This window comes from Papaver somniferum, chromosome 9, assembly GCF_003573695.1.
Source record: "Papaver somniferum cultivar HN1 chromosome 9, ASM357369v1, whole genome shotgun sequence".
Lineage (NCBI taxonomy): Eukaryota > Viridiplantae > Streptophyta > Magnoliopsida > Ranunculales > Papaveraceae > Papaver > Papaver somniferum.
The window spans coordinates 178,829,212-178,901,300 of NC_039366.1; the positions used below are offsets into that span (position 1 = coordinate 178,829,212).

At 37.2% G+C, this 72,089-nt stretch overlaps 5 protein-coding genes across 7 annotated transcripts; 2 read left to right on the plus strand and 3 right to left on the minus strand.

Moving 5' to 3' along the window:
* Nucleotides 1–4,352: 4,352 nt before the first annotated feature.
* On the plus strand, nt 4,353–5,894 carry LOC113312918. Its single transcript, XM_026561650.1, has one exon. The coding sequence runs from the start codon at nt 4,353–4,355 to the stop codon at nt 5,892–5,894; it is 1,542 nt and encodes a 513-aa protein (XP_026417435.1).
* A 21,026-nt stretch (nt 5,895–26,920) lies between these two features.
* On the plus strand, nt 26,921–33,996 carry LOC113314231. 2 transcript variants are annotated; one of them, XM_026563011.1, is made up of 11 exons: nt 26,921–27,242; nt 27,662–27,737; nt 27,891–28,007; nt 28,885–29,001; nt 29,932–30,291; nt 31,237–31,559; nt 31,842–31,941; nt 32,023–32,082; nt 32,207–32,293; nt 32,490–32,630; nt 33,445–33,631. In XM_026563011.1, exons 1-11 carry the CDS (start codon nt 27,127–27,129, stop codon nt 33,448–33,450), a joined length of 1,503 nt encoding a protein of 500 aa, XP_026418796.1. In that variant the 5' UTR covers nt 26,921–27,126; the 3' UTR covers nt 33,451–33,631. The 2 variants fall into 2 exon arrangements, with proteins under 2 accessions (XP_026418796.1, XP_026418795.1); XM_026563010.1 differs by having other exon boundaries at nt 26,923–27,242; nt 33,483–33,996.
* Nucleotides 33,997–34,270: 274 nt separating this feature from the next.
* On the minus strand, nt 34,271–37,572 carry LOC113308545 (mediator of RNA polymerase II transcription subunit 15a-like). Of its 2 annotated transcripts, none has more exons than XM_026557010.1 (4): nt 37,404–37,572; nt 36,899–36,986; nt 34,602–34,689; nt 34,271–34,509 (listed from the first exon to the last, which is right to left on the minus strand). In XM_026557010.1, the coding sequence occupies exons 1-4, from the start codon at nt 37,466–37,468 to the stop codon at nt 34,454–34,456; spliced, it is 297 nt and encodes a 98-aa protein (XP_026412795.1). In that variant the 5' UTR covers nt 37,469–37,572; the 3' UTR covers nt 34,271–34,453. The 2 variants fall into 2 exon arrangements, with proteins under 2 accessions (XP_026412795.1, XP_026412794.1); XM_026557009.1 differs by having other exon boundaries at nt 36,875–36,986.
* A 2,921-nt stretch (nt 37,573–40,493) lies between these two features.
* Nucleotides 40,494–41,540, minus strand: LOC113312919. The gene has a single exon (XM_026561651.1). It carries the CDS (start codon nt 41,538–41,540, stop codon nt 40,494–40,496), a length of 1,047 nt encoding a protein of 348 aa, XP_026417436.1.
* A 15,776-nt stretch (nt 41,541–57,316) lies between these two features.
* Nucleotides 57,317–60,305, minus strand: LOC113312920. The gene is made up of 5 exons (XM_026561653.1): nt 59,582–60,305; nt 59,333–59,416; nt 59,106–59,236; nt 58,340–59,016; nt 57,317–57,350 (listed from the first exon to the last, which is right to left on the minus strand). The coding sequence occupies exons 1-5, from the start codon at nt 60,303–60,305 to the stop codon at nt 57,317–57,319; spliced, it is 1,650 nt and encodes a 549-aa protein (XP_026417438.1).
* Between the last annotated feature and the right edge of the window lie 11,784 nt (nt 60,306–72,089).

Sequence of the window (72,089 nt, forward strand, 5' to 3'; positions counted from 1 at the left end):
AACACAACTACGAGCTGCACTTTATCACCATAGACTGCATCAAACTCTCAATACCGCAGCTGCACTTCAACCCATCTCTATCTTCATCTGCAATTCAACACAAGCTCTCAGTAGCACCAGCACCTGAAGTATCACAACTCCACTTGAGCTTCATATTCTCTGTAACTAACGACAGCAACTTCTTGTTCTTCTCATTGACTCGAATTCCTCTCTCGAACTCACGAACATCTTGATCACCATCATCGAACCGGTAACTCCCTGTAAAATCCACTTGAGGCTCACACCATCATCCTGTATCTCTGGCAGAACCCATGACCGGCAATGTCTCAACTGCAACAGCTCCTTCTTGACTGCAATTTCTCAAACTACAGACCACTGGAACTGCAGCTGAAACTCCATTTCCTGCATAAACTAACCCACTGCCTCGAAACATCACTTTCAGTTCAATTTACCTTGCACAGTTCATTCCATCCAACCAACAACGACCTTCTTATATCCAACTTCAGTTCATTCGGCTGCTTGCACTCTCAATTCAAGACTGATCTCAGCTGCACAGGTCCAATTTCTCAGTTGTATCTTCTCGGAACCAGCACCTTCTCTTCCTTCCATATTGTATTCTTTCATATCACTTCTCAACCATCTCACCCTGCAACTCAATCACATCACTCATACATAGTTCAAACCGTTTCAGCTCATGCTTTTACTCTGCAACAAAACAATGCACCTCCAATGTCCATTTACTTGCGATTGCAATAACGTCTCCACTGAGCCATAAACTACCCATTATAGTCCCATTCATACCACCAGAGCCATGGCAGCACCACCACAACCATCACTACCTACTCTTTATCATCTGTAGCTGCAACACCTACCCATTACTGCACCAACCAATTCTTGCAGACTAATCTGTCCTGCATCTTGAGCTACATCCACCACCTGCAACCCTGCTCAGTGACAGCTGCACTACCCTGTACCATCCACACATCCCAGTACACCACTTAGCAATCAGCAGTGCCCATCTAAAATACCACCTGAACCACTAACAACTTGAACTGCAACTTCAATATTTCCTTGTACACCCATGCCTGCTGGTCCATCTACTAAACCTGCAATTTCATCTCCATTCGAGTCAAACATACAACGCCACTGCTTCCCTGAGTTCATTACCACCACCAGAAATCAACCATTCAATCAGCATCAAACCTTCATATGCTAGTTCAGCTCAAGAAACTCCACTGTTGTCACAGATACGCCACTTCAATTCTCCACTGCCTTGTTCCTCTCAGCTTTCCCTGTAATCTTCACTACAAAACCCTTTGTAAACATCCACCAGTTGTTGCACCAGATATCACTTCATCTCAGAAACATCAAACCCTTGAATTCTTCACGTTGCTTTCAAAATCAAATCAAACCCCCTTCAATCTCAAGTCAGTACCATCATTGAACAACATCAGCTTCTTCATCTTCTCTGTACTCAGCAGCATCGATTCACACAAACCCCCTAATTGCTCCACTGGATCTTCCCCTTTCATCGTCTTCAACAGAATCCATAAGCTCTTCTCGATCTCAATGTCTTCTATACACATATTGAAACTTCATCCATTCTTTGCCATGTCCTCGATCCAGACTCAACTGCTGCTGCTCGTTCTTCAATTTCAGAAACAAATCAAAACCCTAACTGCAGTTCTTAATTTCAAATTACAACCTAATTCCTTCCTTGTTTCTGAGATTCAGTTCAAAGACCCATTTGATTTTACCCTAATACGAATCAATAGAGCTCATTTCACTGCGAACCTCATCAATCTCCATTTCCATCTGAATTCTAATGGAGCCGCCATTTCTTTTCTCTCTGAGTTAGGGAATGAATGATTGAGAAATCATTCTCTCAATTCCAGGTGTTGGTAATAGCCAAAATGTCTATAGGCACCCAGTATATCAATATGGGCCATCCAGTACTCTTCTTGTTCTGTCAGTTATGCAAAACTGAAAGCTCATTATTCAACTCCTCCTTGCGCAACCTAGCCTGCTCCAAATATCACTCGCCAGTGAATTGAGCTTTTTTCTTTCACCCTCCAAATGGACATTTTCTCCTTCTTTTGTGCATAATGACTCCATTGCACCTAATATACTCAAAAGAAAACATAAGATACATAATTTACATGAAAACTCGCAAAGAAAGCATAAACAATAGAAAATAATTATGGTGTTTACAACACCTATCAATCATCCCATGTGGTCGGTCCCTCTGTCACTCATGACCTATTTTCAGCGATTCATCAATTAACAGATAATTGATCTGAAATTAGGGTTTCGAATAAATGTTCCACGAATCATCATTCTGAGCAAGATTCAAACACTAATGAATTTATGTTGATTCAGCAACCGACATCTGAATTAATCATATAATATTTGGTAATCTACCAATATTTTATTATTGGGTTACATCACCAATAAATAATTTGTCGAATTGGGCAATACTTGCTCAGTTGCTCAAATATTGATCCAGCTATCAATATTCAGTAATTCATCAGTAATTTGTCGAATTGAGCAATACTGGCTCAGTTGCACGTCAAATTATCAATAATCATTAATTTGTCGAATTGAGCAGTAATTGCCCAGTTGCTCGTCAAATTCTCAATATTCAATAGTTCGCCGAATTGAGCAATACTTGCTCAGTCGCTCAAATACTGTCCAGTAATTCATCACTGAATCTACAATATTGACATCACTTCAGAGAACTACATGTTCGATCCATGAATCTCTGAGCATTCATCACTCATGCTCGATTCAACAAAACTAGACTCACTGTCTAATCAGTCAACAACTGACTAATTAATACACGTCTGTCATGCAGACTCCACGATTCGTGAGACATCAATCACGTCAAATTGGGGGATATCAATTATGGTTTGGGTCTGGCGGCCTACAACATGTGGATCCATCCAAAACGAGAAATGTGAGTAAGTCGTGTCAGCAGTTGAAGAAGTTAGCAAAGTAGTGGGTAAATGATCAACCAAGTCTCCGCACAATCTGGAACTGGTTTCACCACGATCTCCCACTTTCCCACTCTTTCACTCAAGAAACCGTCACACTTACAGGGATCAAGGTGTTCACGACTCTGACAATATAAATAAGTCTCTGAATCCATGATTGAAAACAACGAATGATCACTAGCTATCAGCAATTGCCGAATTTCTCGAGTAACTACTCTTTAGAATTCATCAATCTATCAGAACTTATTCGAACTCATCAGTTCACCAAAAATTACAGAAACCTTCAACACATCCACAATCCTTGATCATCACGGATCCCACACAATTCTCAGCTTCCCTCCTACAGATCAACCCATCTCCCTCTTTGCGACCGAATTGACTCTGGAACGGCCATTGACTTGGTTTAGGCCGGAGTCCTACAGATTGATATCTCGAATCTAAGTACTCCCTTTGCAGTGCATCTGTGTGAGGTTAAGCAGTTTGCTCGGTTGAGGAGTCTAGGCAACACGCTCGTCTCTTCACTTCCCTAAAAAACCAGCGAATCATTTTTCCCCATCCACAGATTTCTACCATGCTAATAATGCTTATGGATTGTTCCTTAATTGTTTAAGTTCGAAATTAAATAGTTATGTCAGAATCTTATTGCTAGTTTAGATTTTCTTCGACCCGTAATTGTCTAGAGAATTAAACACAAGTAGCAATATGTGGGTATTGATGATGGGACTTTGTTAAGTACCCATATGTAGAAATTGACACTAGTAGGTGATTCATGTTTTTGAGTTCATCACTAGGAGCAACCTTATCTCACAAAACTTAGAGCATTTGTTTAAGTCACACCTAGAGAGCGTACTTCTAGGAAACTTGGCAAGTAAAATCCGGTAGTCGAGTGCTTCCGTATCCAGTGAGCTTAGGAAATAATACCGGGATAGTTGAGCGTACTAATTATCCTAGGGTTGTTAGTAACAAGATAATGCGAAGAACGTGCTATATATCGGTTTGTGTTTCGTGGCCGAGAATGAATCCTTAATAAATTTCATTTCATATTTGAGTATAACTTTACAATTTTCAGAATTTTTATAAAAAAACAATCTTGCTAAGAATATTTGCATAACAAATTTTGCTTAACACACCTCCCTTGGGACGAATTTGATTTCATTATATTACTTGCTCGTATAAAGAGAAGTAGAAAATATTATTTGCGAGTTGACACCTCGTCAAAATTGGCGCCGCTGCGGGGGAGGCAGTGACAAGTTTAGTTGTTATTTTTGTTCTTAGTTGTTACTTTTGCTTTTATTTTCGATTTTCATTTACTCATTATATCTTTGAGAATCTACTTTTCAGGTACCATTTCTTTGGTGAATGCGTGGAGAGTGCAGACCAAGTCCTATTGGTATACGTCTTCGTTCAGGCACTTTACTAAAAGACTTAAGTCGAGCAGTGAATACTCCACTTCCTCCTAGTTCTACACCAAGTGAATTCTCGGACTCGGACAAAGAGGAAGACAACACAATGGGAGGTCCACCACCTGCTCCAAGAACACTCAAGGAGCTCACTTCTCCGAACATTGGCATGCAGTCTTTATGTATTCAGCTGAATGGAACTATTGAGTTAAAGCTGCAATTGATTCACTTGCTGCCCAAATTTAGAGGTTTATCGGGAGATGATCCTAATCTTCACTTACAACAATTCCATCATGTTGTGACTATTTTGAAGCAAGCAACTACAGATGCCAATATGGCTATGATGACAGCTTTTCTTTTCTCCCTTATAGATGCTGCAGGAGAATGGTTCTTTTGCTTACCCTCTGGAAGTATAACCACATGGAATGGAATGAAAAAGTTGTTCCTTGAGAAGTATTTTCCAGCATCAAAAGCAGCAGTGATTCACAAGGAGATTTGCGGTATCAGTCAAGTATCGGGGGAGACTCTCTATGAGTATTGGGAGCGCTACAAGAAGATTTTAGCTAGCTGTCCACACCACCAAATCAGCGATCAACTTGTGATTCAATATTTCTATGAGGGGTTGCTTTCTAATGATAGAAATTTGATCGATGCCGCAAGTGGTGGTGCACTCACCAACAAAATTATTGTTGAAGCTACAAGCTTGTTAGAAAACATGGCTGCAAACACTCAACAATTCTACACTCGAGGTGAATCAGTGGTAAGGAAAGTGAATGAAGTTGGTGATTCTTCACATATGAAACATAGAATGGGTAACATGGAGAGGATGATGCAACAAATAGCAGTTGTCGCCATACCATCATCATACAACAAAGATGTTGAGCAAGCAAGTGCCATGTACCAAAATCAGCAAAGGCCAAGATATGATCCATACTCTAGCACATACAATCCGGGTTGGCGAGATCATCCCAATTTCAGCTACGCGAACAAGCAAGTGAAAGTTTCCAATCCTCCTTTTAATCAACAAGGTGGGTACCAATTCTTGCAAAATCCACGTCAAGAAACTCAAGGCACGAGTATAGATGACAAGTTTAATCTCATTCTCAACACAATGTCGCAAGATAAGCAAAAGTCAGAGATGGATATGAAGGACATCCAAACACAAATAGGTCAACTAGATACTACTGTAAGCAAATTGGAAGCACAAGCAGCTGGAAAACTTCCTTCGCAACCATTAAATCATAAGGAGAATGCCAATGCTATTGATCTACGAAGTGGGAAGCAAGTAGAGAAACCGACAACATCACCGGTGTCCCATGAACCTGATTTGGAGAAAGAAGATGGTGAAACAGCCCCTAAAAAGGCTGACCCGGTAACAAATTCTAACTCTAAAACTCGTGTTTCTGCTTATGCTCCTCCTCCTCCTTTTCCTAGCAGGCTTGCAAAGTCGAACAAGGAGACATTGTACCAAGAGATTTGGGGGATCTTTAAGAAGATTTAAGTGAACATTCCACTCATTGAGGCGATAAGGCAGGTTCCTCGTTATGCAAATTTCTTGAAGGAATTGTGCACTAACAAGAAAAAATTAACCGGTAATGAGGTAATGAGTGTGGGAGAGAATGCTTCGACATATCTTTAAAAGAAACTCCCACCTAAGTTGAAAGATCCCGGTAGTTTCACCATAACATGTACTATTGGTAAAATCAGGTTTGAACGTGCTTTGCTAGATTTAGGAGCATCCATAAATGTTATGCCTGCTTCCGTGTATGAATCCTTGAATCTCGGTCCTCTTAAGAATACCGGTATTGTTATACAACTTGCTGATAGATCTAATACTTACCCGAAAGGGGTTATTGAAGATGTTTTGGTGCAGGTTAATCAGCTCATATTTCCGGCGGATTTCTATGTTCTTGACATGATGGATGGATATTCACCATAGTCTACTCCCTTGCTGTTGGGTAGACCATTCATGAGAACCGCTAGAACGAAGATAGATGTTTTCAAAGGCGCCTTAACTATGGAATTTGATGATGCGATCATAAGTTTCAATATCTTTGAGACTATGAGATATCCTAGTGATGTGCATTCATGTTTTTCTATTGATATTATTGATTCTCTAGCTCAACATATTTTTGAATTGAATGGTGATGATGCTTTAGAAAACACCATAGTGGAAGGTTTAGGATATGGAAAATACAAATACCTTGAAAGTGAATTGTCTATTTATGATGAACTTAAGGAGGTTGTTTTATCTCTTAACTCATTGCAAGAAGTTCCACAAAAGTATAATGCGTCTTATGTTTCCTTGCCGATTACTAATTAGAAACTTTTACCATCGATTGTGCAGGCACCTATTCTTGAGTTGAAAACTCTTCCGGTCAAGTACATACATTTAGGTGATAAGGAAGAGTTGTCGGTGATCATTGCCAAAGACCTTACCAAGGTGCAAGAGGAGAAATCTGTTCGAGTGCTAAGAGAGTACAAGTTTGCCAAAGGATCACGGATTTCTTATGCCTTCCACTAAAGGTTAGTTTAATTTCCTTTGCGATCTCTTCATGTATTGCTCTCTCGATTTTACTCTCGCCTGTCACCATCTCATGCTTACCCCGCAACAATGTCACTGTTACGTGATAAGCATGGGACTTAATGTTGATGGTGGTTTTTAGCTTAGGGTTAAAATCGTAAAACCTTGCATCAGACGTGACGTTACTCTGCATGGAAACGGTGTTGCGAGTACTAACCTCTCCACCGACACATTTATTGAGCCGCTCAATATACTTTTATCCATAACACTCTGTAAATTTCGGCACCTCGCCAGTACGAGACTCACTGAGTACTTTCCTGTACTATGTTCCCCAGCAGAACCCTTAATCGGTATGGACGGATTTATGTTCACTTGCAGCGGAGTAGCATGAACCTCCAAGTACCAAAGTTAAGGCCATTGCACAAAATGCTCAGACAGAAAGCACACTGCATTATGTAGATAAATATTTTGTGTGGAAGCATACAAAATCCAACTAATTATTGTGATAACTCGCAAAGAACTCATAAACCCAACTAGTTTGCAAATTAGGGTTTCGCGCCCCGCGCAGTATACTGGACCTCGTTGATCGAAACCATGCTTAAACAAGCTAGGCAACCAAATCCACCACAGCGCACTAAAAGTACGGGCGCGCCCTATCATGCCGGCCCTCTTCCCGTCGACCAATCAGGTCCCTTCAAACCTGCCACAACCTCAAAAAGGTCGCCATGCTAAGTTGGCTTCCCCAAAACGCGCTAGCTTCCCAAAAAACGCTAGCATGCCGCACGCGCATTCCGCACATGCCAGGCGCACATGCCAGATGCGTTTACCAGACGCGCATGAAAGACGCGCTTTTCCATACGCGCTTGCCAGACGCGCATCCCAGACGCGCATGCCAGACGCGCATGCCAGACGCGCATGCCAGACGCGCTTGCCAGACGCGCATCCCAGACGCGCTTGCCAGACGCGCATGCCAGACGCACATGCCAGACGTGTTAGGGCACTGCTCGGTCGAACTCGCATGCGTTGCTATCTCAAGCATGTTTGTCAATGTAAGTGATCAAAACTATAAGTCTTGATTTTTAGTCTCTTATAGCTAAGTCTCGGACTAGGATAATAAGCGTAGTTGAGCTCAAGGACTTCATGGAGATTCATCATACAAGTAGAAGGACTACTCAAGGAACCGGTGGAACTTCTTGACAAAAAGTTATGTGGAGACTTGAACTTATCTATCACTCAAAAGTATATCTATTCTATATCCTACCCTTTAAGACAAAAGTCGTATGGTATATATATAAACCAGATTATACACATTTGGTATTTCGAGCGAGTATACCTCGCCTATCTATATCTCGAAATATGTGTTGGTAAACTTTTCGCTTCGACCAAGTTTATCTTTACCTAGTGACGAAAGTCATGAATGTTTCAATCACTTTGAAAATTGCTTTGACGAGAAATGGTATAACAACTATATAACGTCCTCTAAGAATGTTTCAGTGATTGGAATGAGAGTTTAGATTACATAACCAATGTATTCCTTGAACCAAAGTTCTCGAACTTTGTTGATCAAGAGAACCGGAAGTATGGAAAGTGCCAAGTACGCGAACTCAGTCCACGAACTTCCGAAGTTCTCAAACCCGAGAATTTCTGCTGGAATTGACAAACTACTTGCGTGAGCCAAGTCCGCGAACCGGAGAAGTTCTCAAACCCGAGAATTTTTGTTGGAGTTTGTAAACTCTGTCCGGTGTCTTAAGTCCGTGAACCTAGTCTGCGAACTTGAGAAGGTTATATATATAAAGATGATCTCCGAACTTAGCTTAAAAGACTAAGGAATGCTTTTGCAAACCGTGGCTATTAAAGTTCATGAACCGATTCTTGTGAATCAAATCATCTTTGCTTCAATTGTGTCTTGTGTAGTTACATGAGATTTCCTTGCAATTGAACAACTCTCTTAACTAGTTCATTTGAGTCATTTGAACTAGTTATGGTGAAGATGAACATGGTTGGTATGAAATGCTCTTATTGTTAACCTTTTTGGTAAACTATTGTTGAACCAACAATGTATACGTTTGGGTGCGGTTTACAAACCTAGAAGCGTACAGTCATTTGTGTATGACAAGCTAAGTTTTCGATCTAACTGTTGAGAAATATTAACTTGAATCTAAATCAGGTTTTCATCTAACGGTGGATATTGATTGCTTTGTAACTAAGGCAAAACCCTGTTTTGAAAGACTATATAAGGGGACATCTAGCAACTCTGCAAAACTAATCCCCACAGCTTACGTGTTCTACTAGTTTGCGTGCTAGAGTCGGTTATCCTTTAACCTTTGGTTTTCTTTTTCTAAAACCAGGTTAACGACTTGAAGACTTCATTGGGATTGTGAAGCCAGACCGATACTACTTTTATCGTAGTTATGTGATCTGATCTTGCATCTTCTATCGTAATAGTACAATCATATTGATTGGCTAGAGAATGTTTGATTTCTCCGATAGGCAAGATATAAAAAGTAATCACAAACACCTTCGTCTCATTGTTTGTGATTCAACGACATCTTGTTTCGCTACCATACGATTAAAATTGTAATGAGGTGATTGATTAATCTAGGCTGTTCTTCGGGAATATAATACCGGATTATCAATTGGTTCCTGTTCACCTTGATTATTATCAAATTACGGAACAAAAACCTTAGGGTTTTTCTGTGGGAGACAGATTGATCCTTTGATAGACTTGTCTGTGTGAGACAGATTTGTTTATTGTTAAAGCCTGCGATTTTGAGTCGTAGCAACTCTTTGTTGTGGGTGAGATCAGCTAAGGGAATCAAGTGCGCAGTATCCTGCTGGGATCAGAGGCGTAGGGAGTACAACTGTACCTTGGTTCAGTGGGATACTGATTGGGGTTCAACTATAGTCCAGTACGAAGTTAGCTTGGAGTAGGCTAGTGTCTGTAGCGGCTTAATACAGTGTGTATTCAATCTGGACTAGGTCCAGGGGGTTTTCTGCATTTGTGTTTTCCGCGTTAACAAAATTTCTGGTGTCTGTGTTATTTCAGTTTCCGCATTATATTGTTTATCTTTATAATTGAAATAATACAGGTTGTGCGTATAGATAATCAATTGGTATAATCCAACCTTTGGTTGTTTGATTGTCATTGATTGATCCTTGGACATTGGTCTTTGGTACCGTCCAAGTTATTCCTTGTGTTTGATTAGGACTCGCTGATTTCTATTGGCTTGAGTAAATCAAAACAAGAGAGAGATATTAACTCCTTGAGATACTTTTACCTAGATTGAGTCTGACTGTCTAGTTGATTCTCTAGAAAGTATTTCGGAGTTAGTCCATACAGATTGTTAAGCGAAATATTAGGTGTTGTTGTTAGACCCCCACTTTTTTAATTGGTATCAGAGCAGGCAAACACGTTCAATACCTTACAAGTCTGTGTTTGTAGCGATCTGACTCTATGGACAGAAGTTCTATCTCAGTAAATGTACCACCAGTCTTTGATGTCTCAAACTACTCAGGGTAAAAAATTGCTATGTGTGCTTATCTTCAAGCTTGTGATTTTCAAACCTGGGTATGTATTGTTAAAGGCTATGATCCTCCGGTTAATACAAAAGGCGATGTATCTATACCTAAGGATGTTGGTAGTTATAGTCCTGAAGAATCTCTTGCTGCGATGCAAAACTCTAGCGGATTAAATGCTATCAGACATGCCATTACCCCAGATCTTCAGCACTATGTGTCTACCTGCACTAAGTCTAAAGATGCCTGGGATATCTTAGAAACTATATTTGAATACAAGAGATATGTTTCTAAGAAGCATGCCATCAATGAAGGAAATAACCTCAACACCCTCTCCAAGAATACCTCTCTTGGAAGGGTAAAAGTTCTTGATCCAAATTCTATTGAAACCTTGGCATTCAACGCTATTTCCGACACAAGTGAATCCTATAACTTGTCTTGGGCTGATGAGTGTTGTTCGTTTGGTAATAGATTCGATAAACCGTTGTTAAAAGAAAGGATCAAGGACTTTGTAAAAAGAAGCATTAGATGTGATAAACATCTCCTGTCAGCTTGTGCTACTAATGATTCTGTAAATGAAAAATCTCTAAGTGTCAACGCTTTGAATGCGTCTATTGGATGTGACGAAACCGCAACTCTCGCGGCAGAAACCTCCACTTACTCAAGGTCTGGTTCAGAAATTGAGTCTGACACAGAGATTTTTGAATTCTTGAATAAAGAGGTTCTTCAAGAAAATCTTCAATTAAAAACTTCATTGAAGAAACTAGAATCATTAATCCAAGTGAAAGATCTTGAGATAGATTGTCTTAATGATAAACTCACCAGAACCATTGTTCTAAAGGAAAAAGAGATTAATAGTCTCAAAGATGATCTGCAACGATTGTCTGGAAGTTCTGACAAAATCTCAGCAATGTTATTTGGTCAGAAATCCTTTTGAAACACAAATGGTTTAGGATTTAAAAGCAAGACTGCAAATATCGTCAACCATGTTCCGAAATATTGTGGGAATTTAAAGGTCGACAGTTGTGATAAACAGAAGGCACTTCAACAAGACAAGGGATCCTCGATTTGTTCGTTTTTTGGAAATGTGAATCATGTTCAAAGCACGTGTTGGAAGTTCAAGAGAAATAACAAGAAAAATTCCAGACTGCAAAAGAGCATGCAAAAGATGAATCTGGATAATCAACAAGGGTATTATAAAACTAATGCTTCCAGAATTAGAAGAGGTAGGAAACCTGTTTATACAACAAACCTTGGTAAACAAGGGGAGCGTTTGGCTGACAACGTCTCTACCTAAAAACAGAGATGTTCGCATCCTCATCTTTAACTTGAGAAAGTGGGTTTTGCGTTTTTGTGGCTCAAGTATTGTATCTTTTGTTAAGAAAGTTTTCCTCTAACAATATAAATAGTGGATCATTAAACTTCAGAAGACTAGTTCGTCTAGGGTTGCAGTCGTTCATAAACCGTGTGTTGCTTCCTAAAGGAATACAATTTCATGGCTCCTGTGACTAGAGGTAGCGCAAGAAGGAATGAAGTTAAAGCAGCTAACGTACGGCGGTGTACATGAATCTCATCCACAAAGGTGAAGAAAGTGGAGGTTGTAATTAATGGTAAAGATTCTTCCTCAAACTGGTTTGTTTCCTCTTATCAGTGTGATGATAGTTTCAGGAATATGATAAAAGAGTTCATCAACAAAAGAAACAACTTAAAATCTCAAATTGCTTCATCTTTGGAAGAGCTCATTCACTATGAACAAATGTTGTCTTTAACAACGAACACCGTACGTAAACTGAAAAGAGAACTCAGTATGTTGACGGTTATTCCCAAAGAATTGGAAGAATTGAATGATCCCATAATCAATGGATTTTTCAATAATGATAAGGAGTTTTCTGTAGATGCCCTGAAGAAGATCTACAATGCCTAGGATGTCTTCTTTTTGGCTTAGTTGGAAGAATAACTAGTGCTTTGAATAGCGATGATTGTGACTACACATAGCTATTACTTTTTCATCTTCTTGTTTTTAGGTTTTTGATTCTAAATTTTTTTTTGGAGGATGATGTTTTGCAGTATTTAATCCTTATGATTTGTTATATTGCAATTTGTTATGGGATATTGGTGTTTACGTCCGTGAACTATGTTGTTCCATATTTTGTCAAAAGTAAAGTCATTCATGATCGGTATTCGTTTATTGGTTTAAGAATGAATAGACTTTGGGCATTTACAAAAGTTAACCCTATATGTCAATCTTTGATGGAAGATAGGTTAAAATCTTTTGTATCCAAGGATTATTGCTATTGTATATGCTTGTGCAAAATAATGAATCCTTGTGTATTCCACGGTATTGATCTTCATTGATCCATCTTTTTTGTATTACCGTGAGGCTCCGTAATGTATCTTATGTTAAGCACGATACAACCAAGTTGATTATTTTTGATTAGCTTTGTTGGTTGTTCCGTGAGATACTTTATGTTGAGCATATTAGAACTAAATTAATCATCTTCTTGGTTATTTAGTTATTACTCCACAAGTTTCTCTTGTGTTGAGTATATGAACGATTAATCCAATCACTCTCTTGTATGGTTAACTTAGTCGTTGCTCCGTAAGTTTACTTATATTGAGCACTATGAATTAAATTCATCCCTTTTGTGTTTAATTTGATTATGTATTCCGATTAAATTAATCATGGGTTTACTTATGATTAATTTGATTGAGTTTTGGATATAAAAATCATTCTCATGGTTTTGGTGTCCAATAAAAATCCTTCTTTTCTCTTGAAATTTTTAGGTCGCTCGTTGTTGTTCTTTCGGGAATGACATCAAATGGGGGAGAGTTCTTTTGAACTTGTGCTTAATGGTCATATCTTGAGGGTGTGCGGCTGTAGAATTTTAGAGGGGTTATCTTGTATCTTTAAACTCCTTGATGAATGATGTTAGCTTCGGCTATATGATTGCATCTAAATAAGATGATGTGTGTTTCTTTCTCTCAGTCATGAAATTTCTCTTGCGGAAATTTCATTATGAACCCGTTCTTGTACCTTTGCCAATTTTATTGACAAAAAGGGGGAGAATTAATATGTAGTTCACACTATAAATACATATGGTTTTCAGATCATTGTGTAAGGGGGAGTGGTTTTCATGTGAGATGGAGTATTGACTAAGGGGGAGTGATACATATCACCATAGTATTATTGTTGAAGTTGTGATACAATTGAGCTTTGACACTGTGTAATAATACTATGACACTGTATAACAATGATTAAGACTGATGCTTTCTCATTGTTATAGCTACGGATCTTCAACAACGATGGTGCTAAACTTACAACCTTTGAGATCATTGGAGTACTTGGAAGTGACGAAGATTTCGAGGAATGTTGAAGATTAGATATGTGGAATAGGAGCTACTAAAGTTTCATTATCTTTTTTATATTCCATATGTATTGATAGTTTTGCCACTAAATTTGACAAAGGGGGAGATTGTTAGAGCACTGCTCGGTCGAACTCGCATGCGTTGCTATCCCAAGCATGTTTGTCAATGTTAGTGATCAAAACTATAAGTCTTGATTTCTAGTCTCTTATAACTAAGTCTCGGACTAGGATAGTAAGTGTAGTTGAGCTCAAGGACTTCATGGAGATTCATCATACAAGTAGAAGGACTACTCAAGGAACCGGTGGAACTTCTCGACAAAAAGGTATGTGGAGACTTTAACTTATCTATCACTCAAAAATATATCTATTATATCTCCTACTCTTTGAGACAAAAGTCGTATGCTATATATATAGACTAGATTATACACATTTGGTATTTCGAGCGAGTATACCTCGCCTATATATATCTCGAAATATGTGTTGGTAAACTTTTCTCTTCGACCAAGTTTATCTTTACCTAGTGACGAAAGTCATGAATGTTTCAATCACTTTGAAAATTGCTTTGACGAGAAATGGTGTAAAAACTATATAACGTCCTCTAAGAATGTTTCAGTGATTGGAATGAGAGTTTAGATTACATAACTAATGTATTCCTTGAACCAAAGTTTTCGAACTTTGTTGCTCAAGAGAACCGGAAGTATGGCAAGTGCCAAGTCCGCGAACTGCCGAAGTTCTCAAACCCGAGAATTTTTGCTGGAATTGAAAAACTACTTGCGTGAGCCAAGTCCGCGAACCGGCGAAGTTCTCAAACCCGAGAATTTATGCTGGAGTTTGTAAACTCTCTCCGGTGTATTAAGTCCGCAAACCTAGTCTGCGAACTTGAGAAGGTTATATATCTAAAGATGATCTCTGAACTTAATCTTAAAAGACTAAGGAATGCTTTTTCAAACCGTGGCTATTAAAGTCCATGAACCGATTCTTGTGAATCAAATCATCTTTGCTTCAATTGTGTCTTTTGTAGTTACATAAGATTTCCTTGCAATTGAATAACTCTCTTAACTAGTTCATTTGAGTCATTTGAACTAGTTATGGTGAAGAAGAACATGGTTGGTATGAAATGATCTTATTGTTAACCTTTTTGGTAAACTATTGTTGAACCAACAATGTATACGTTTGGGTGCGGTTTACAAACCTAGAAGCGTACAATCATTTGTGTATGACAATCTAAGTTTTCGATCTAACGGTTGAGAAATATTAGCTTGAATCTAAATCAGGTTTTCATCTAACGGTGGATATTGATTGCTTTGTAACTAAGGCAAAACCCTGATTTGAAAGACTATATAAGGGGACATCTAGCAACTCTGCAAAACTAATCCCCACACCTTACGTGTGCTACTAGTTTGCGTGCTAGAGTCGGTTCTCCTTTAACCTTTGGTTTTCTTCTTCTAAAACCAGGTTAACGACTTGAAGACTTCATTGGGATTGTGAAGCCAGATCGATACTACTTTTATCGTAGTTGTGTGATCTGATCTTGCATCTTCTATCGTAATAGTACAATCATATTGATTGGCTAGAGATTGTTTGATTTCTCCGATAGGCAAGATATAAAAAGTAATCACAAATACCTTCGTCTCATTGTTTGTGATTCCACGACATCTTGTTTCGCTACCATACGATTAAGATTGTTGTGAGGTGATTGATTAATCTAGGCTGTTCTTCGGGAATATAAGACCGGATTATCAATTGGTTCCTGTTCACCTTGATTATTATCAAAAGACGAAACAAAACTTTAGGGTTTTTCTGTGGGAGACAGATTGATCCTTTGATAGACTTGTCTGTGTGAGACAGATTTGTTTATTGTTAAAGCCTGCGATTTTGGGTCGTAACAACTCTTAGTTGTGGGTGAGATCGGCTAAGAGAATCAAGTGCGCAGTATCCTGCTGGGATCAGAGGCGTAGGGAGTACAACTGTACCTTGGATCAGTGGGAGAATGATTTGGGTTCAACTATAGTCCAGTCCGAAGTTAGCTTGGAGTAGGCTAGTGTCTGTAGCGGCTTAATACAATGTGTATTAAATCTGGACTAGGTCCCGTGGTTTTCTGCATTTGCGGTTTCCTCGTTAACAAAATTTCTGGTGTCTGTGTTATTTCAGTTTCCGCATTATATTGTTTATCTTTATAATTGAAATAATACAGGTTGTGCGTATAGATCATCAATTGGTATAATCCAACCTTTGGTTGTTTGATTGTCATTGATTGATCCTTGGACATTGGTCTTTGGTACCGTCCAAGTTATTCCTTGTGTTTGATTAGGACTCGCTGATTTCTATTAGCTTGAGTAAATCAAAACAAGAGAGAGATATTAACTCCTTGAGATACTTTTATCTAGATTGAGTCTGACTGTCTAGTTGATTCTCTAGAAAGTATTTCGGAGTTAGTCCATACAGATTGCTAAGAGAAATATTGGGTGGTGTTGTTAGACCCCCGCTTTTTCAAGACGCGCATGCCAGCGCCACTTACAACACCACGGCCACTGGCAGACCATCATGCCACAGCTACTAGCATGTCGATATGCCACGGCCACTGGCATGCCACCATGCCACGGCTACTAGCATATTTCTATGCCACGACCACTGGCATGCCACCATGCCACATCTACTAGCACATCGCTATGCCACGGTCACTGGCATGCCACCATGCCACAAGTACTAGCACGTCGTTATGCCACGGTCACTTGCATGCCACCATGCCACAGCTACTAGTCAAAACGAGCCTAGCATCACATATGCTATTTACCTACGGCAAGCCTCTTAATTTTAACTTGCCACACGTAGCAAAGTGCTATATGTTTTCCAGGAAAACTCTCGAGACATCAAAACATGTCACAAACTGGGGGATACTCATCAGGGTATTGGTCTGGCGGTTTACATCGTGCGGCGTGCAATACGCCCGTTACAAAAAAGTGTCATAAAGCGGGGGGGTTAGTAATGGCAAGAAGTATGGTGAAAACATATCCTTCATTATGGAAACATCAATTTCAGGCGTTACCCGTTACTCTTTTCTTCCATTACTCAAACGTTCCCGCTTCTACGAGACCAGGGTACGTTTTATTGCGACTTGTATAAATAGGTCTAACCTATTTCCACCAGACAACAAGTTTTTGGTCAGGAGAACAATACACATCCAAAAATCACCTGACAGCTTTCCATTCATCTCGCCAATTCAACTTTCAGATACAAATCGCAAAACTCCCACACTTCCAGAATCAACTATTCTGGCCTCAACACTTTCTTCGTTTTCCTCCCTAACACTTTCTTCGTTTCTCCTTCACTTTGTGACCGAAGCAAGCCTGGAACGGCCATTTATTGGTTTAGGCCAAGATTGTACATATTGATCTCTCGAATCAAAAGTACTCCCATACAATACATTGTTTTTGGTTTATATTTGTTTCTCACCCGCATCACACGAAATTACGAAAATCAGCAGAAGCGGTTTTCACCCACAAACAGTGTGTAAACACACTAATTTCTTTGTCAGAGGGTGGTGTAGCCTATGTGAGTGTTTTCATGCAGGTCTCAATACTGACACTTCGGGAGATTCATGCTACTCCGCTGCGAGTGAACATTAATCGTCATGTCATGCCAGTATTGAGAGTTCGACTGGGAACATAGCATAGGAAAATACTAGGCAGGCCATGCATTAGTGAATAATGCAATAGGTTAAAGTTTACATAATATCTGGGATTGTTGCTTCATTCACCATTCATGATAAATTTCGTAAATATGTTGAATTGCTCAATACATATGTAAGTGAAAAGGTTTATGCACTTATCACTTTCAAATGGATTTTGTTCCTTTACAGGATGACAACGTATTAAAATACAGGGTTTCATGATTTTAGCCCTAAACCGAAAACCACCATCAACAAGTTGTCAAAACTATAAGTATTGATTTCTACTCTACTTATAGCTAAGTCTCAAATTCAGATAGAATGTGTAGTTGAGCTTTAGACTTCACAGTGTTCATCGGTTGAAAACGAAGAGCTATTAGGGGGAGCTTGTGGAAATTTATCAAGAAAAGGTATGTTGAGACTTGGACTCATATATCACTCAAAAGTCTATCTACTCTATCTCCTATTTGAGACAAAAGTCGTATAGCTATATAGACTTTGATTATACATATTTGATATTTCGAGCTGAGATTAACTCGCCTACATATTTCTCAATAAATGTGTTGGTAAGCTTTCGCTTTAGCAAAGTTCATCTTATATTCTTGACGAAAGTCAAAAGATGATCATATGAAAATCGCCTGGTAACATCTTATATGATTTGTGTGAGACAGTCATTTAGTGTGGACTCGGAATGTTTCGTATTGATCATTTGATCACTTGAAATTTCTTTTAAGCTAATAGTTTGTGTGAGACAACTATTGTCGTCTTCTAAGAATGTTTAATGATTGAAACGGAAATTCAGAAAAATTAACCATTGATTGGATATAACACAGTATGCATACTTGTTTGCTAACTGTTGCAAGTTATTCCAAGTCTGGGAACCATAATATGCATACCCGTATGCGTACTGGTTTGTTAGTTGAAGTCCGGGAACTTAGTATGCATACCCGTATGCATACCGGCGTAACAGTTCAAGTCTGGGAACTAAACTGAGTTTGGTTGTACGACAATATGCGTACCCGTTCACATACTGGGGAACCCAGACCAAGTCCGACTACTTAGGTAGGCGTACCCGTTTGCATACTTGGGTGGGTTATATTCTACAATCGGTTTGTTCATGAACTAATACATTTATAAAATAAGGAATGCAATATTTTGAAAACTGTGGCTGTAATGTTGATGAATTGACTTCAAGTGAATCAAAATCGATTTTCCTTCAATTGTGTCTTGTATACTTCTATGAGAATATAAAAAAATTGAACAACTCTATAACTAGTTTCATTTGATTCATTTGAACTAGTTGTGTTAAGATGAACAAGGTTGATATGAAAGTGTTCATATGGCTAACTTCGGTCAACTATTGTTGAGCCAACAAGGTGTACACGTTTAGGTACAATTATCCATATCTAAATGAAGTCACTTTTCATTTGTGTGTAACAAGATAAGTTCGATCTAATGGTTGAAAGATATTAGCTTGAGTCTAATCAGGTTTTCATCTAACAGTGAATATTGAATGCTTTGTTACCAAGGTAACATTGATTGCAAACTTTGATTTGAAGATTATATAAGGGAGAACTCTAGCAACTGGGAAACCTAATGCCCACACCTCATGTGTGATAGTAGTTGCGACTAGAGTCGATTCTCCTTTAACCTAGGTTTTTCGTAAAACCATTATAGGCTAACGACTTAAAGACTTCATTGGGATTCTGAAGCCAGACCCAACTATTTTCTCTGTAGTTGCATGTTCTGATCTTGCTTTGTTCTATCGTATTGAGTACTATCTTCTCTAATATTTGCTTGAGATTTAATCTCCGATAGGCAAGATAAAAATTAGTCACAAATATCTTCGTCTCATCGTTTGGATTTCACAATATCTTGTTTCACTACGATACGATTAAGATTACTGTGAGGTGATTGATATTACTAGGCCGTTCTTCGGGAATATAACTCTGATGTATCAATTGGATCCTATTCACCTTGATTTATCAAAAGACAGAATAAAACTCATAGGTATTTCTGTGGGAGACAAATTTATCTATTCAATAGACTTTTCTGTGTGAGACGGATTTGTTTATCAAGTCTTCGACTTTGGGTCGTAGCAACTCTTAGTTGTGGGTGAGATTAGCTAAGGGAATCAAGTGCATAGAGTCCTACTGGGATTCACAGGCGTAAGGAACGCGACTGACTCTATGGACAATAATGTTATCTCAATAATGCACCACCAGATCCAGGGATCCCAGAATTCTCTTCCATGACTGATTTAATAAAATCTGTAGAAAAAATTCTATCTAAACCTCCACCAGCTTTAAAATTCCTTGAAGTGTTTTTAGGGCTTGAAAAGAAGCTTGAGAGATTATCTCTTGATGTTGAGTCATACCTCCAGAAAGAGCAAGAATCTCTTGATAAGTTAAATCAAGTTATGATGAATAATCATCATGTTGAGGTTGATATCGATCTTCTTATCAGTAAGGATAATTCTTCTTCTTCCTGTATCCCAGAAGGCAAACTGGATATAATACAAGAAGTATCTAAACCTCATCTATCATTCAGTTTCATCTCTGAATTTGACTAATTTCATCAGTCAAATCTTGATACAATTCCTCAAGATAATGATATTTCCCTCCTTTGTGAGAAAGTCGGGATGTCTCTGTTTATCAAAAGAGTTTCCCTACGCAGTATTAAATATTATCTGCAGAGACTGTGTTTAATAAGTTGTAAACAAAGAAAGCAGGAACTCAATTTCTCCTGTGTTCCTTTTAAGTTCTTTGAAGAACTTGCAAAAAAAGTCTTATGTGTACTTCTCAATACTGTCAGATGCAAGAGTAGTTGGAAAAAAACTCTCTCTTGGTGTCAAGGTGTGCAAAATCTTTTTGTATTACCTTGTTAAGTCTGTACAAATAATTGCTCAAGAAAAATGTTTGTTTCTCATCAATATTCGATGGAGCTTAAAAACAAACGAGCCCTTGTTGCACACGTACAATTCGTGTATGTTAGGTTCGAATGCAATTCGTGGCAGAACCCTGTTCCTAAACGTGTTGGTTCGGGTCCTAATCCGTGTGCACATAAAAAGAGAGGAAGAACTTCTCTTGTTCTTTTCACATTCTCTTCGATAGTTCAAGAACGAAAGAGAAAAACCTCTGGTTCGCAAACCTTCCATCACCCTTCTCTCGTTTCTTAACCGTTTTGTGCTTGGTGTGTACCTTTAAAATAAGGAGAAGTTTTTGTTCATTGGGCAAGAATTTTTTTCATTATTCTCATCGTTTTGGAACTTCACCATTAACGACAGTTCGCGTACCAAGTAAGTTTCTCATTACCTCTTTGTGTTCTTTTGCTTCAATGGAATCTAGGAAGAGATTTCGTGGTGAAGGTTCAAGGGGTATTGCTAGTGGTGAAACTTGTTATGATGCTAGCTTGCGAACTAGATTTGTTAGCAAAGAGGCTCGCGACCATTTTTTGGAATATATGAAGAAAGCACCTATTATGGAAAGATATTAAGATCCTTCAAAAATTAGTGTAGAACACCTCTCTAGGTTCTTTGGAGATTTTGCATGGGGCATAATACATCAACCTATGGGAACTTCTTATCCTGAAATGACTGCACAATTCTATGTTAATTTACATGAACCAGACACTGTCAACTGCACCTTTAAGACTATTAATATTGTAGGTAATTGAATTTTTGTGGTAAATCGTCAAGTCATTGCCGAGCTCTTGGACTTGATCCGGGTTGGTAACTTTCAATTTCCACCTCTTGAGCATGAAAGGTTGTTACCAAATGTGTTATCGAATCGTTTTCTTAATAGAGACGTCTCCTGGAGAGATGGTAAGATCGATGTTCATGGTGCTGAGTTGTTTCTTAAGGTTGCTGGAAAACTGGTTGTGGCAAATATGATGTCGAGTACAATTGGCAATATGGTATGGACCAAGTCTCTTGCTGAATTGGTCTATTACATAGTTGAAGGGAGATACGTTGACTTCTGTAGTCTTACCATTCGTCAGATGATAAGTGTAAAACATACTTCGAAGAAGACTCCGGGATTTCCTTGTCTTATTACAAGGATTTGCAGTCATTTCGGCATCGCTGCTTTTGGAACTGATCATGGAGGACCAAAAGTCTTAACCATGGCAAGCATCGAAAATATGAGAACCTCAACCAGAACCTCAGCAAGAACTTCAACAGTCTCAAACATTGAGATTACCCGTCTTAGAGAAGAGGTGAAATGCTTGACAAAGCAGTTGGAGTATGCTACTTTGGCTCATCCTGAACTGATTGCAAAATTCGATGAAATTGCTAGGGACTCTTATGATATGATTGGTTAAACTCTGTTTAATTATTTTGTCTATGTCTCTGCTTATGTCTTTGTTGTTGAACTTCTTATGTTGAACTTATTAAAACTGTTATTTTTAGTGGTTGTAATAACTTTAATGGGCATTTTTCAGTAGCTAATGCAGTTCAGCAGATCAGAACTAAATTTCCTTCAGCTGCATGGGCAAAAAAGGCATGTGATCCTTATCTCCATCCATATATATCTTTGAATGTCTGGAAAATTCTTAGAGGGGCTTGTGCAATAAAAGAAACTGTTAGAAAAAAAGGTTTCAGCACAGTTTCTAAATGTTATTTGTGTGCGAATGATCAAGACAATATAGAGCACATAATATGGAAATGTGGTTTTAGTGAAAATATATGGCATTGGCTCTGTGGAATCTTTCAATTCCCAATTCCTTCAGATTTTGAGGAACTATTAAACCTTGTGAAGCATAAAAGTCCTGCTATTAAGCAAGTTTGGTTAATAAGTGATTTACTGCCATGGTGGAAATATGGTTTAGTAGAAACAAAATAATGTATGAAGATCAAGCTCCAAACTGGGTGCAAGTTAAATGCAGAGTATTAAGTTTTACTTAGTAAAGAATGCAGTATCAGAATGAGGGTTAAGAGATGGAGTGGTTTGTATGATTTCCAAGTACTATCTGCCTTTAGTATAAATGGTATTCCAATGATTAATAATAGGGTGAAGGAATGTTTATTCAAATTTCCATAGATGAATCAAATATTAATTTGCTGTGGTGGTGCTGCCAAAGGAAATCCTGAGAAAGCTGGTGTTGGTTGTATTGACAGGGATAGTGAAGGAAATTATGTTGGTGTTATTTCAGGTGTCCTTGGAATTGACACAAATTATTTAGCTGAGGTAATGGCTTTGATCATAGCTGGAGAATGAGCAGTGAAGAGAGGGTTTATAGATGTATGTTTTAATCTAGACTCAAAGGCAGTGATAATGTCTTTTAATTCAGGAAATATTCCTTGGATAGTGAGTAGTAGATGGCAGGCAATAAAAAAACCCGAATATAATATCATATAGACATTCATACAGAGAAATAAATTTCTCAGCAGATAAATTGGCCAAGTGTTGATGGTGGTTTTTAGTCCAGGGCTCAAATTATAAAACCATGCATTTATTATGCTGTCATTCTACAAAGAGACAGAGCCATGTAAAAGTGATGAAGTACACAATCTCTTCATTGGCGCATTAATTGAGCAAATCAATATATTCATATGAAATTTATCCAGAATGGTGCATGTAGCAACAATCCCAGATATTCTGTAAATTTCGGCACCGTGCCTGTATTATTCACAAATATAAGGTTCACTGAATACTTTCTGTGTTAATTTACCCAGCTGAACCCCTAATATTGGTATGACATGACAATTAGTGTTCACTCGTGGCAGAGTAGCATGAATTTCCCGAAGTATCAATGTAACACCCAGTGTTTTTAGCATGACGCATGCTAAAAGATGCGTCGTCGCCTGAGATGAAGCTTCATCCAAAGATTCCTTTGCATAGTAAGATGCATTTGGCCAGGGATCATATTTTGTGCCAAGTAAGGCACATCGCATAGGCATATTGGCTAAGTCAAATATGGCAATAGTTGGAAGTCACATTGGCCAAGAGACAATCTCGCATCAAATGGTGCATTAGGCCAGTTGGGTAGATGGCCCTGGTAATGTACAACCAACATGGCTGGACATCGGGTTGGCAGTGGACAACCAACATGGCTGGACACCGATCTGGTAATGTACAACCAACATGGCTGGACATCAGGTTGGCAGTGGACAACCAACATGGCTGGACACCGAGCTGGTAATGTACATCCAACATGGCTGGACATCGGGTTGGCAGCAGACAGCCAACACAGTTGGACATCGGGTTGGCAGCGGACAGCCAACACGGCTGGACATCGGGTTGGCAGCAGACAGCCATCACGGCTGGACATCGGGTTGGCAGAGGACAGCCAACACGGTTGGACATCGGGTTGGCAGCGGACAACCAACAATCATCATGGCCGGGTATATGGCAACGACCATGAATACTAAAAGTGAGGGTTGATGAATGATTTTTCCTCCCCTAATCAAAGTTGTAAAAATGTCAAGTTAACATATATAGAGAGGGGTACTTGGTTGAAGGTGCATATACGGACCATGCAGCAAGTGAGATAGCCTTAGAGATGTACAACCATCACGGATGGACATTGGAGTGGCCTATGGGCCAAAGACGGAAGTACAACCATCACGGCGCTTCACGGGACTTGGCTCAGGAAATGTTCAGCCGTCATGGCTGGATATTAGAACTGACCTGTGAGCCAGAATTGAATGTACATCCATCACGGTCGTACATCGCTGTTGGCCAGGCACGGCCTGTGGAGTTGATAAATGATTTTTGCTCCCCCAATCTAAGTTGTAAAAATGTCTTTTAAACATATATAGAGAGGGATAGTTGGTTGAAGGTACATATGCGGACCATGTACCAAGTAAGCTTCATACCTTAGCCGGAAGAGTATAAATGATGCTTAGGCCTCATTTATAGATATGTAGCCTAACCAATGGAGCATGTTAAGCATGGGCATCACTATGCCATGCCGTAGACCAAGTTTCATCACTTGGATGCATTTTGACGGAACGACCTATACGGACTAGCCATTACCATTATTGTTTGTCCACGGCCATGCAAACGAGTTTGCTTAAGCTTCTGTCCCTTCGAGGATGAACTACGGTCTGTGGTTGATCCCTTTAGAGTGGGGAAGGGTACGTAAGTAGCCGCAATGAGTTGCAGCATTGACGGTCCAGCACTTTGTCGCTCATATCATCTAATTGTGAGATGATTGCGACATTCTGGCCTCTCATATCATCTGACTCGGTAGCTCGACGCAAGAGATGATTGTGGCCAAAATTGATGAGGCAGGTTGCATTCCATTCACCGGATGCTCATACTTCCTATCAAGGTGTTCGACATAGGCTAAAAACCCGAGTGTCGTAATTTAGCTCAAGAGAAGTCCATTTTGATGGGAAACGGGCCAAAGATCAAGACATGTGATCTATAGATCCACATGGTCACCAGAACTTAGCCAAATTCCATCGTTTAGGGCTTCAAAAGGTCGTTTTTGCCGTTTTAGGAAAGTTTTTGTTTTCTTAATAAATCCTTTGCGGAACAAGGGTAAGTTGGAACTATGTGGAAGCTAAGTTAGCTGCATCATGCCCCACGAGCATGCTTGCAAAGGAAAATGGACGTGCACTTGCCTAGGTTTGAGGCCCGGATCGTAGCTTCATCATGGCACATCGGGGAAGTTATGTCCTGCGGGGCAACGCGCCAAATGCGTAATTTTCCGGTCCGTCACAATCAAGGTTAAGGTCTTTGCATATAAGTACTCAATCGGAAAGCATACTGCTCTCTGGCAATAAATTCGAAGAACTCTGTGTCAACATACATAGTTCAATAAATTTTATGATAAATCATGAAAATCAAATCTCAACCTAATTAATTTTAGGGTTTTGCGCCCTGCGCAGTATATCAGACCCTGCTGGTCGAAACTAAACCTAGGAAAACTAGGCAGTTGATCCTCCATGGATTAGTAGGTGCAATGTCCAATCCAAAAGTAGAAAACAAGGAATAAAAGAGGAGCCGCGGAAAATAGGACCAGCAACAAAGGGAGGTGTGGCGGCGCCATAGGCCAGCCGGTGCTACCTGCATGTGGCCACGCCCCCATGCTATTGTCGTCCCTCCTCTTTCCCATCAACCAATCAGGTCGTTCTAAATCCGCCACATGCACATAAGATGTGGCCGAGCCCATACTTAGTGGTCCTCTTTCCTGCAGAGGTGTGGCCCCGCCCTATGATTGGCCGGCCCCTTTTCTTGACCAATCAGGTCGCTTTAAACCTGCCACATCCATTAAAGGCCAAACACACCCTGCCACACCACCATGTTAATTGGCATGCCAAACGCGCCCTGCCACGCTACCATTCTAACTGGCGTGCCAAACGCACTCTGCCGCCACCATGCTAATTGGCATGCCAAACATGCCATGCCGCGCCAGCATATTAATCAGCATGCCAACATGCCATGCCGCCGCAGTAACATGCCAATGTGCAACAAATAGCGCAACTACGTGCTAACCCACTTTCTATTCGTGGCCAACGCCATAACGGACTCCAGTTAGGTTTTATGATCGAAACACGACTTTTGCTTCAGTGGCATTTGTCGAAACCCTAATTTCTGGTCGTGGCCCAAATTACGTCACTTTGGCCCCACAACATGTCACGAGCCATGCGGGACCTAGGAAACCCTAAAATGACGCCATGTTATAGCCACTCATAGCTGCCCTTGCTTCTATGGCCGTCCCCACGTTATGGCCCTACCTTAATTCCTTTGGCGCGACCATGGCACTGTTTGCACAAAAAACGTCACCGTGCCGGGGCCACATGCCACACACGCCAATTAGGGTTTCGGTATGCCAAACCCTAATTTAGGAAAGGTTGCTACACCAACCAAGCCAAATAATGCTACCTAGGGCATTAACTTTGGCCACGACGCCAAATCTTAGCCTTGGCCATGCCGCCAAGCCCTAACTTTGGCTACGACGCCAAATTCTAACCTTGGCCATGCCGTCAAGCCCTAACTAATATGTAGCTACACACTGAAAGAGTAATATTTAATTGGAAAAATATTACAAGACCAATGAAAGGCTCTGGAATCACCACCATTTCATTCATTCTGTAAGCAGTATTTCATTAAGAGCCGTCAGATGTTTAGGTGTATCATACTATCATATACTAGAAGAGTGCTGATCTTGCCATGAGTAAAAAGATAAATAAATTAATATTCTGATTTCAGCTTATGATGCCATTATTTTCAAAATCAATACTTACTGTAATTCAGACACAGGGGGTCAACATTCAACAGTCCAGACTCCGGAGTTGCAAGAGTACTCTGGAACAATTTCAATAAATGTGGGTATGTGTATTAGGTAAAGGAAACAAGGAAATATTGCCATTTACTTCCCATTTAATGCTCTCAACGAACCAAATAGTGATGGAATTCAATTTGTGCAGTACACTGGTCTGTCTTTTCGGGGTAAGTGTTTTCATTTACTTCTCATTCTTCCTGTTCTCTTTCTTTCATAATAACAAACTTATTATCCCAAATCTCTGTCAAAATCTTTGAATTTAAACAACCCTAATAAACGAAATAGTTTCAATCTGTCTTCAGAATTTGATACTCTCCACTATATAAACTACTAGGATATGATTTTCATAATTATTTATTAGTGCAAAGAAAGCATTTAATAAGAGATACTGGTTTTATGCACCTGATCAAAAGGTTTACATTGAGAAATGGGTGTTTTCAATGTAGATGGCGAAGAAGACATCACAAAAACTTGTTCTAAGACTAGAGAATCTTTGGCTGCTTTTCAATCACCTGTTCATGGTCGACACAGACGCTCGAAAAGGTCGTATCACTCTTTTCTTATTTATGAATTTCTCAACCGAAGTTATGAGTGTTCTTCTTTTGTGTGTGTTTTCTTGAAAAAACTATGAACTGTATCTTGTTAGTCTCTGTAAGTTATGGATGTCATGTATAAATCTTGTCGGTTCCATGCTTCGCCGTATAGAGTTGTTTTATTTTTCTGAAAGATCAGTGTGCACATTGATTTTATAATTTTCTCATTCGAAGTATTGGATGAGATTTCACTAGGTATGACACTATTTAAGTTTAGACCAATGTGTTCTGCAAGGTGTTATATTCATCCTTGTAATCCCTAACAAAGAGACTAATGCTTTAAAACAATACGTTTTCAGTTCCACAATAGTAACATTTTCCGATATATATGGGATTGACACTCTCAGAATAATGGGGTTCCTGTTTCAGTTCTAGTGACAGAAACTTGGATGTCTCAGCATTTGGAGTTTTGCATGACATCAAGAAGTCCTCGAACCTAACACAGGTAAAGATCACTGGTAATATGTTGTGCATTCACCATGTTTGCTATTCTCTGGCAGTAAAATAGGCTCATGTTACCATGACATGCACGTGACTTTGCTTTGGCATATTACATAAGCTAAGAACCTGAACTTTCTTGTCCCTATTCTATATACAGGATGTGCGTCCCAAGAGGAGGAATCATAGAACACCGAGTCCATCTCATCCAAATACTGGTGGTACTAGTGCTAGTACCAACTCTCTCTCGAACCACCGGGCCTCCTTGGAGAAAGATGTAAGTAGCAGATACCCACCTCGTAATTTGCTTTAAACTGTATGCTAAGTTTTGGTGAGTTTTTGTATTAGATGAGATTACTGCTAAGATCCTTGACCTCGTCGGGAATCTCCGTTTTTGTACCCTCTTTTATTGGGAGATGATTATGTTTAGTGAACTCATGTATCTTTCTAACAAAATTTAAGCACCATTAAGTGCTTACACAGAAGCATGCAACTATACCTAGACTCTAGAAGACAACCAAGTAAATTTGTTGGCCTATCCAAATTTGGTTTTTGGGCATTTGTTATATACGCTTTTTGTCACTACAAAAAAGTAGATAACCATATATAATTAAATCACAAATGCAGAGTAGCTGGTCATGCTTATATCTTTCTTTTAGATGTTATGTTTGTTTCAAATGATTAAGGGTTTGGGGGTATGTTAGGATTTAGATTTTGACATAACACGGTTTGGATTTAGTTAATAGCAAAAAGCAGAATAGCTGTCAATATATCGTCTTTGTTTTGGATTTTTAACTAGAGTTGTGTACTCAAGTTGGTTCCAGTGACTTCTAATGCTAGAAAATATAGGAAATGGCTGTGAATTACAAATGGAACCTTATAATACACTGTATAGGTAAGTTATGCAGGCATACAGTAACTCCGACTAAAATTTATAATATACTTATGGAGACTGCTTCAACAGAGAGTAGTATTCGTAGATGTCAGTTAACATTAAAAATTTAATATTGACAGTAATGATTACATGACCACATACAAAAAAAAAACATCTACTTTTTCTTCTTTTACAAGAACTAATTTATCTCGGAAAACAATTGTGTATTCCCTTTCCCCTTTGATAGTACCTATGGTGATATTTGATGAATGATTTCCAGATTGAGCTACTACAGTTACGTTTACAGCAAGAGAAGTCCATGCGTGTGGTGCTCGAGAGAGCGATGGGTCGAGCTTCTAGCACTTTATCTCCTGGACACAGACATGTTGCTGCCCAGGTATTTATAACTTTGAATGAAGGAATGTTAAACAGCTTTCTCTCAAATATATATATTTCACAAGACAGTGCAAATGGTCCATTTATCTACTTCACATGATTTCTGAATAAGGATTCCAGCAAGTAATTGCAAATTTGAAATCACTTATATACTAAGAAGGTTGTTGATAAAAACAAAGATGCTTTGGTGAGGCTAAGAATAAAATTTAATGCTCGTAATCCATTATGGACCGAACAGGTACTATGAGAGAATTAGAAACTGTTTTGTCATTATAGCAAACAAGGTATATTTATTAGACCAATTTTATTTATTTATTGATATGAAAATGTAAATGCTGTTAAGTTTTCAACTAGGCCATATGAGCTAGAAATTAGATCAGCGAAGAAAACTAGAGGAAGCCTCTTATGCTGGAAGGCCTTTGTTATTTGTGTAACAACTTCTTGCATCTCGTTATATGTTATTAGTTATTACTGTTGGCATGTGTCTTTATGGAAACTTTTTTATCTCCACCATTCTCAGCATGTTTTTAGACATTGTAAAAAACACATGCAATAATTGTTAGTCAAAAACTGGAGGTAGGGAATGCAATGAGAAAAGATTCTAAGAAGGCGCACATTTACAACCCAGACAACATGCAGGCTGCAGCCACTGCATCAGGTCAACCTAATAAATACAAATATAGGATATGTATAAACTATGTCCTGCGAACGAAACAAAAGACTAAAAATTCCAACTCTCTGAAAATTTGACTGGGGTTAACCCAGGAAGCATCTGCATTTACCATAGAAATAATCCCCCTACCCCTGTCATATGGAGATCGCTTTTTGTTACGCTTTTGCTGAAATTTTCAACGCAAAGGGTTTAGTTGCAAATGCCAAATGATATAGGGTTTAGTTGCAAATGCCAAATGATATACATGTACTTGTGCAGGCTACGGAATTAATAGCTGAGATTGAGTTGTTGGAAGAAGAGGTTGCTAACCGAGAGCATTATGTTCTTTCTCTCTATAGAAACATCTTTGATCACTGCCCTAGTGGGGCATCTACTCAACCGAACTCAGGCATGACCTCTCCTGCTCACTCAAAGGATATAAGAAAACATCCATCCATAATTTCAAGTGCATTTTGTTCCTCCTCAAAGAAGATCCCTTTGCACACTTTCCAATTCCTCACTTCTATTAAGGACTGCAAGAAAAAGAAGGCTCCATTGCATTCTAAGACTAACCATGCTTCTACGGTGGGTGGCCGAGTTAACCTTCCTGCTGGAAACATCAGTTCAGATCCTAACAAGGTATGAGATGGTATAATTTTTGAAAGTTAGTTATAAGCCTCTAAACAATACTTGGTAGTATCTATTGTATCAAGTTTTAGTTAAATAGGTGAATTTAGCTTCTTCCTGTTGTTTATCTCATGTGATCAAGGTTGCATTTGTAACTGTTGTGCACATAGAGCATGTTACTTTAAAGAACGAAGCTCGAAAACATTGTCTATAAAGGAATATGGTGTTTGGATATCAGAAGATATGATGACAGTAGGACAATTTCCTTTTGTTCACATTTGATATTACAGCCAACATACTAGATTGTCTTAACTTCATCTGAAGAATATACTCCCTCCGTTTCACTAAGATAGGTTCATATAGTTTTTGCACAGAAATTATAGAGTGTTATTAATGTAGCAATTTTTCTCACCTTTATCTTTGTTTTACCCTTTGGAAAACTTTCTTTTCATTTAATATAATAAACACAACATTCTAGGTAATGCACGGTAAGTAAGGAAACTTGTGTTTTTATTTCTATTCTAAAATGGAAACAATCCTATAATTTGAAAAATTAAAACTAATAAAATTAGATGATGTTAGTGAAACAGAGGGAGTGGCATACATTTCTAAAAATAGCTTATAAATCTGTATTTCAAAAACAAACATTAGAATTAGATTCTCTGGACCTGAAAAACTCCACAAGGTGGGAAATTATTTTCTAACCTAGATTTAGTTGCGTGAGTTTAAGAAACTATTGCGTGTTGACCTGCAAATTTAAACGACTAGCTCATTGCAAAGGCAGTTTGATTTAGTCTGTTTTTCCAACTTTTAAGACCAATAAGATGACCATAAAAGTTATGGATCCAATTGTTTGGTTTTTCGAGATTTAAGTGGACTATGGTTGGTGCTGATCAAGTTGTCCATCCTTGGGGTTATGGCCCATCTAAGAGCCTGCTCTTTATCATTTGTCTGCAGGTTCAGAGGAAAGCACCAGGTCTGGAGAAAGCATCTTTAACACGTACATTGAAAGATCATCTTTACCAGTGCCCCAGTAAATTGTCAGAGGAGTTGATCAGGTGTATGGCTGCAATTTATTGCTGCTTACAGTCCCCGGTGTCCAAAAACCCAGAAAAGAATCGTTCCCCTCTACTTTCAAGGTCATCTACTAATGTGGTCCTTCCAAGACGTAGTATTGGAGAGGATAGGGAGTGGTCTTCCAGTTCTACAGTGGAGATATCTTGCATATCAACAGAGAAAACCCAATTTTCTCGTATATCTTATGCCATCAGCAACTACAGGTGAAATTTTCCGTCAGGGAGAAATTGGTATTCAAGTTTATTTCTGGTACACAGCACAAACTCATGTATGTTGTTTCCATCAGGGGCCACATTGTTGCCTAGTATCATGCCATCCTTTTGCGTGTGTGCTGTATACCATACCGCTATGCCATCCTTTTGCATGTGTGCTGTATACCATACCACTAATGGAGCTATTTTACCCTCTGCTTCCTCTGTTTTATCGACGTGTGCATGACTGCTAGACTGACTAGAAAATGTTTCTTTCTATCTTCATAATGACAGACTTCTAGTAGAGCAACTTGAAAGGGTGAACATGCATCAAATGGGAAGGGATGCCCAAACCGCATTCTGGATCAATGTGCACAATTCTCTTGTCATGCATGTAAGGCTTCCATATCTGAAGTGTTTTTTTTTTTTTTTCTTAATTATTTGAATTATCTCATAGTACTCGGCGACTCTGTAGGCTTATCTCGCTTATGGGATCCCACATGGGCCTCTGAGGAGGTTGACATTGTTTCACAAGGTAGTGCACTTCTGTTTTGAGGTCTCTTTCGCAAATACTTTCTTTCTATATAGAAAATAGGTGGTATCTAGTATTTATGGGTCACTAAACCCCTTGCTCAATGTTGTTTGTCTGTTTAGTGCAGGCTGCTTACAACATCGGAGAACATGTAATTAGTGCAAGTGCCATTGAGCATTCAATATTCTGCATCCGTACCCCTCGTATTGGTTGGGTATGATTTAAGTATATCATTCTTTATCTTATACTTTCACATGCATGAAGATCGCCTTAATGAACGTTAAGTTGACTAAATGGTTATGGTTTATAATTACCTCCTGGTATTTTCTCACCAGAGAAGATCGTTCTAGTTGAAAACTGATAATGTTGTATAATGATTCCCGCATTCATTTGTGTATTTTGTGGTGCAGTGGTTTGAGGCCATTATTTCAACTGCATTGAGAAAAAAGACTAGAGAAGATAAACAACTCCTTACTTCAAGATATCCTCTACAAATCTTCCAACCACTCGTATGCTTTGCCCTCTGCACTGGGATTTCTTCTGATCCTGTGGTAATATTTCCTACAAACCCTTTTCCCTTTTCATGCATCATCTGATGCTGATTGAGTTTTGAGTCTAGTCGTCTGGATTTGTCTCAATTAATACCGGCATGACATAACATGAGTCATCTTAGCTACTTGTTTTCCGGACCAACCCACTTTCTGTGGTTTCCCATTAATAGCTGTGCAACTCAAATTTAGTTTTGTCAGGAGCTGATGCGAGTATTGAACTGGATCCTACTGAACAAGACCCTTTGTATACAAATTACAGAACTACTGGAATTTTATAGCAACCATGGTTAAAATGACTAGAGAAAACCTTTAAGACCTTAGTAACTTGAATCTGCTTCATGTTAGTTAACTCCTTAAGAACTTGATTGGTGTCTTTTTGTTTTGCAACAACGTCGCTAGTATAACCTCTATAAAATAAAAGTTAGCAATATTCTTCCTTGCAAATCTTCATCTTGGCCGCTGACAATGTACATGACATTCAAATGCACTGAATCCTGTCTCTCGAACAGAAAACCAAAAACATCCAATTTGAAGCAACTCTGCTCAACTAGATGACTATTTAATCAAAAACTTCATATTTATTCCGTCATCAATAAGAACAAAGTATTAGATCGCGGTTTAACTCTGTTGCTTGATGAATCTATAGTGGATGTCTAGGAAAGTTCGACTATATTTTATAGAATTGAACCCCCCATTATCTGGTGCAGGTCTGATTCGAGTTATTGTTGTTAAATCTTTACCTTCTAGTCATACTGAAACCAGCTTTCCTCCTTGATTATGTGCAGTTGGTAATGAAATTCATTGATTCCTGTAGGTTTAACCCTTTTCCCCCCCCTTTTTCTGTACATATAGCTGAGAGTATATACAGCCACAAATATCAAAGAGGAGTTGAATGCAGCTAAGATCGAGTTCCTTCAAGCCAATGTGTTGGTGAAGAAGTCAACAAAAGTATTTCTACCGAAAGTGCTCGAGAGATTTGCAAAGGAGGCTAATATATGCAGCAGTGCCAGTAGCTCCGATGATCTCCTCAGCTGGGTAGCGGAGAATGTCGACAAGAAACTCCAAGATTCGATCCGGAAGTGCACACATGATGATAACGATAAAGTGAAGAGGAAGGCATCACAGATCATAGAGTGGCTTCCTTGCAATACCAAGTTCCGGTACACTCTGTCAAAAGACTTGACAGAAAAACCAGTGTGATTTTGGATTTTCTTCCTTTACATAGCTGCAGTCTCATTGTATAGGGCCTGAAGGTAGAGAGAGTCTGTTTTCGTATTCTGTTTCAGAATTTGAATAACAATATTATGTCGCGAACATGGTTATCTGTTCATAAATGTTCTATTTTTAATCCATTTCGAACTAATAATCTCCATTTTGATAATCGGATACAATCCCCCTTCTTTCTCCTTGACTTGTCCATGTGAAATTGGGGAAAGTAAGCTCAGGATAGAAGATGAAACGGGTTTTGGTTGGGGTTAATAGAGAGCAGTAAACTGAAAACCCAAAGTTTCCCAATTTTTCTGTTTCATAACTTCTCTGGAATCTTCTATTTAAGTGTAGTCGCACTTCGCGGCATTTGTTCATCTAGTAATCGGATTTGGTTATTTCATCTTGAAAGAAGCAAACAAACATTCTAAGAAAATTTTACATCCTTTATTAACAGATAGTAAATGTGTGCACCACAAACAAACAGAAAACTCTAGACTCTTTTTAAAGACAGTAAATGTGCCAATAACATAACTGTAACCATGTGCCAAGCCTAATCCTATGAACCAACCAAGCACATTAATGTTTACTGAACTAATTAATCACAATAGTAGCCACTACTGATCAGCTTCAGAAGTGTTGGGGGAACCATAGTCCAACTCTATGACTTCAGCTGCAAACATGAACAACATGGGAAAAATTACTCGATGAATACATTGCAGATGAAAACCCAGATATTAATAGTATAGCTCCATGACTTATTACCTGGATACTGTGGGTGGCTACTGGCAGACGCGTTGGATTTAGTCTCCATCGCCAGCATCTTAAGAGAGATTTTTCGTAGATAATCCGACTGAAGATTGCAAAATTAAAACCATTGAAATTCATGAGTGTTAAACGATAAAAGAAGAAAAAGACAAATGGCACTGACAAATGATTATATAGAGCAAAAATAAACAGATTAAGTGAAAACCCTTTAACTTAGTAAAAACAAAATAAAGCAAACACGCAGCACCAATTTTTACCCAGTTGTCAACGAAACATCATTATTAGACATGTAAGGGGGCATCCAAGCTGTATATTATGTGGTTCGGCTCTTTCATTACACCATTTATTCCTCTAAGAGTAACTTATCAACCTGCTACTGATTAGATTTATAAATGTAAAGTGACAAAATCAGTTGCCTAAACTCAGAGAAAGAGTGGCGCATGTTCTCAGATCTTTGTGGTATGATCTTCCAAATAGTTTATCCACCCCTGACCTTTAATCCCAAACACTCTTTGTAATTCCATTTAGTATGAACCATTCCTTGTAGTTCCATTAAGTATGTTTGTCGAGTCCAGAAGCACGTGTCCTAAATAAAGTATGTAAGTTCACAGAGGGTTCACGCAGCTTCCCACTAAAATGAAGCATCCTTCAATCAGTACCTCTACTGAACCACATTGGGATGACTTACCAGACGCGTAACACCTTAAAAAAAAGAGAGGTACTAAAACTTGTACTTTACCACCTATTAAAACTATCGAAAACAACAGTTCTGCTTCATCTAACAGGTCAAAGTGTTACCAGGTCTTGGGAAATTATACCTTACTGATAACTAATAACATCACATCCTGGCGACCCAAGCAAATCCAATTATTGATACAAGATTTGACAATAAGGGGAAAAAAACGTTTATCTAAACTAAAACAAAACAGTCGAAACATCTATCACTACCAACAGACCGTGAATACTAAAGCAGAACTAGTTCTAAACCAACAGAGGGATCTTACTAAAGTTAAAAGTAGGATCAGCTAAATGACATAAAAACAATTTACTACTCAGGATAGCAGTGAAGAAGGTGTCGAACAACACTGACATCATCGCATGCCAAATCGGTAAGCCATCCAGTTGACCATCATTTTTCCTAAAAAAAGAAAAGGAGAACATACCACACAAAATGTAACGAATTCTCTTATAAGACAAACTCCCACAAGTTAGCTAATCCTACTAGGATATTTCAGGTGATTCAGTAATTCCCATATTGGAAATTCAAGTACGTGGTGAACCAGAGCCCTCATACGTAAGCAGTTATCCTGACACACAAGGTTCCTTCCTGAGACTCAGGCAGGTCCAGTAGGAGATTAAGTACTACCCCTAATGGGAATTCGAGTAACAAGCAGAGCTCAAGTACCTTTCAAGACTTCATCCAAATAACTCAACTAATACTGCAAGAGGTTTGTGTAAAAAAGAGAGGTATACGTACAGTGTACTTCATGTTTCATAAATGTTCTATGTAAAAGGTGATAATATCTAACTGGAAATGGTGCGGCATGTGCACTTCATGTTCGTGTCAAATACACCCGAAGAATTCTCAACCTAAATCAATAAGCAGAAGACTCATGCACCTCAGAAGAGCACTATCACAAGAATGGCTTGAGCATCTCCAAGAACAATCCCAAAATCTGTAACTCAACTTATCATTTATGCAGCCCCAAAGCCTCCCAGAACGACATTATTAATCACAATGTTTAAAACAACAAAGAAGTGTCAAGTAATTTGTATCTCTTCCACAAAAATAAGAATTTCTGCATAATCTGAAAAGCGGGAATACCATGATCACTAGTAAATTGGTTCAACAATTTATTTCTCGTATAGCTCCCGTCAGACCAAATTTGGGAAACCGTTGCCTCAAGATTCACTTCAGGAAGAACTTTTGAAGGACAAGCTACGTGGGTTCATCATGCAGCAAGGGTGACTCTAAGTTAGAAAGATTCCGATTTGCTTCTGGTTCCTATATTAACTACTTTTCAATGCCTTTACGCGGTGAAACAGTTGAATCCACACACTCACAACTTTCGCAATACGTATCGACGAACCATGAACACACAACAGTGTCTCCTTTTCAATTTTAATTAATCAGAATCTCGAGACTTAGCAAAGAGTACTTCGTGGGTAAATTATATGGAGTGAAAGTAAGCTAATCAGCATATCAGCAGAAAAAAAACTAGTCAAGCAGTACCACCGTAACACTGACGGCACCACATTGAATGATATACCTGGCTTGTAGCAGCACTAGATATCTTTTTCTCGAACTTTTCAGCAATTTTATTGAGCTCTACCAATGCCTCCGGGCCAGAAATTGGAAGGTGTCTCTTCAGAGTTTCCAGTCTAGAAGTATGAAACAGTAGATTGAAATTAATATAAGACTGGAAGTACCTTAGGCAACTACAAGTGATTGAAACATAATAACGGGTAATGAAGATGCATATATCAGGCATCAAGTAACGAAATACGCCAATATAATATTAATAACAAAAATACATCCGCTATAATATTCTCTACTAGCAATATAATTTTGTACACAAAAGAGTGTCTCTATTAACTAACATTGCTACAATACAGAAGATAAACATTTACAATAGAATTCTCTTATAGCAATACGTCATGCTATCATTAACAATCAATCTTCAACTAAGAGTTCATTTATTTATTCCTCAACTAAGAGTTCATTTCTTTATTCGTTATGTTAAACCATGTCAGGTTTCCAAAATAACAACAGTAAAAAAATCGACTTGATTAGCTTACATCTTAGTAACAATTCTCTGTCGAGAATCAGCTTGAAGTTGTGTTCTCCAATCAGTAGCGTCCATGTTAGGTTCAACTTTCTCACAAAGAAGACGATGATGAAATCCTAATATCAGAGTCGATGAAAATTGAGATTATCGTTGTTCTTATTGAAACATTCTCGCTGAATCGTCACATGACTTTTGTTAGGTGTGCATGTGCAAAGACGATTAATCTGAGGAGTGACGAAGTCAACCAAAACTGGTCAATCTCGACTAAACTATAGGGAGAGAGTCACGTTTTATTTTAAAATTCCGGTTTAAGAAACCTATTATAGGGGCTTCACTTGGAAATGTAGCCGTATAATATCTTTTTCTTTGGGCTAAAGAAAAAGAATTTTATTAAAAAAGAAAATTACATTTCAGAGTTGAGAAAGTCAGGGACATTTCCCATCCATTCTCCAGAGGTTCTAGACCTTCTACTGAACTTAGCTGCTTGATCAGCTAGAATAATATTGTTTCTCTTAAGAAATTCAAACTTAACCAAATGAAAGCAAGAACTGATTGTTTTACAGTCTTCTAAGACTGATTTATTATACCAAAATAATTGGTTGCTAGTGGAATTAAAATCATCTATAACTGTTTTAGCATCACTAATGAAGCAAATTTTTTTCAGGCTTTTAGCTTTTGCCCATATCACAGCCTCTAGTAATGCTAGATTTTCCGCCTCCTCTGCATTCCTCACTGACCCTGCTTTGAGTTTGCATCCAATGAAAGAACCTGCAATGTTTAACATGATTAAACCAATACCAGACAAGTTAGTATTTTTATCAAAAGCAGCATCACTGAAAACAAGCACACAATCAGATGGCAAAGAATTGGTGATTGTGGAAAGATTTTTCTCTTCAGAAGAGTGTACATGTACAGACTCTTGTGATATAACATCATTTAAATAGGTTTCAGTGTCAGTGACCAGTTTCATTGCTAATCTAGCAGTAGCATGATGGTTTAAGGTTTTTCCTTGGAATACACAAGAGCATCTGTCTTTCCAAATACTCCAAGCAATAGTGAAAACAACAGCAGCCTTGTCTTTCAAACTGTTTTCAGTAATCCATTTGACCACCCAGTCATGGAGGCTGATAGAAGAATTACTATCTTGCGCAATCAAGTCAACATATGGGGTTAATGACCAAACTAACTTGGCGAATTGACAATGTAACAGAATATTCTCAGGAGTTTCAAGAGTGTCAGAGATACACATACTGCAAGAATTATTTTGCCTATTAACAAACCTAGCAAGCACAAAGTTGGCAGGGAGGATGTCTCATGGCACTTCCATATGAATATATGAACTTTAGGGAGAACTGAGAGTCTCCATAGGGCTTTGTAGAAAGGGTTGCTACTTTGAACATTCTGCATATACTCAATCTGGCCAAAGATGACTTTATAAGCAGACTTAACGGTTGGCCATTTTTAGAATGTGGCCAAATAAGTCTATCACTTCCTGAAATGGGGATCCTAGAATCAAGGATATTTTTTGCATTATTAGGAGTGAAAAAAGCTCTAACTAGCTCATAATTCCAAGATTTAGTATCATCATTTATGAAATCAGAGACAGTAAGGTTCGGATTGGGATTAGCAACAAACATAGGCTCACAAGAATTATAAATCCATCTATCTCTAATTGCAGAAATACTCTCACCATCCTTAACTTCCCAAATAGAATGTTTCAAAATGAAATCTAAACCTCGACAAATACTCCTCAAAGCCCAGGAACAATCATCCTTCTTAGAGTAGTGAAGAAGGTGACAGTTATTAAAGTATTTGCATCTAAGAATGACCACCCACAGAGCATTAGGATTGTGAATCAACTTCCAAGCAGTTTTAGATAAAAGAGACAAGTTAACATGCTTAAGATTTCTAAATCCTAAGCCGCCTTGATATTTATGAGTACAAATTCTAGGCCAAGATCTAAAATAGATACCCCCTGTTCTAGACTTACCCCCCAGAAATCCCTTTGGGAAGATTCCATGCTATTAATGATACTATCAGGAATTGTAAAAGTATTCATGTGATAAATGGGAGACGATTTTAGCACATTTTGTACCATAACAGATCTACCAGCCTGATTAAATCACTTACCTTTCCACTTAGCAACCCTTTTATCAAAATGATCATTAAGATAGTTAAAGGAATCAGTTCTAGATCTAGTTCTAAAAAGGGGAAGACCTAAGTATTTTTCATTCAAAGCAATCTTTTTAACTTTTAAATCGTTGATAAGGGAAACAACATGATCAGGATGTACATTATTACTAAAGAAACATCCAGATTTTCGAAGATTAATCACTTGACCAGAAGCCATACTAAAATCCTTAATTAATCCCAACAGATTATTAGCTTCAGTATGAGAGGATTTTGCAAAAATGAGACAATCGTCGGCAAAAAGAAGATGATTTATGCTAGGGGATAATCTGCTAACTTTAATGCCGTGAATAAGGTTATTCTCTTCAGCATGAATGAGATACCTGGAAAAAGATTCCATGCAAATTATGAAAAGGTATGGAGACAAGGGATCACCTTGTCTCAGACCCCTTGTTGGTCTATAAGATTTGCATGGAGATCCATTTAGCATAATGGAAATGCTAGTGGTGCTAATGCATTGATGTATTAAGTCACACCAATGCTCAGAAAATCCAAAATCTTTAAGAATATCTCTTAGAAAACACCATTCAACTCTGTCAAAGGCCTTAGACATGTCAAGTTTAAGGCCCATGACACACCATTTATCCTTTTTCCTCTTCCTCTTCATTGTGTGAACCAGTTCATGAGCAATGATGACATTGTCTTGAATATTCCTATTAGGAACATAAGCAGCCTGATAAGGGATTATCATTTTGCTTAGAAACAGTTTCATTCTATTCACAATAATCTTAGAAATGATTTTGTAATTAGCATTACACAATGAGATAGGTCTAAAATCAGAGAGACTAGAAGGATTATCTATTTTTGGGATCAAAGACAAGAAAGTATGGTTCATCTCCTTTAAAAGATGTTTAGATTCAAAAAAACTGTTGACTGTTTGCCAAACATCGTCTATGAGAAGATCAATATTTTATTTATAAAACCCAGGTGGAAAACCATCGGGCCCTGGGGCAGTCCAGGGGGTCATTTGGTTTATTGTATCAATAATTTCCTGCTTAGTAACAGGTCTAAGCAAGGAAAAGTTATCAATATCTGAGATGCAAGGGTCTATGCAATTAAGAATTTCAGTATTTCTATAAGGATTAGAAGTAGTCCCTATCGAACTGAAATGATTTACCAATAGGGTTTCAAGATTAACTCTATCATTAACCCACTGCCCATTATACAATTTCAGAGCACTAATATGGTTAAAGTGCTTCCTTCTATTGGCGTAATTATGGTAAAATCCAGTATTTCTATCAAAAGATTTAAAGTACTCTTGTCTAGATTTCTTAGCATAGAAGTCTTCTTGAACTTTTTGCCAGTGCTCTAGATCAAACTCTACTTGTTTAATCAATTTCATATTCTCAGAGGAATGAGGAAGATTTGTCAGATCATTGAGTTGATTATTAAAAGTACTAACCTTATGATCAATATTGCCAAAATGTTGGATATTCCAGAGTTTTAGATCATGTTTAACAAACCTAAGTTTGTTAGTTAATCTGAATGGAGAAGAGCCTCTAACATCTGTAGAGTAAGCATTATTAATTACTTCTCTAACAGATGGATCACTACTCCAACACTTGAAATATCTATAGGGTTTACTACCTTGGCTAGACATGGGATTAGTCTCCAAGATAATTGGTATATGATCACTGCCTATAGTGTCAATATGGTGGACAACAGAGGAACCATAATGAGTTAACCAGTGATCATTACCAAGAGCCCTATCTAGTCTAGCATAAATACAATCATTGCCAGACTGTCTATTGTTCCAAGTAAATTTATTTCCAATGTATCCTAAATCAGAAAGATCAGCATGATCTATGATTGACTGAATTTCAGGATACTCTACAGTAGTGGGAGTCGAGAAAGTAGATCTTTCATGGGCATGCATAGTAATATTGAGATCACCTATGATTACCCATGGAAGACTGGCTATAGAGCCAATTTCTCCAATGTATTTCCATTGTTCCATTTTCTCTTCATGGTAGCAGCCGTATAATATCTGTAAAGATTGTTGAGTGGTTGAGCATGTTGAGCCAAACTGTAAGAGGATTGCGCAAGAGTTGAAGGTAGAAAGAATGACTGATGAAGAATATTCTGTGTACAACCAAACCGAAGAGGGGAAGGCTTTTCTGTCTGCCTATATAACTAATGAGAGTGCCAATAACAATTCTTCCCTAATGATAGTCGAGAAAGATGTAGAAGAGGAGGAAAAAACTGAAGTTGATGAAGAGGGTACTAGGAAAGCTAAGAGAGCCAGAGAGGAAGTTTCAGATTCTCAAAATAGGAACAGAGATCATCAAAATCTCATCACAGCTCGTAGTAACCCTATTTTTAATATGGATGAGAATATGTTAGAAGATATAGATTCGGTTGGAGGTGCTGGTCAGATTGCTGAAATTGGATTGAGATACCAACAAAATCAGGATGCTGGGAGGGCAATACAAGCAATTGATAACGCGGAATTTCAAACTGGAGGGTTGATTGCAGTGAATCAGCTTGGAGCATCTGCTACTCAATCAAAGGTTTTCCCCAAAACTCTTTTTCTAATCCCTAATTTTAATTTCAAAATTGTTGTTTTTCGTCATATTAGGAGGTTTTATGCTAGATCAGGTTACTTTGATTTAGGCTTTTAAAAAAATAAAAGTTTAGTCAATTTACAGTGTTTTAAGTTTTGCTGTCTGAAAACGAAAACTCAAATAGTTACCATGAAATTTCTGTCATGGAATGTGCAAGGGTTCGGGAACAAATATACTAGACACCATCTAAGTGATCTCATTAAGTCGAATGATCCTGATATGGTGTTTTTGTCTGAGACTAAAAACCAGGATAAACAAATGATTAGGTTCACTCACAACCTAGGATTTATGAATTACTATTATGTCAACCCGGTTGGGGTTTCTGGGGGGTTATTTTTACTCTGGAAGATGGTATACAACTGGATATTGTTGATGCTAATAGGAACTTCATAATCTGTTATGCTACTATTAATGCTAGAAGTGACAAAACTCTCATTGTTTTTATGTATGGTGCCTTGCAACCAGATGAGGTTAGAAGTCAGTGGGATTTTTTGTATAATTTAGCAGGAAACTTTAACTACTCTTGGGTAGTAGTAGGGGATTTAAATTTTATTACTAGCAAAGAAGAAAAATTAGGAGGTAATGCACCTTCACAGGCTGATTTGGATTTGGTCAATGATCATTTAGAGAGTCTTAATTTAGGTGATGTACCATACATATGGAATCCGTATACTTGGTCCAATAGAAGGTTGGATTCTAGTCTGATTCTGGAAAGACTAGATAGATCCCTGGGCAATGGTAGATGGTTTAACAACTTCCCTAACAGTGTACTTTACCATCTTATCCCTTATGGCAATGACCATTGTCCTATTTTATTGGTTAGTGATAGAGAGTTGAACCAATCTAAAAAACCATATAGGTTCAATAAATGCTGATTTCTTGACTCGGCTTGTGCTGAACTTGTAAAAATTAATTGGAATGTGGATATAAATGGTTCCCATGCTTTTAGATTTGCTAAGTCTCTCCGGAATGTAAAATGTGTTCTTAGAGATTGGAATATACATAAGTTTGGTAACTTCCAGACTCAAATCAAAGACATTCAGGCTCAAATCTCTTCACTGAGTCAGAATAATAATTCTAGTAATTATAAGATTAGACTTGATGATCTTGAAAACAAACTGAATTTTTGGTATAATGTGCAACATGAATTTTATATGCAGAGAGCAAAAGAAAATGTTTTGAAATTTGATGATAGGAACACGAAGTATTTGCATGATAAGGTTAAATACAGGAAAAGACGTACTCAAATTGAATCCATTCAGTCTATAGGTGTGTGGTTGACTGATAAGTCTTGCATAGCTAATGAGTTAAAACGACATTTTTCTGAGATTAGTAAAACTTCAAATCCTCCTGACCCTAGTGAATTTCTTTGTGACCTTTCACCATGAATTACTGACGCTGAGAATGAAATGTTAATTAGCATACCCACTGCTGAAGAAGTTAGGAATGTTGTTTTTCAAATGCAACCATGGACATCCCCTGATCCAGATGGTTACCCACCTGGATTCTATCAAAAGATGTGGGATGTAGTGGGCACTGATACTGTTCAAATGGTACAGGATTTTTTCCATTTAAAACATTTATTGAAGCAAATGAATCATATCTTTGTGTCTTTAATTCCTAAAAATGCTTCTCCTAAATCTGCTTCTGATTTCAGATTGATTAGTCTCAGTAATGTAGCTTATAAAATCATTAGTAAGCTTCTTGCTAGTAGACTTAAATTAGTCATGGAAAAATTTATTATCCCTTTCCAAAGTGCTTTTCTTTCGTCTAGGCAGATAACCGATAATATAGTCATTGTTCATGAGTTAGTCGATAGTATGCGGAAAACTAAAGCTACTAAAGGGCTTATGGCTATCAAACTCGATATGTCAAAATCCTTTGATAGAGTAGAATGAAAGTTTACAATTGCTATTTTAGAAAGTTGGGATTTCACGACGACTGGTGTAGCATGATTTATGAATGCATTTCAACTGTCTCTTCTTCAGTTTTACTTAACGGTGCTCCAGGTGATCAATTCTTTCCTACAAGGGGTTTTAGACAAGGAGACCCCTTGTACCCTTATCTGTTTATTATATGTATGGAGTGTCTTTCTATAATGCTTATTAGTGCTGAAAATAATAATGTGATTCAGGGAATTAAAGCCACTAAATCTTGTTCTCCAATCAGTCATCTATTTTTCGCAGATGACTGTCTCTTATTTTCCAAAGCCACTGTCAAAGGTGCTAGGCAACTAGATAACATTATTAATATCTTTAGTATATTCTCTGGTCAATCCATTAATTTGGACAAGTCTGGTTTGGCATTCAGTCCAAAAATGGATAATGGTATAAAGAACCAAATTGTTGGTATTCTTAATATCAAAACCCTAGCTCTTAAAGACAAGTATCTAGGTGGTCCTCTTCTTATTCAGCATAATAAAATGGAAACTTTTGGACACTTGGAAGGTAGATTTCATGACAGACTAGCTTCTTGGAAATGTAAGAATGTTAATCAACCAACTAGAACAGTTATGATTCAATCTGTACTTGGTACCTTAGCCTCTCACCATCTTGTTGTGTTTCCAATGCCAAAGAAACTGACTGACAGGTTAGACGACATACAAAGGAACTTCTGGTGGAACAAAAAGCAAGGAGGAAGAGGTTTGTTTTTCAAGGATTGGGATTCTGTTGCTAAACCTAAGGAGCAAGGAGGTATGAGTATCAAAAAAACTGCTGTTTTAAATGAATCTTTGCTTGCTAAACTAGCTTGGAGATTACTCACTGAACCTGACTCACCATGGGTCAAGTTAATGGAAAACAAGTATTTTTCAGATCATAATCCTTTACATTGCACTGGGGATAGTGGATCTTGGGTCTGGATAGGAGTTTGTAGAGGCTTAGCATTGATTAGGAAAAATTACTGCTGGGAGGTGGGTAATGGTAAAAAGATTTCGATTTGGAAAGATAAGTGGGTTCCCACCTTAGATAGTTTTCTGCCTTCTAGATTTAGCTCTAGTAGCATACAAACTGTGGACCAACTTATAGTTCCAAACAGTAATTCCTGGAATATTGATCTCCTAAGTACTTTGTTTGATAGTGATGTTGTTAGGGAAATTTGCAAAATTAGAATTCTCATTAAAGGTGAGGAAAGACTTATATGGAAGCCCGAAGCCCTCTAGAAATGAAATGTTTACAGTAAAATCTGCCTATAGAGTTGATGATAATATAAGCAACAATCAAATTGTTGATAGTGATACTTTGCTGATTGATTGGAAGCAATTTTGGAAGCTTAATCTTCCACCTAAGATTCTGCATTTCTTATGGAAATGTTTGCAGGGTTGTCTGACTTCAAAAGTTGGATTGTCTACATATGTTAGTAACATTGACAGTAAGTGTGTTTTGTTGTAAATCTAAGGATGAATCATTAGACCATTTATTTTTAAAATGTGACGTTGCTAAACAAATCTGGAATGCTATAAACCCTGTCTTGTTAAATAATCTTAATTTTAATTGTGTGCTTGATTGGATAAAAAGTTGGGTTGATGGAAACAATACTAGAGAATGTACTAGTATCCAACATATGTGCTTAATCGTAGGTTATACTCTTTGGCACATTTGGAAGCTCAGGTGTGCAGTTAATTTTGATAACGTACAAGTGCAGGTGGACTTAGTTGTGTCACAGATCAACAAGGATATTAACAGCTGGAAAGATAGTAGAATGAGACTAAATCCTAGCAGAAGTCAGGATAACTCCAATGGTGGAAGGATACCTTGGACAGTTCCAAACACTGGATTTATAAAAATTAATTTTGATGCTTCCTATTATAAAGAAAGTAAATGTATGAGTTCTGGACTGATTGTAGTTAATGATGCAGGTGAATTTCATGGAGCCTGGAGTATCCCGACAGTAGCAGAGGACGAGGATCAAGCGGAAGCTCTGGCTGCGTATGAGGCAATCAAGCTAGCTACGAGGAAACAAATTACTCATTTGCATATGGAAGACGACTGCCTAAATATCGTTAATGCTGTGAAAGGAAGACAAGAGTCCATTAAATGGACAACAAATCCAATAATAAGAGACTGTTTAAAATTGTTGAAAGTTTTTAATAAATGGATTGTTTCTCATGTTCCTAAAGAAACAAATAGTGTATCCCATGAACTAGCGAAAAAAGCTAGTAATAGTCCTATCTCTATGTTTTGGGAATCTGCGGCCCCTGACTGGTTAGAGTCTCTGATAAGAGATAAACTGTGTATGAACTCTGTTTAAGTTTCAATATCATTTCATTTCTTATTAAAAGAATAAATAAATAGGGGCTTCACAGTCCAATAGAGGGGCTTCATTTGGATTCCTAGTAACCAAAATATTGGTTATAGGGTATTCTTGATTCAATACCAAATATCTAGAATACCTTCAACTAAAATCAAAACCTAATTGTAAATCAAAAATCCGCTCATGATTTTCTTCTTAACTTCCTCTCCTTCATCAACTGTAAATCTTTCCCTCTTTTTTCAATCAAAATCATTTCGCTGTCTTCGATCAATCGGCGATTCGAAAAACTTATAATCGTCGATTGAATTCTCTATTAAAGATGCAGAAGAAGCATATTGGTAAAAGTGATGGTAATCAATAAACCAATTACGTTCGAAATGGTTAGATTAATGGAAACAATAAAAAAAATTAAGTTTCAGAACCAGTTACGGTTGGGTTTTCCCCAAAAAACCCAACCGTAACTGTTTTATAGTTGGGTTCGACCAAAAAAAACCCAGCCGTAACTGACTTACAGTTGGGCTCGAAAAAAGAAAAATCAACCGTAACTGTTTTACAGTTGGGTTCGGCCAAAAAAAACCTAGTTGTAACTGATATACAGTTGGGTTCGACCGAAAGAAACCCAGTTGTAACTGATTTACAACTGGGTTCGTTCAGGACTAAACCTAACCGTAAAACCAAAAAAATGCAACTGTAACTGGTTTACAATTGGGTTTCCCCAATTATACTTAGTTACAGTTAGGTTCATCATCACCTAACCGTAAATTTGTGTTACGGTTGGGTACGAAGGAAAAACCCAACCGTAAATCGCTCTAAAAAACTAAAAAATTCATCTTTTTTTACATACTTTCATCAATTTTGAGAAATAAAAAGGACATTGGTTGGGTGATTTGAAATCTAGGGTTTTAGTTAGAAAAAAATATCCAAAAAATCTCTCTTTTTTTCTTCCCACCAAAATACTACACTTAATCTTATTTTTTATCACTAATTATATAGAAAACCTTATTAATCTAATTATTAGCTAGTTAAATTATTAGCACTAACTACATGAGGGATGTTTAGCCACTATGAAAATATTTTAGATAAGGGGTTTTTGAAATTACTAACGGATGACCTGTTTTTATCTTATTAGTGAAGCCTCTCTATTGGATTGTGAAGCCTCTATAATAGGTTACTTTTAGAATGGAAGCTGCAAGGCACGAAGTATGTCATAGGAATTCTGTGGCAGAGTGGAATCCTCCGTGATACAATATAATATACAATATATATATACTACATGAGATGATATTAGGGGGATGGCTTTTGAATTCTGATTCAGCCATTTGAACTTGTCTTCTTCTTCAATAAGATTGAAATCTCTCATGAAAGGAGAGTAATATGCATTGTGCTTCAGCATGATCGAAACCAGTAGTCATTGATCTTCATGGAAATGTAGACCCACGTCATGTTGAAATAAATCGTCTTCAGTGATCCGTGATCTATTTGAAACGATTATCGCAATCGAAATAAACACCCTTCAGACTATATAAGAACAAAACATTAAAAGTAAGAAAACCTAGAAATTAACTACATGGGATCACAATAAATTAGTGATAGTTTTATTCAAAATTATAAATACTACCCAACTCTGTGTGGAGGATCTGAATATTCAGATCAAACCACAAAGATTGAGATCTATTTTACAAAGACTGAAGAAGAAAAACAAGGGAACAATTTGGTATTTTTTTTCTTCTTCTTTAGAGCAGTTTCGAGATTGAGGGGAAGAATGGGTTTATGAATGTTGTTCACAGAAATCGATTTTGATGCCCCTTTCAAAGAAAAATAATCAATTGAAGGTCTAAGACCAATAATATTCATATCTCAAGGAAATGCAAAGGAGAAGCAAGCATATGTGAGGAGGCCAAAGATGCAGAAGTAGCTGAAGCCAAAGTTGCACTAGCAACAATACTTCGTGCAAAGGAGAAACAGATTCGTAATCTTCATTTGGAAGGGGATAGTATTAATGTAATAAATGCCATAAATGGCAAATAGGGGTAGTTAAATGGACCTCAAATAATGTAATAATTGATTGTCAAAAACATTTGTCTATTTTTGAGCCTTGGATGTGTACTCAGGTTCCTAGAAAAAGCAATGAATTTTCTGATCTGTTAGATAAAAAAGCTAGGACAAGTAAAAATATTGTATGGTGGGATCAATATGACTTGTCTGAATGGTTGACTTCTCCTATATCTGAGAACGAGAATATGTACTAGTTAAGTTTTTTCCAAATAAAATTCTCGTTTCCTATTAAAAAAAAACTCATCATTTTTTTCTTAGTTACATTGTTATTCTCTCCCTCAAATACCTCTCTCGTATCCTTCTGAACATATGTGTTACATGAGTTTGATTTTGAACGTGCTCTGTAATATGTGTATTCAAATGACATTTTAACCTCATTCGTTAAGTTACTTTTGAGAGTTATGTAGGGAGAGACATGTGGTTACGGGACTAGTTGTTAGCTACTAAAAAAATCAAATGACTATGTCAGATTGAGGCTCTTCGAAAGAGTGTGCACAAAATTGAATTCAGTGCAACCTCCACACCTTTCAGCCAACATTTTAATATGAAATATGTAGGGATTTCGTTTTAAGTATATCGAAATTTTGCAACACATGTTTGCAAGGTACTCCCACGAACTCAAAATTGGCATGTACAATACACTTCATTTGTTTTTAGCTTCAGTTACACTGTAAAATGTGCAGGGCCTTCTTTAGCTTTGACTGAGTATATTATAAAAACTCCATCATCGTTTCTCTTCTAATCTAAAACAAAGTGAACCAACTATACTGCTCGTGAGACTTATCAAGAATGACACATGTATAAATGGTTGTTGCATGCTTCAGAACGAGGTTGTTCTCATTTATAAGACGATCCTTGTGATATATAATCTTTTGCAATTTCATTTTCAAAAATCTTTATCGACGCCTGATCATATCAAACAACAAATTCCCTTAAGTTGGTTTTGGGTGAGATAATAAATTCGTCATTCGCTACGGCCGGTGGTGTCCATCCCAACGAAAAACATACCGCGATGGCATGATGATATCCAGTCCTCACGGATTTCATATAAAGTTGCAAGCTACACATTATTTTTTAGATCATATTCTTAAGCAACGACTTCCACATCTCTTCGAAGTCATGTATATTATATGTCTGGTGGATACATATTTTCCTAGCGCTTGAATATAGAATTGGATTAGTACACGTGAGAAAGCTATCACTATAAAAAAAATTATATGCCAAAGGCACAAGCAGTGGCGCGTATTAGGGAACACTTTCCTTACATCTGCACACATGACACAGTCTTGATCGGTAATAATAGATGTTGGACGATCTCCACACATCGCCTTAAGCCATTTTTAAACAACCAAATGAAATTAGATTCGACTTCTTCTTGAAGAAGTGCACATCCAAATTATATAGACCCGTAATGATGATTAAACCCAGTAAATTGTGAAAAATGCATTTGATATTTATTTGTCCTATACGTGGTGTCAAAGGTAACCACATTGCCGAAATGCTCATAAGCTATACAGGACCTAGCATTCACCCAAAACAAATTAACTGCTTTCACATCTCTATCAATTTAAAGTGAGTAGAAAAACTGGAAACTTTTCCTTTGCTTACTTAAAAAAAAATTAAGAACTGATTATGCACCTCCAACTTCCAACTCGTAACGCCTGATTGTCCGTAAATAATTATAACAATTTATTTTGTCAAATCATATAGTCGAACCACCGAATATCGCATGAACTTTTGTTGTTCAAATATTTTCTCTATTGAATATGTTATTCAGATCCTTTGCGACTTCTGGCATGTAGCGATTAGGCCGCAACTATATCCTTTTCAAAGGAGGCACAAATTTATGGTTATGCTCATCTACAAATTTTGTTAATAGGTATCTAAGTGTTGCGTGATCGGAATATACAATTACTTTTGTACCTGCGAAGTATAATTTGAATTTTTCTAGTGCAATTATTATAGCCAAAAATTCTTTCTCGGGGGTGGAATAGTTGATTTGCGCATGGTTTAGGGTCATAGATGCATATCAAATCACGTGATACAACTTGTCTGCTCTTTGACCCAAAACGGCTCCAACTGCGTAGTCACTTGCATCACACATTAATTCAAATGGTAAGCTCCAATCCAGTGACTTGATAATTGGTGCAGTTGTCAACAATTCTTTCAATCTATCAAAGGCATCCTTTCACTCCTTGTTGAAGTAAAAAAATAACCTGTTTTTGTAACAATTTGCACATCGGCAATGAGATTTTGGAGAAATCTTTGATAAACCGCCTGTAAAAACCTGCATGACCAAGAAACGAGCGAATCTCCCTCACCGAAATGGGATATTGTAAGTTTCTTATTAAGTCTATCTTTACTTTGTCAACTTCGATCCATCGAGAGGACACAATGTGACCTAGCACTATACCATGGTTTACCATAAAGTGGCATTTCTCTCAATTAAGAACAAGATTAGTGTATATGCATCTTTTAAGTACAAGGTCAAGATTTTGTAAACAAATATCAAATAAATTGCCATAAACACTAAAGTCATCCATAAATACCTCAATTATGAGTTCCACGTAGTCAGAAAATATACTTACCATACACATTTGAAAAGTGGCAGGCGCGTTGCAAAGACCAAATGACACCCGTATATATGCAACCGTACTAAAAGGACAAGTAAAAGTAGTATTCTCTTGATCTTCCAGTGCAATAATGATAAGCACGAAAGTGCGACACATTTTAACCCATAAATACATTAGCTTGGACTCATTTTTCTCTAGAAAATTCGTTTTAATTATTTTCGGAAGAATAAGGTCTTGTGGAAAATCGGCTCGAAAAAATGTTAATTTGCACCTGGAGGACACGTGTTATTCAGAGTCCCAATGTTGGTTAAGGGACACCTCAATTGCTAAGGGGCACCTCAGCGGATAAGGGGCACCTTTCTCACTATTTACATCCCATAAGGCAAGTGCTAAATGGACGCCCGTACAGGATTATGGGGAGGTCATCTTCTTTGTTTGAATGTGGAATTTGGCGGGAAAACATGTTTCAAAACTGTCAGAATTAGGGTTTGAGAAGTAGAGGTGTTTGAGTGAGACTAAATCGCTGGAATTCATGGCGAAGCTTTGATTATTCAGGAAAGAGATAACGTGAGCTTCAGAATTAGTTAACTTTGGCTGGAAAACCTAAAACAAATTGTTGCAGTCACACGGGAAGATTTAGGGTTCGAGTTTTGATCGTGTTATAGAGAGACTCAACGGATGAAACTCTCTATGACGAGTTTATTTGGCTTAACAGGCGTGGTATGATCTTCAGAATCAACTGGTTTTGGATGGAAAATCGTGTGGAAGCAAAACAGGGCAGCGCAGCTTTTAAAACCGATTATCCCTGTTTTGGATTTGGAGGATTTCTAAGAAGATTCAAGTGTTACAATAGATTGGAACGGGCCTGTTTCAGCTAAACGGGACCGGTAACTACATCAAATTCGAAGAAATTGGGCTGGAGAAACGTATTTGAGTAAAATAGAGCATTGTTTATTCTCGGGATATTCTGTGTAGGATTGGCGTTTGTTTACAGCGTGTTCAATGCAATATGAGACGTGTACACAACTTGATAATGCGTGATTGAATGATTATTGACAGCTGCAAGCACAGACGCAGGAAAGAAAATATCATGAGATTATATTCTTTTACTGCCGAGTTATGGAGAGATTATCTGGAGTAATGATGAGTTATTCGTGTCCCTGTTGAGTATAAATATGATGCTGGTGTAGCAGAGAGGGGATATCGAGAGTTGGGGAGAAGAACAGAAGGTTGCAGAGCATATTTCTCTACTGCTGCAGAGAAGAAGAAAAAGAAGAACATTTGATGCCTACTGACTGTTGCAGAAAACTGTCGTTTATAAACAGTACTCGTAACAGTCAGTTTGGCACACTTGTTTCGAATTTGAAACATCTCTTGTAACGGTGACTTCTGTAACGCCAATACAGCGTTGCAGTTTCATTGTAATATTAGTTTTCCTTAATAAAAACACCATTTGAGCAATGAATTATGTTTTTGAGTGTATCATGAGAAGCTAAACCCCAATACTGGGTCGACGGAGGAAGCCGAACTTCACACATGGGTGAATTTGTATTATTTTCTATATGACTTTTGCACTTATTTTGAATTGATTTATGATTCGAATTAATTAGTTATTATTTTATTAGATGGGTCATGCTTGCTTAAATGTTTGATGTCTCATGCTTACGATTTATAACTAATGTTTTGAGGATCTACTTTGGCAAAACAAGAGTCGATGTTTTATTTATTTATTGAGCGATAATTGTTGAGAATAAATAGTTGATCCCTATGATATGAATGCGGTGGAATCCTAGTCCCAGTACCTCTCTCTTTTATTACTTTTATTAAACCTTTAAATTTAATCTTCTCAAGTCTTAGTGTTCGAATCTATTTACTACAGCAATTAAAAATCATATCATTTTGGCGCCGCCGACGCTGATTTGTTTTTAGATTAATTTTTAGGTTTATTTTGTTTTTTAATTTTGTACAATATTTTTTTTTTAGATTTTTTTTCCTTTTTATGCGTTTCTTTTTCTTTTCAGGGACATTTTGAGGATGATAATTTCTTCTGAAGAGACGTCACCTACGATGACGCTGGCGGAATATAAGCGTAGAAAGTCAAATTATCAGGAAACCTCATCTGAGATGACGCTTGCTGAATATAAGCGTAGGCAATGGTATGGAGTTTCTGCTCCACATGAGGTAAGTGAAAAATCTCCTCTAGAGATATATGAGAAGTATTATAAACACACACCACCTAGTTTGGAACAAAGACTGAGATTATTGGAATGCCAAAAATTATTTAATGATGATGATGATCAATCTTGTAGTGACTCTCTGTTCCAGACAGAAATTGAAGATGACCCTATAGATGATTGTGTTGATGATTGCCTAATTCCATAGATGAATCCATCCCAAAAGATAATTCACCCAACTTAGAAGATGTTTCTAGACCCCTAGACTTCCAAAAGTTGCCTAATTTAGGGTTAGAATTCCGCGCTTCTAGAGTGTTGTTGAATTACTTTGCATCTAAGTAACCAGAGGACTTTCCTATTCCTGATGTAGTGCATGAGCCGATTGATAATTCCCCAGTCTCAATAGAATCCCCATATCTTGTTCTTTACGCACTTCCTTGTGCAGTAAAAACTTGGTTTAGGGGTAAATCTTGGTTTTTGATAGTTTCAGCGTCTCCGCGTTTTCATGATATAAGTGTGAAGCTGTCGTTTGTAAATATTGTATTTTGGGTCGATCCCCAAGTTTTCAGGTTATTATTTTATGGGGATCCTTTTTGTACATTCCAGTAGGTGTATTTTTATTCTTATTTTTTTTTTTACTTTTTTTGCATCTTATGGATTTCCCATCTTAACTTTTGCATTGGATGACTCAATTACATTGAGGACAATGTAATGTTTAAGTGTGGGGGAGTGGTTAACGTTTTATTTTTTCTTTTTCAGGAATTTTCTTGCATTTTATGACCAATTGTGTAGCGGGTCTCGAAAAAAAAAAATGAATGATCAGCTGTGTAGCGGGTCTAAAATAAAATAAAATAAAATAATGATTGTTAGGGTTATGACCAGCTGTGTAGCGGGTCTTTTCTTGCATGTCATGACCAGCTGTGTAGCGGGTTTTTTCTTTTTTCTTGCATGTTATGACCAGCTGTGTAGCGGGTCTACAAAAAAAAAAAAGACCAGCTGTGTAGCAGGTCTCTCTCTCTGTCTCTCTCTCTCTTATTTTATGACCAGCTGTGTAGCGGGTCTTCTTTTGTTTTGCTCGAGGACTAACAAAATGTAAGTGTGGGGGAATTTGATAAGCACGAAAGTGCGACACATTTTAACCCATAAATACATTAGCTTGGACTCATTATTTCTCTAATAAACTCGTTTTAATTATTTTTGGAAGAATAAGCTCTTGTGGAGAATCGGCTCGAAAAAATGCTATTTTGCACCCGGAGGACACGTGTTATTCAGACTCCCAATGTTGGTTAAGAGACACCTCAATTGCTAAGGGGCACCTCAGCGGATAAGGGGCACCTTTCTCACTATTTACATCCCGTAAGGCAAGTGCTAAATGGACGCCCGTACAGGATTAGGGGGAGGTCATCTTCTCCATTTGAATCTGGAATTTGGCGGGAAAACATGTTTCAAAACTGTCAGAATTAGGGTTTGAGAAGTAGAGGTGTTTGAGTGAGACTAAATCGCTGGAATTCATGGTGAAGCTTTGATTCATCAGGAAAGAGATAACGTGAGCTTCAGAATTAGTTAACTTTGGCTAGAAAATCTAAAACAAATTGTTGCAGTCACACGGGAAGATTTAGGGTTCGAGTTTTGATCGTGTTATAGAGAGACTCAACGGCTGAAACTCTCTGTGACGAGTTTATTTGGCTTAAAAGGCGTGGTATGATCTTCAGAATCAACTGGTTTTGGCTGGAAAATCGTGTGGAAGCAAAACAGGGCAGCGCAGCTTTTAAAACCCGATTATCCCTGTTTTGGATTTGGAGGATTTCTAAGAAGATTCAAGTGCTACAATAGATTGGATTGGGCATGTTTCAGCTAAACGGAACCAGTAACTACATCAAATTCGAAGAAATTGGGCTGGAGAAACGTATTTGAGTAAAATAGAGCATTGTTTATTCTCAGGATATTCTGTGTAGGATTGGCGTTTGTTTACAGCGTGTTCAATGCAATCTGAGACGTGTACACAACTTGATAATGCGTGATTGAATGATTATTGACAGCTGCAAGCACAGGCGCATGAAAGATAGGAAAGAAAATATACTGAGATTATTTTCTTTTACTGCCGAGTCATGAAGAGATTATTTGGATTAATGATGAGTTATTCGTGTCCCTGTTGAGTATAAATATGAAGCTCGTGTAGCAGAGAGGGGATATCAAGAGTTGGGGAGAAGAACAGAAGGTTGCAGAGCAGAAGAAAAAGAAGAACATTTGACGCCTACTGAATGTCGCAGAGAACTGTCGTTTATAAACAGTACTCATAACAGTCAGTTTGGCACACTTGTTTTGAATTTGAAACATCTCTTATAACGGTGACTTATGTAACGCAATACAGCGTTGCAGTTTCATTCTAATATTAGTTTTCCTTAATAAAAACACCATTTGAGCAATGAATTATCTTTTTGAGTGTGTTTTTATCATGAGAATCTAAACCCCAACACTGGGTCGACGAAGGAAGCCGAACTTCACACATGGGTGAATTTGTATTATTTTCTATATGACTTTTGCACTTATTTTGAATTGGTTTATGATTCGAATTAATTAGTTATTATTTTATTAGATGGGTCATGCTTGCTTAAATGTTTGATGTCCCATTCTTATGATTTATAACTAATGTTTTGAGGATCTACTTTGGCAAAACAAGAGTCGATGTTTTGTTTATTTATTGAGCGATAATTGTTGAGAATAAATAATTGATCCCTATGATATGAATGCGGTGGAATCCTAGTCCCAGTAACTCTCTCTTTTATTACTTTTATTACTTTTATTAAATTTAATCTTCACAAGTCTTAGAGTTCGAATCTATTTACTACAGGAATTAAAAATCATATCAAATAACAATCTGATTGTACCCCCAATAGCTGTCCAAAAAGCAATAATGTGAATGTCCCGCTAACCTTTCTAACATCTGATCAGGTGATCCTTTCGGGTTGCGGTATTAAGCTTTTTATAGTCTATGCACATTCTCCATCCAGTTTGAACTCTTGTAGGAACAAGTTCATCATCTTGATTTCTAACAACGGTGACACTGATTTCTTAGGTACCACTTGTACAAGGATAACTCTTTTGCTGTCAGAAATTGGGTAAATCACCGCCACACTTAAAAATTTGAGAATTTCTTTCTTCACGACCTCCATCATTGGGGGGTTAAACCTACGCTGAGCATCACATACTGGCTTAATATCATCTTCCATTAGGATTCTGTGCATACACATTGATGGACTAATTCCTTTGATATGGGAAGTCGTCCAACCAATAGCCTTTTTGTGCTCTTTTAGAACCATAAATAGACGTTCTTCTTGTATTGAGGTGAGGTTCTTTGCAATAATCACCGAAAGCTCTTATTTATCACCCAACTAAGCATACTTTAAGTGGTTCGGAAGAGGCTTCAATTCAAGTTTTGGTGCCTGCACAATAGAAGGTAATGAAACCTCATTAGTCACAGGTAAAGAAATATAAGAAATATTACTCGTTTTGGCTTCTTGTAGCACCATTAAAGCACCAGATATCTCCATCAGTTGTTTTACTAAGTCAACATCCAGGTTCGGATTCCCGTGAACATTCAAATCAATACTATTCCTTAACGCAACTCCAAGTTCATCTTCATTGCTCAAATCAAACATTTGTTGCGCTAACGAACCAATAACATCGATAGAGACAGCTGAGTCAATATCACCAGGGTAACACATAGTTTCAAAGATATTGAACCGTATAATCTCCTTATCAAATTCCATAATGAGTTTACTCTATCAACATCAATCTTCGTCTTTGCAGTTTTCATAAACGGTCTCCCAAGAAGTAACGAAGTAGATGAACTATTTTCTCCATTCTGCATATCCACAATATAGAAATCAACCGAAAAGATTAGCTCATTCACTTGAAATAATACATCATCCACGACTCCCTTAGGATATATTTGACTTTTTTGCTAACTGAATAGTAATCCTTGTATATTTTAAAGGTACAAGATTCAACGAATCATAAATATCGGCTGACATAACACTTATGGATGCTCCCAAATCAAGAAAAGCACGCTCAAATCGTCGTTACCAAACTTGAACTGTGAAACCACCGGGATCTTTACACTTTGTAGGCATCTTCTTCAGTAACATAGCTGTAACATTTTCGCCCACCTGAGTAATTTCATAAGCAATCAACTTATCCTTCCTTGTACACAAATCCTTCAAAACCTTGGCATACATTAAATGTTGATGTGTATCTTACTGAAGATATCCTTGATTTCCTTGTCTTGAGATTCTTTCTTTGATTTGGAAAAACAACTAGGAAAAGGAGGTGGTATAGTAAAGGTGGGAACTGTATCCTTAGGTTGGCCGGTTGAGGTTTGATTTTCCTTAGTTGTAGTTTCCGCCTCTTCTTCATTTTCAATATAGTCATTGGGTACATGTACCCACTGGATTCTGGAACTGCAGTTACGCCGGTATGTGTATCGGGTATATTGTTTTTTTTTTATCGGTAAAGAAGAATTGTATTGATTAAAAAGAAAGAAGAGGGTACAAAAAGGCTTGTACCACCCTTGAAGGTTACAAAAATAGAAAAAGAAAGAAAAAGTAGTTACAAAAACTTCTTAGAGTACAAAGATTACAATGAATCAAAATAGATTCTAGGCCAACTGGATATTACATCTTCAAAAGAGATAGATTCTAAATCCTGAAAAACAGGGCACCATTTGAAAAGACAGTAGTTGATTTTCTGCTGGACAACAATTGGTTTGTTTATTCTGGAAAGCTATCTCATTTCTAGCATTCCAAATACCCCAGAGAATAGCCACTGAGATCATTGCCCATGTATGATATTCCTGCTTAGAGACAAGAGGCACATTCCAAGAGAACAACATTGAAAAAATATCATCTGGCATGGTAAAATGTCAATTCAGTTTCTGTTTGAAATGATTCCATACCTTTGTTGCAAAGTCACAGTGAAGAAAAAGATGAGTAGTTGTTTCTGACTGAGAACAAAATAAACAGCTTTGTGGAACTTCCAAATTTCTTCTTGCCAACATATCCCTAGTTGGAAAAATGTTGTGAGCAAGAGTCCATAAGAAAAAAACATATCTTGGGAGGACATTTTAACTTCCAGATGTACTTTAAAATATAAGAAGAATCCATATCAGTTGGATCTTGAGCAAGGGAATCATAAGTGGACTTCACAGTGAAAGAGCCTTTACTGTCAATATCCCATATAATTTCATCATCTGCATTGGAGTCAAGAAAAACCAGTTGCAACTTACTTTGGAGATCTTCAAGTTCAGTTCTAACATCATTGTTTTGTCTTCTAGGAACTTCCAGATTCCATTGATTTTCTTGAAAAATCTCTGCAATTGAATTATTTTTAGTTTTAGAGACTGAGAATAAGTTTGGATACTTCAAACACAAAGGTTCATCCAACAACCATCTATCCAACCAGAATTTTATAGTTCTACCAGACTTAGCTTTAAACTTAACATGACTTCTGAATATAGAGTTGCATTGCATTATTCCCTTCCAAACTGATTTCCCATAAGAACATTTAGGAATCTTAGAAAACCAATTCATTGTTTCAGAGCCATACTTCTCAGCCACAATTTCCCTCCATAAAACTTCTTTTTCTGTAGCATACCTCCAATGCCACTTTGTTAAGAGATCCTGATTCGTTTTCTTAATGCTTTTAATACCCAAACCTCCAAATTTTCTTCTTTTGTAGAGAGCAGGCCACTTCACTAAATGCATTTTTCTTCTTCCTTTTTTTTCATGCCACAAGAAGTCTCTAATAATATTTTCAATCTTCTTTGCAACTGATATGGGAATTACAAACAAAGACATATAGTAGATTGGTAAACTGGCTAACACACTATTGATTAAAGTTATTTTACCTGATCTACTAAGAATTGACTTGTTCCAACCTGGTAAAATATTTTTGAAATATTATCAATGACTTTATCCCATTTTGCCACTCCACCACTTTTGTCACCAAGAGGAAGACCCAAGTAAGTAGTGGGTAGTACTACAAAATAACAACCAAGTAAAGAGGAAAATTGAAACAGATCACCAGAATAAGCAACACCATAGATTGTACTCTTGGCAAAATTTATTTTTAAACCTGTAAGTTGTTCAAAAGACAATAGGATTAGTCTGAGATTCTTTATTTGTTCAATGTCAGCATCCAAAAAGATTAAAGGGTCATCTGCAAATTGCAAATGACTAATTAATCTTCCACCAGTTGTAGCTTGAAAACCTGAGACCCTCTTCTTGAGATTTTTGAATCATAAAAGATAATGCTTCTCTAACTAAAAGGAATAACAATGGGATGAGATCTCCCTGCCTGATTCCTTTTTTGGTCTTGAATAACCTGCAGAAGGGCCATTAATCAATACTGAAAATCTGACAAATTCCACACAACACCTGATCCATCTTCTCCATTTATTTCCAAACCCCATGAGAGCAAACATTTCATCCAAGAAATCCCAATTTACATGATCAAATGCTTTTTCAAAATCCACTTTGATTAACAATCCAGGTTTTCCAAGTCTTTCCCTGGAATCAATAAGTTCATTTGCTACTAACACACCATCTAGAATCTTCCTTTTCTTGATGAAATCACTTTGATGAGAAGAAATAAAATCCGGCAAAACTGCTTTTAACCTATCAGTCAATACCTTAGAGACAATTTTGTAAACTCCTTGAACTAAACTGATGGGTATCAAATCCTTTATCTCTTCAATGGTTTGTTTTTTTGGAATTAAGGCTATAAAAGTGTTTTTAAGCCTCCAATCCAAAAAATTCTTCTCCTGCAACTCCTTAAAAACCAACATAATATCATGTTTTGATATATCCCAACAGAGAACATAAAATTTTATGGGAAAACCATCTGGCCCTGTACCGGGTACATGTTCTGCCCCTGTATCCGGATTTGGATCTTCTACTTGCCTTCCACTCCTTAACGTCACCGCATTAACGTGCTCTCTTGGGTTCACAAACGGTTGAGATGGTAGTTTCCCAGCTGCTCGTGCTTCTAACTTTCCTATGGAAGCGGCTAATTGACTCATTTGTGTCTCAATGTTCTTAATCGCCATATCCTGCTTCTGTATGTAAGTTTTACGCAAATCTTTAAGATTGGATCCTTGATTCTGAGGTTGTTTAGGCTACTGGAATTGTTATTGTTGAAATCCATTTTGTATCATATACGGATTGGGAGATGCTGCTTGCTTGTTGGCATAACTGAAATTATGCTGATCTTTCCATCCAGGGATATAAGTATTTGAGTTGGATCGTACCCTGACCTTTGATTAGGAAACATAGCATTTACCTCGGCATCCTCTTCATATTAAGGAACAACTACAAATGCTATACGTTGGACCATCTTTTCCATATTACTCATACATTGCTCCATGTGTGAAGAATCCCCTATCTCACTAACTTTTCTAACCTTCGATGAATCTTTAGTGTAATATTATTGTGTGTTTGCGGCTATACTTTCAATCAAACTAGTAGCTTCCTCGATAGTTTTATTATCCAATGCACCACTACTAGCAGCATCAATCAAGTGCCTCATGTGTGGTAATACACCCTCATAAAAGTGCGTCATAATGAATTGTGGTGGTATTTGATGACGTGGACAACTCTCCAACAATCTCTTGTACCTCTCCCAATATTCATATAAATATTCTCCAGTAATCTGCAAAATGCCACTAATTTCCTTACGAATATATGCAGCTTTAAAAGCGGGAAAATACTTCTCTAAAAACAACTTTTTCATTCCGGTCCATATGGTAATACTTCCAGAAGGGAGATAATATAACCAAGATTCCGCTTGGTCTGCCAGTGAAAATGGAAAAGCTTGTAGAAAAGATATATCAGAATCCTCATCACTCTTTCTCAAACTTCTTACTGTATTATGAAACTGCTGCAAATGTCGATTAGGATATTCACTCCGTAGTTCCTTGAACTTCGGAAGATAATAAAAAATATTTGACTTAAGTTCCACTTTATCATTCAGAGTAATACACACTGGTTGAGAATCCAAACATGGGGATGTTAGATCTCTCAACGTCTTCCTTTCCGGAGGTGGAGGTGGTGGAAGTGTTGCACCGTTCACCATCTCTAATGTAGACGGTTCTTGTTGTGGTTGTTGATGTTAACACTGTTCCCATGTGAATTTTGAATGATGCACCTTAGGTAATCCCAATCTTTCAGTGCCAGAGATTAAGTAGTTGAAACCAAAAATCAAGAAAACAAAATTTAAAAGCTCAAAAGAAAATATAAAAAAAAATAACAACTAAAGCTACCGACTGCACCCGCCAGCGACGCAAAAATTTGATGCATGTCGTAGGTGTAATCAAATTAATGATCTTATTTGCCCTCAATTATAAATAATATCATGGAAGTCAAGTTCATTCCCACGGAGAGCAGTGAGTTTTAGTTGTCAAATATGTCACAAAGTGGGGTTTTGTTTTAGATTTTAAACAAAGTAAATAAAACGATTAAAAAAATTAAGTTATAAACGATACAGAGAAATATGATCGAGGAATTCTTCATCGTTACTAAACCGTCAATGAGTTACTATACTTGTCTACTCGTCGTTAATCATAGAGTATCACCAACCGTGGGATAACACCTAGATCAGTGTTATCCCCTAAATTCCTTATATCATTAGATACGGAAGTTCTCGACTACCAGATTCTATTCGTCTAAACCACCTAGTAGTAGATCACTCAAGGTGTAATTTGGCCGAAGGGTTTATCTTTTGTGAATTTATAGGTTGATCCTACTAGTTAGACTCTTAGATCAAGGTCTACTTTTAGTATTGTTTATACACACAATCGCTCCACAGAATCCCTCTGCAAGGTCTCATGCCCTCTACTTGTGTACAAGTTATTCGACGATTACTTATCTCCTAACCCAATTCTAGCGTTATATTAAATCAACAAATTAATTTAGTTGGCCACCTAAACAATCTATCAATCAATCAATCATAAACATTTGTTATAGTATAAACAAACGATAATCATATGAAGATTTTCAAAGTAGATTAATATAATAACTCAAATCTTATTTTAAACTTAGAATTCATCCTCAATCAATTATAGGTGTTTAGATACTCATAGATGTTGTTAGAGCATTGCTTGGTCGAACTCGCATACGTTGCTATCTCAAGCATGTTTGTCAATGTTAGTGATCAAAACTATAAGTCTTGATTTCTAGCCTACATAGCTAAAGGTCTCGGACTAGGATAGAAAGTGTAGTTGAACTCAAGAACTCCATGGAAATCATCATACAAGATGAAGGACTACTCAAGGAACTGGTGGATCTTCATCGACTAAAAGGTATGTGGAGACTTGAACTTATCTGTCACTCAAAAGTCTATCTATTTTATCTCCTACTCTTGAGACAAAAGTCGTTTTGATATATAGACTTTCATTATGCACATTTTCTATTTCGAGCTGAGTTTATCTCGCCTATCTATTTCTCGAAATATATGTTGGTAAGCTTTCACTTTAGCCGAATTCATCTTTACCTAGTGACGAAAGTCATGTTATGTTTCAATCACTTTGAAAGTTGCTATGACGAAAAATGGTCTGTGAACAACGGCTATATCCGTCCTCTGAGAATGTTGCAATGATTGAAATGAGAGTTTAGATTACATAACCATTGGTAGGATATAAGCATTGTTGTGGAAACACATATATGTATAAGTCCTTATTCCTTGAACCAAATTTTGCGAACTTTGTTGATCAAGAGAAATGAAAGTGGCGTGAGCCAAGTCCGCGAACTAAGTCCGCGAACTGGTGGAAGTTCTCGACCCGAGAATTTCTGCTGGAGTTTGTGAACTCCTTCCATGAGCTTAAGTCCGCGAACTTGAGCAGGTTGTATCTAAAACCGGTTGTTCTTGAACTCATGTTTATTTAAACTAAGGAATGCTTTTGCAAACCGTGGCTATAAAGTTCATGAACCGGTTCGAGTGAATCAAACCGTTTTTGTTTCGATTGTGTCTTGTGTAGTTACATAAGATTTAAGCAATTGAAAAACTCTCTAACTAGTTCATTTGAGTCATTTGAACTAGTTATGGTGAAGAAGAATATGGTTGATATGAAAGTAATCATATGGCTAACCATTTGGTTGACTTGTTAAACCAACAAATGTTAATGTTTGGGTATGGTTCATAAACCCAAAATTGGACATTTCATTTGTGTGTGACAAGCTAAGTTTTCGATCTAACGGTTGAGAAATATTAGCTTGAATCTAATCAGGTTTACATCTAACGGTCAATATTGAATGCTTTGTTACTAAGATAACATTGATTGCAAACCCTGATTTGAAAGTGTATATAAGGGAGAACTCTAGCAACTGGGAAACCTAATCCCCACACATTCTGTGTGATACTAGTTGTGCTAAGCTAGAGTCTATTCTCCTTTAACCTTTGGTTTCTTCTTCTAAACCAGGTTAACGACTTAAAGACTTCATTGGGATTGTGAAGCCAGACCGATATTACTTTTCTTGTAGTTGTGTGATCTGATCTTGCTGTTTCTATCGTTACGAGTAAGATTGTAATAATTGGCTCGAGATTTTATATCCCGATAGGAAAGATAGAAAAGAAGTCGCAAAAATCTTCGTCTCATCGTTTGTGATTCCACAATATCTTTTTTCGTTGCGTCGATTAAGATTATTGTGAGGTGATTGATAATACTAAGTTGTTCTTCGGGAATATAAGTCTGGTATTATTGATTGGTTCATGTTCACCTTGATTTATAAAAAGACGGAACAAAACTCGTAGGTATATTCGTGGGAGACGGATTTATCTATTATCGTAAATTTTTTTGTGTGATACAGATTTGTTTATTAAAGTCTTCGAATTTGGGTCGTAACAAATCTTAGTTGTGGGTGAGATCAACTAAGGGAATCAAGTGCGCAGTATCCTGCTGGGATCAGAGGCGTAGGAGCATAACTGTACCTTGGATCAGTGTGAGATTGATTGGGGTTCAGCTACAGTCCAGACCGAAGTTAATTTGGAGTAGGCTAGTGTCTGTAACGGCTTAATACAGTGTGTGTTCAATCTGGACTAGGTCCCGGGGTTTTTCTGCAATTGTGGTTTCCTCGTTACAAAATTTCTGGTGTCTGTGTTATTTCAGTTTCCGCATTATATTGTTTTATCTTTATAATTGAAATAATACAGGTTGTGCGTTAGTTCAATCAATTAGAATATTCGACCTTTTGGTTGTTGATTTAAATTGATTGACACTTGGATATTGGTCTTTGGTACCATCCAAGTTATCTCTCTTTGATAAAGACTCACATATTTCTATTTGCTTGAGTAAAGATCAAATCGAGAGATTGAGATATAAACTCTTTGATATACTTTTATCTAGATTGAGTCTGACTGTCTAGTTGATTCTCTAGAAAGTATATTAGAGTTTGTCCATACATATTTCTAAGCGAAATATTGAGTGTGGTTGTTAAACCCCCGCTTTTTCAGATGTAAAAACATCCTTGGTATACATATACGAAAAGTAAAGAGATAATGTTACGAAAGATGAATTGCTCCGAAACCCTAGTTTTCGCTTCGTATGTTGTTTCTCCTCTCCAAGACTTACAATTTCGTGTTTTATCTCTACATGGACTAATATTTATTTATATAGGTTTACATTGCTTAGCTTTCAAATATCTAAGTCGGTTAAGGAACCCGACCCTAAGCTATGAAAGAAAGACCTTCGTGAATTTTGGCCTTCATGGTATACGTACCAGGTACGTGTACCCTCCTTTAAAAAAGTGTCCAGAAAATTTTAGTATCTGTACCAGGTATGAGTACGCATCCATTTCACGAAATTCATGTTTCCGATGGTATACGTACCCAGTACGCATACCCTCATGTAGACGTCGATATTCCTTAAGCTTGTTTTGCCCGTAACTTTCTCGCCCGAACTCGGAATGACCTCATTCTTTTTGAATTCTCTGTGTAATTGAATTATATTCAAAATATTGATAATAAATCATGAATTTTAATGATTTAATCTTTGTCTTTGGCCCGTCTCTTGATTTTTAGGACTTTTGCTCATTTTCGTCGCAATTCTTCGACTTCTCTTAAACTTGGGCACTTGGATACTTGGAATACTTATCTTCTTAGATATTTTTAGTACTTTGTAGCTCATTTTTGGATGATTCACCTAATAGAGAAAAATAAGAGAAAACAAGAGTAATAACAAGAATACATGCAAGAATAATAGCTAAAACAAGTATGGAATGGACACTAAAATCATACGAATTATGCACTTATCAAGAAAAATGATTTTAGGAAATAATAGAGACTTATATGGTTGATTTTTCCTGGGAACCAATGATAAGTGCATGGGACATATGTGAAAAACCTTATGTTTTGTCCAAACTTCGCATATATATACATATATACATTTTTCTTTTTAATATATACACATTTTTTCTTGGAAAATCAATTGGCTTGGCTATGATATTATTGGGTAACATACTTTTAAGCATGTTTCCATATTCTTTACAGAACATATTCTTTACATGACAAGTTTCCCGAAGAATATTAGATTTCAATTATATTATGTGCCTGCTCTTAACTTTCCTAAATCTAGTTTTCATTGTTACCTTTTTTTTACATGATATACAAAAAAAAAATATGATTGTTATAAACGAAAACCATACTTAGAAAATATAAAGAAGACGAATTCTTATTAGTTGTTTTAATTACAAAGGAAATTCTCTCTAATGGTAGTGGTTACAAAGTAATGGGGAAGTGAAGAGATGAAAAGGAGCTGAAACGATGGAGGTTAAGAGAAGTGTAAGTTTGGTGTAAATCCAATACATAATTATTTCATAACACTCCCCTTGGATGACATCACACTACTTAACATTGCCTCACTAGAACCTTGTTAGGAAAACCCAAAGGGAAATATCTAGGCAAAGGAAAAAGAGTACAAAATGTGTACAGTAGTGATAGACGTGCAAATATTGCCTCGTTAAAACCTTGACAAGGAAAACCCAGTGGGATAAAACCTTGACGAAGGAAAAAGAGTACAGTGTGATAAATCTAGTAAATACGCCTTTGATGAGACCCCCCCCCCCCCCTGATAAGTACTTCAATTGAATCTTTGAGTCGCGACTTCCCAATTTTGACAAATAATTTCTTAAATGCAGAAGATAGTTGTACTTTCGTGAAGGAAATTTCTAGTTAACAAAGTCTTCTTTTGTGTTATACAAGTAGTATTGTCTTCGATCAACAATATTTTCGGGTCTTCATGCTTCTTTAAAACATTGAGAACTTGTGTCTTGGATTGCTAACCTTTCTGGAATGATTTGCATAAGTATTTGATGTATTTTCTTCAACAAATGTCCAAGAAGTAGATACATTACTGCAAGTGAACAAAACTCTATTTGTGGTTGTTGATGGTGGATTTTTAACGAATGTTTGATTGGTAGATCAACATCAGAAGCATAAGAAATTCATCTCTTCATGTTTCGCAAGAAAAGTGAATTGCAGTTCTGTGACGTCTTCAAATGTAATAATATATGACAACAATATTAGGGTTTCTGAAGTAGTTATTTCAATATTCCATATGTTAAGCTGAAATACTCAGCATCTGTTTCTGAATTCGGAATTCATCTCTGGTGTTACAAACTTTCCCAGAATAATATTCAAAACTAATATGATGACTGTTGACTCATATCTGAATCAATTAACTGCTCATAGATAAGTTACCTGCTAGTCTACAACAACTAATTAATTGAATCTAGTGCTATATTCATCGATTGAATTCATAGAAATAAAATTACACTAATTAAACCATAACATTTACTTACTTCAATTCACGACTTTTCACAATTGAATTCCATGGATTAGTAATGGATATTCACCTTTCGGGGATAAGGGGCACCACCGAGTAAAAGTCACGGGTGTATTTAGTAATAATGCTCAAAGGAGCATCCAAAAATATGGAAGAACGATGTGAAAATGAGAGGGTCTAACAACCAAACCCAACAATTCATTTGAAAATCTAAGAGGACTTAGTCCAATACACTTTCTAGAGAATCAGCTAGACAGTCAGACTCAATCTAGATTAAAGTATATCAAAGAGTTTAATATTCTCTAAATCTTAATTTAATCCCCAATCAACAAATACAAATCTGCGAGCCCGATTGAATAAGAGGAGTAACTTGAACGGTACCAAAGACCAATATTCAAGTGTCAATCAATGTAAATCAACAACCCAAGGTTGGATATTCTAATTGATTGATCTTAACGCACAACCTGTGATATTTCAATTATATAAAAAAATATAATGCGAAAAAGAAATAACACAGACACCAAAATTTTGTTAACGAGGAAACCGAAAATGCAGAAAAACCCCGGGACCTAGTCCAGATTGAACACCACACTGTATTAAGCCGCTACAGACACTAGCCTACTACCAATTAACTTTGGACTGGACTGTAGTTGAACCCTAATCAATCTCACATTGATTCAAGGTACAGTTGCGCTTCTTATGTCTCTGATCCCAGCAGGATACTACGCACTTGATTCCCTTAGCTGATCTCACCCACAACTAAGAGTTTCTACGACCCAAAGTCGAAGACTTGATAGACAAATCTGTCTCACACAGAAAAGTCTATAGGATTGAATAAATCTGTCTCCCACAGAAATACCCAAGAGTTTTTGTTCCGTCTTTTGATAAATCAAGGTGAACATGAACCAATTGATAAACCGGACTTATATTCCCGAAAAACAGCCTAGTATTATCAATCACCTCACAATAAACTTAATCGACTAGCGAAACAAGTTATTACGGAATCACAAACGATGAGACGAAGTTTGTTTGTGATTACATTTATATCTTGCCTATCAGAGATATAAAATCTCGAGCCAATTATTTCAATTGCACTCAACACGATAGAAACAACAAGATCAGATCACGCAACTACAAAGATAATAGTTGGGTCTGGCTTCACAATCCCAATGAAGTCTTCAAGTCGTTAACCTACAGGGTCTCGAGAAGAAACCTAAGGTTAAAGGAGAATCGACTCTAGTTATGCAAATAGTAACACACAGGAGGTGTGGGGATTACCTTTCCCATCTGCTAGAGTTCTCCTTTATATAATTTTCAAATCAGGGTTTTCAATCTAAGTTATCTTGGTAACAAAGCATTCAATAATCACCGTTAGATGAAAAACCTGATTCAACCAAGTGAAAATACAATAACTAACAATAATGAACTGAAACAAATTAAACAAGCATATCATTACCTTCATCTTCTCCATCAGAACTCACTATATCCCCATAATGATCCTCTGAAACAACACACAAAACAACCATACAAAATTCATTTTTCAGATACTTGAGATACTATAACAAACACAAAACAAAAACAAAACAAACAATCAAATACCCAAGAAAAGAGAACATTACCTTCATTGTCATTATCAACCTCCACCTCACCAAAGATAGGATCATCAAAATTATCTGCCAAGCCACCATCCGCAACCTTTTTCAAAAATTCCTCATAGTCCTTTGCATGTTGTTCTTCATTATCATACCCACAGTTGAAGTTTTCTAAATCCTGCTCAGGGTGACACTCATCAGGTTCTTCATTTGGAAGTTGTACAACATACTGATCATCCTCAAAAACGCTTGCTGCCTGTGTTGATTCAAACCAAAAGTCATGATTAAATGTTTTAAATTGTTCTTCAGGTATGTTGTCAGCTACACTAGACTGTGTTTGTTGTGTAAATTGAGGAACATATACTTATTCTTTATCTAAGTCAATGAATAACTTCTTGTTTGCTGCCTGACATTGGTTCTTCTTCTTAGATAGTCTAGGACTTGTTCTTATAGGAATTTGCTTGGTTTTGCTCACTGGTTTCTTTGGTGTTGAAGACTTTGTTGGTGTCAAATACTTGTGTGGAATAGCTACCTCTGTTAACCCTTCTGGATACTCATGTGGAATGATAACTTGCATATGCAGTGTAGTCCAATTCTCATGTACTTCTGCATTATCCCAAAACCTCCAAAATTCTTCTTCAGTAAGCAATGAATCTGGTAAACAGGGGTCACTACACCATATTAAATCCACTTCCTCATTAGGCTGCAATCTAATTAGGGGCTTGATCTTTTCTTTCAATTGAAGGAGACCCATATCTGTTCTAGCCAACCCTTTGAATTCAAAACTCATCACAGTGTTCATAACCTTCACCTTTATGTCTCTCTTAGCATAACTGTCTTCAACTTCATTTCTACGCCAAATGTACATAAACAGTGTTAGTTCAAATTCAAACATTCATATACAGAAACACATACACATATAATATTCCACAAAAATGAGAGATTCATGTGTTAGAAATTTACATATAGATTCATGTTCAAAAATGAGAGATTCCACAAAAATGAAATAACAATCACTGGTTGCTTATATAACATTATAATTTTTTTCCACAAGCCATATACATAAAGACATTTTCATTTGCAGATTATTCACTGGCAGTTTCTATAACAATTTTTGCACGTTTCATTTGAGTAATAGCAACAGTAATCAAAATATAAACCCTAAATCCATACATCTACTGTCATACACACAACACCATTTAATCGAAAAAAATACATACAATAACAGTTTCTAAATTAAACAGAACACCCTATAATCAAAAACATGTACAGAACACCCAAAAATCAATAACAGTTTCAAAATCGTAAAAAAAATTACCCTAGAAATAAACCCTAAAACTGTATTCACTCGATAATCATGAACTCTAACAGAAGACTCAAAATCGAAAAAAAATTAAAAACCCTAAATAATCATAACAATTTACATAATACCCAAAATTGAAAAACAAATTAACGAAAACCCTACATCACTATCATACACGAATACCCTATTTCATGAAATAGAAGAAAACCCTTTATTTTCCAAAATCGAAAAAAATATGAAAACCCTAAATCTCTGTGTACAAGAAAACATTGGTGTTGCTAACCTTTCTTTCCCTAACCTTTCCTTTTCTTTTTCTGGTTTCTTCTTCTCCTTCTTCTTTCCACGCCTTAGATTCACCATCTTTACTGGTCCTTGAAACAGAGAGAAAAGAGAGAGACGAGGGAAGAAGATGAGAGAAAAGAGAGAGACGAGGGAAGAAGATGAGAGAAAAGAGATTAGGTCGACCCTTTCTTCTTCTTTCCCCCTTCTTAGTTTTTTCTTTAATCTCACACCGCCCATTTTCTCATCTCGTTAAGATGTACGGTTAACATTAGCCCACATGTTAAGATTAACGGTCCAAATATCACACACGTGTTGGCGGAGAAAAACATAAATACTACACGTGTTGGCGGAGGTTACAAATACACTAAATCCGAACCCTTGATTTTCAACGAGATCTCCTTTACCCAGATGTGTGCCTGAGATCTTTGCACGTGGTACACGTATACGTGGCACTATTTTCTCACATGATTTAAACACGTGGCGTAAATTTCTCACGATAAATTGACCAGTGACGAGAAATTGACGAGAAATTGACTTTTCTAACAGTTTTGGATGGAAAACATCCAACAGGCCTATATTTGTAAATGTGAAAAAACGGGGGTACATAGTTAAGTCGGGTGTAAATATAGGGGTACATCTGTTTATAACCCAAGAAATTTTGATGGATCAATATAACCAATTATACAACCTCTATTCATATTCTCTTGATCATATAAATAATCTTACCAATGAAAATACCCAATTAGTTCAGAGGCAAGATTTATTAAGTAATGAAGTATCTCTCCTTTCTTATTCTTTAACTAAAGCTAATTTAGGGATGAAAACTTTATCAGATGAGAATAAAACCTTATCTCAAGAGAAGCGAACTTGTTTAAACAAGATGGCGATATCTTCGCAACAACTTATCATTCTTTAGAAAGTATATGATGACCAAGAGCAATCTCTTCGCTCTTTGAGAAATGAACTTAAAGAAGTAACAGAATCATCTATCGCTGAAAGAGATACACTCATTCAAGGTAGAATAGCTTTAAGTGTAAAGGCGAATCAACTTAAAGAATAATATTCCAAATTAGAAGAATCTTATTCTTCTCTTACGAAGAAAAATGCCTTTCTTATTTCTAAAAAGAAAAATCTTCAGTCTCGACTTAAAGCTTTAGTTGGAGATAAATTTGATGACACAATAGATCGTTGGGAAAATAGTTGTCTGACCTTGATTCGACACCTTATTTCGCAAAAGGAAGGTAGTCATAATAGTTTGATTGCCTTAACTATCTTTTCTTTGTCATATCTTTTTGAGTTCTTCATCTTATTGAAATTTTGTATTCTACCTTTCGCAGAGTCTGAGAAGAATCTTCATTCCTCCATTTCTGTTTTGGAGGCTAAATATGCCAAAATTCGCAAAGAAAATGCATTGCTCGTCTCTGCCCTTACTAGTTCTCGCGACCGAGCAGAAAGAAGACTTGATTATCTTGCGTATTTTAAGGATATTCAAGATAGGAATCATTAGAGAGCACTTCTTCGTCAAGTTCATCTCCAGGCTGAAGTCCTTGTAAATGATATTTTATTGTCTAAATCTCTTCCTCCTACATCAATCGAACCTTTGGAAGTAGATGATGATGAAGTTCCTCGTCCTGCTGATAGTGATTATGATTATGAAAGTGGTGCAGAGGATAATCTCTTGGAATATGAAGAAGAAATTCCTTCTAAGGAAGCATCTGCTGGTGTTAATCAAAATGAGAATGAAAAAGAAATCTCTTCTGAAGAAGTACTTGCTGGCGATAATCAAGGTGCTAATCAAGGCAAAGATCAGAATCGAAATGAAGGAGAGGCTTGCGATAATGAGAAAATTGGCGAAGAACGTCTATTATCTCCTTCTACTGG

What these genes read in the sequence shown, in the direction of transcription:
- LOC113312918 (XM_026561650.1), top strand. Translation starts at nt 4,353, where the DNA reads ATGCGTGGAGAGTGCAGACCAAGTCCTATTGGTATACGTCTTCGTTCA.
- LOC113312920 (XM_026561653.1), bottom strand. Translation starts at nt 60,305, where the DNA reads ATGGCGATTAAGAACATTGAGACACAAATGAGTCAATTAGCCGCTTCC. An exon ending in GTCTTTTGAACAACTTACAG is followed by an intron (nt 59,237 to 59,332) that starts GTTTAAAAATAA and finishes GTTATTTTGTAG; the next exon opens with TACTACCCACTACTTACTTG. An exon ending in GATTCTTCTTATATTTTAAA is followed by an intron (nt 57,351 to 58,339) that starts GTACATCTGGAA and finishes AAAATGTTACAG; the next exon opens with CTATGTTACTGAAGAAGATG.
- LOC113308545 (XM_026557009.1), bottom strand. Translation starts at nt 37,468, where the DNA reads ATGGACGCTACTGATTGGAGAACACAACTTCAAGCTGATTCTCGACAG. An exon ending in CAGAGAATTGTTACTAAGAT is followed by an intron (nt 36,987 to 37,403) that starts GTAAGCTAATCA and finishes TCATACTTCTAG; the next exon opens with ACTGGAAACTCTGAAGAGAC. An exon ending in CTAGTGCTGCTACAAGCCAG is followed by an intron (nt 34,690 to 36,874) that starts GTATATCATTCA and finishes TGCAATCTTCAG; the next exon opens with TCGGATTATCTACGAAAAAT.
- LOC113314231 (XM_026563010.1), top strand. Translation starts at nt 27,127, where the DNA reads ATGGGTGTTTTCAATGTAGATGGCGAAGAAGACATCACAAAAACTTGT. An exon ending in ACAGACATGTTGCTGCCCAG is followed by an intron (nt 29,002 to 29,931) that starts GTATTTATAACT and finishes GTACTTGTGCAG; the next exon opens with GCTACGGAATTAATAGCTGA. An exon ending in TATGCCATCAGCAACTACAG is followed by an intron (nt 31,560 to 31,841) that starts GTGAAATTTTCC and finishes TCATAATGACAG; the next exon opens with ACTTCTAGTAGAGCAACTTG.
- LOC113312919 (XM_026561651.1), bottom strand. Translation starts at nt 41,540, where the DNA reads ATGGAACAATGGAAATACATTGGAGAAATTGGCTCTATAGCCAGTCTT.